This window comes from Drosophila suzukii, assembly GCF_043229965.1.
Source record: "Drosophila suzukii chromosome 2 unlocalized genomic scaffold, CBGP_Dsuzu_IsoJpt1.0 scf_2c, whole genome shotgun sequence".
Classification (NCBI taxonomy): Eukaryota; Metazoa; Arthropoda; class Insecta; order Diptera; family Drosophilidae; genus Drosophila; species Drosophila suzukii.
In genome coordinates, this window is record NW_027255896.1 from 32,208,790 (window position 1) to 32,280,878 (window position 72,089).

The following is a 72,089-nucleotide window of genomic DNA, read 5'->3' on the forward strand; positions in this document are numbered from 1 at the left end:
GAATTGGAATCATCATTAACATTAGCCTCGAACGACCCAACTGTCAACCGTTCGTACCTGGATCTCCATTGGGCGTTTCTGAGGCAAGCCCACGACGAATTGGATAGCACACCTGGGGCCGCAGCTCTGACAGAAGCAGAGCTAGCCCAATTCCACACATTGAACGAGGAATATGAAATAAACATGCTTCGAGAAAACGACGCGCCAATGAGCCTAAACTTGGCACTTCCGCCAATAAGCATTCCGGATCTAAAAGGCGAGTATCTAGACTGGCCACGGTTCCACGATCTCTTTGTGGAATTGGTACATAATAAGCCATATTCGGCCAGTCAAAATCTACATGTTCTACAGAGTTCACTTCGTGGTAAAAAGAGGAACGTCTTGACAGACACAGCCTTCTCACAGCGTGGCTATGACGACACCTGGTTAAAGGCCAGGTACCAGAAGGGAAAAATACTAGTATTCGCCGCCATAGCAAAAATTATTGACCATAAGCATATAGCCGGCTCCACGCGCCAACTAAGGGCATTACATGACACTATCAAACCTCATTAAGTACTCTTAACAACCTCGTTGTCAGCACAAAATCCTGGGATCCAATCCTGTGTTTTATTATCAGAAGAAAACTAGACCAGCAATCTCTACCTGCACCGGAAAATTCAGCGGATGCACCAAAGGAAACTCCTACGTTAAGGAGTGTACTGACGTTTATTGAGCGGCGCGCTTGCATGCTGGAGACGACAAGCGCTCAACCTACAGCAACACTTCGCCATCAGTCACAACGAAGAGAGCTGTAAGATTTGTCATCTAGGACCACATAATCTTAGAGCATGTAGCCGTTTCCAGGAAATGGACCGCAAAAAGATTCACCACGGTCAATGAGTTGTTAGGTACTTTCTATAAAGTTCTCCCAAGGGCTGACCGACATCACGCCTTAATTAAGGGTACCCCTCAATGGGGGAGAATGTTCGTACCCAAGCGTGTTTAACATGACCAGCACACAACCATTCAAGCAGTAGCCAAGTTGGAAACAGTACCAGGCGCTTAGCAGCACCCACTGCAGATGAGAATTGCTGATCAGCATATTATATGTCTCACATGTCACAACGGTACACTGACCCGCCAATGCAGTCAGCACATTTTGCAGTGTCAGCCGAGCCAACTACGCAATCGTCTACCATAATCAAAATTCCCTGACCTACTTTAGAATATAGCTTATTTCACTATTCATTACACTAAACATCCGTGTTCCAAGTAGTATATAAACATGAATCACATGATGAGTAAATCAGTTATCAACGCACTTATAACTCCGCTGTTCTACCTCCTACCTCTGGGAATAGGGCTCGTAATACACTATCTCAACTAGCAGCTAACCTACGTTAGATACGCAGTACCATCGTTACCAATGCCGCGACGCGATCGTCTTGCGAGTCTTGCACAAACATACATTGTTTCGATAGTTTTGGAAATCTTCAGCCACCTAAAGAAGTTGTTAAATACTTTGGATATATAATGCAATACAATTGCGATAGAGTTCAAGACTTTGATACATAAAACTTTGGACACCTGTGCCTTTCTTTTCTTTACATTTAATAGTTAATTAACATTTGGGGGCGTTGAAAATCTATGTATGGGTACGTGTATATGTGATTTCTGTATTGTACAAAAAGTGGACCTGCACGCGTTGAAACTCACAGTCTAAGTTCTTACTTCTCATCCAACGTCGTCTAGAGGACAAGAATTTTTGATCATTCTTAACAAAAGACTACAACAGCTTATAACAGTTTATAACAGCTAATGACCAGTGTTCGTAACCAAGGTTACACGGCTTGGTCTAACCAAGGTTGCGCAATATGGGTCAAACGCACGCGACACCCAACACGACGGAGTTTTAAGTTAACAATGAGCGAGACATAAAATCAATGCAACTCATTTGGAACAGCGACCATGCGCACAGTAGCAGCACAATATATGCAGACGCTGCAAGTTGTGACGTTCGGTCAAGACTAAGCGCAACAGATTCGGAAAACGGTACTCCGATCGGTCAAGACTCAGCGCAACAGCCCAACGTGCGTTATACTGCTGACACTGCAGCCTGGTCGACCGTTCAACAGTCAACAAGCTACAACAAAGTCAACCGAAGTAGAGGAGCAGCCCCAACACAAATGCACTAAACAGCAGATATTTTATACACCCAATTTACGAGTCAGAATAGTATCTAAGATCTGATCAACAGCTCAACAAAGTTAGTTTCAAGCCTAAATCCCACTTGACTCACTACTTCTATCATCGGTTGACTCTCGTTAACCCATCCCAGCACAGTTCATATATCGCCTGTGGTCCGGCACCGTACTAGCCATAGTTACCCGTGTCGCGATGCGATCGTCTTGTCATACCTAGGGCACGGGGACAAGCGCTCAGTACACCCTTCTTCCCGCAGAGTGACCCGAACACTGTCTACTCCAGTTGGACACGAACATTGGTGACCCCGACGTGATCCTTCACCAACATGGGATCACACTGGGAGCAGATAAAACGCCCTTAGACAATCCTATCTTAAGAACTGCAGACAGCTAAGTGCCACAGAGGCAATACCGTACAACAACTAGCACTGTCATCCTCCTTCATAGCGAAAACAAACCAAAGCCGGATCGGCTTACACAATCGTCTGTTACGACCAAAACGAGCTGCAAGGGCAAATCCAAAAGCTCATAAAGAATTATGGCAAGGACTCTGCCGAACGACGCCACCGAGACGGCTATTATTCCGGTATGCTAAATCAGTTAAACGATCTCTGGCAGCAGTTTTGCGACCTAGATGAAGAAGTCCAGCAAGCGGCATTACCCACAGGAAGTGAGTACTCTTCACGATTAGTAGCACTTAAAGAGCTGGTCGAAAAATATCAGAATTACTTTTCTGGACAACATGCCGACTGGAAGCGGGCTTCCAAAGGCCCCGAGACGAACGTCGGCCAACATCAAGAACACAACAAGAGATCAAGTCAAAGGAGAGTCCGCAATTGACACGGTGATCCGACAGTTGCAGAGAAGATGCATCGAATTGGAGTTATCATTAACATTAGCCTCGAACGCCCCAACCGTCACACCAGCCCTACAAAGGCACCTGGATCTCCATTGGGCGTTACTGTGGCAGGCCCACGACGAATTGGACAGCACACCTGGGGTCGCAGCCCTGGCAGAAGCAGAGCTAGCTCAATTCCACAAATTATACGAGGAATACGAAATGAACCTGCTTCGGGAAAACGACGCGCCAAAGAGCCTAAGCTTGGCACTTCCGTCAATTAGCATTCCGGAGTTCAACGGCGAGTATCTAGACTGGCCACGGTTCCATGATCTCTTTCTGGAATTGGTACATAATAAACCATATTCGGCCAGTCAAAAACTACATATTCTACAAAGTTCGCTTCGTGGTGTAGCGAGGAACGTCTTGACAGACGCAGCCTTCTCACAGGGAGACCTGGTTGCGTTTGAACGGAAAAATAACAGTGTTCGCCGCCACAGCAAAAATTATTTACCACAAGCCTATAGACGGCTCCTCGCGCCAACTAAGGGCCTTACATGACACTTTAAAAAGCCAATGGACCCCAAAGCACGGCGCCAAGCCATTATTCAAGTAGGAGCATGCACAAATTGTTTGTCTACAACTCATAAGGTTGAAAACTGTGGATCACCGATCACTTGTCGAGTATGCCAGCAACTGTATCATTCACTGTTACACCAAGGACCGACTAGCAATCCAGTGGCCGACGAAGTTACCATTGGAGGCTACGACAACCCTAGAGGATATACTCTGCTCGCGACCGCCAAGGTATCATTACAAGGGCCAACGGGTCACCTACAAATATGTCGCGCTATAATAGATGGTGGATCACAGGTTAATCTTATCTCAAGGAGGATGGCAGATCTGCTATCTCTTAAGGAAATGTCACCGAAATTGATACCGCTCTAATGTAAAAATGATATTACCGAAATATCGTTTTTACCATTTCGAACATATAAAATTGATATGTGCCGTATCAAGGCCGAATTGATACTGGATCTCATCAAATTGACCATCATATCATATCAATTTTTTTTTCTGTGTATGCAAGAACAGGAAGTTCGCAATGTATTGCGTTACAACATATTTTAGAAGAGGCAATAGAGACTCCTTGTTTTTGAAGTGAACAATATGTGTACTTTTTTTATTTTGAAATAGATCGAAATTTCTACTTGCTGGTTGTTTGGCTTCTTCTATTAAAATTTATTTATTAAGTAGTTTAATGGTCTGTGTGTTGTTTATGGTATAGATCAGGGATTCTTCGTTGTGTATATTGGCGGTGTCAGAATCACCACTATACTCCAGTGCGTTTACGTTTTGACGGGAAAGAGCATCCGCCACTTGATTCTGCTTGCCAGGGGTATAATCATAGAGTAAGGATCTATATAGAGTCGCCAATTGCTCTGCCCGAACCTCTGCCCAACCTCTGCTAAGAGCCAATTCAAGGCCAATTTTAAAGCTTACTTAGGTGCGAAGCAACAGCAATAGGGTTTACGATTAATAACAAAAACAAAACAGTGAGCAAGAGCGGTGTAGAATGAGGTGGGAATGAATTACAAGTTCGATCGAACTTTGAAAAAGAAGGGAAATAAGCTTTTTTCGCCTAGGTGGCATCATAGCCTCATTATCTAAAGAGAGCGGCAGAGCAATTGGCGCCTCTATATAGTTCATTACTCTATGGTATAATGCTTTTATGCTGTCTTTCCTAGTGTCAGCACTTTGCTGGACGAGCGGTCGGCTTGCAGGCCGCGCACAGCTTACGTACAGTTTGATACGTTTTAGTTTGAATTTGATTGTAATAAAAGTCGCACCACGCACAGATTTAGCTTCAACAAACGCTGTCTTGCCTTAAGGGCAAGTAGCAACGAAGAAAAGTTCTCCCAACATATAACGCCGCTGAACTCGCAAGGAGTATTCCAGTAACAAGCGGAGAAGAAGATCTCCGCCAGTCGCCACAACATAGCAGCCAGCCACGTCGGCGATTACGTCACCTCACGGACTGCGGCGATTGACAATTAAAATATAATTGGCACCCAACTTTAATACCGAATCCACGACACAAAAAAATGTAAGTGGGCTGACCAAATGTAATGCAGCTTCAATTGCATATACAGGGAAAAAATAAATAATATGCCCTAAAAATTATTTACCCAAAATTCTAACATATACAGTTTAAATAAAAGTAATTGTAAATGTGACTTACATATAAAGTTAATTAATATTAGCCGTCTCTGAATAAAGTTTTTCGGACCCCAAGCACCCCCTTATTAATACAAACATTATAACATACAAAATTACATTTGTCGAATTAAAACACTCCTCCTCCCAATAACTTGTGTTTAGTGTCAACCAGTTAGTGGCCCTATGAGTTTTCCGGGCCCTTATAGGGAAACTAAAAGCGAATTTAAAAGTGATAGTGAAGAGGAGGAATTGGAACCGGTGATCAAGAAATAAACCCATTGGATGAAGCATGCAAAGAGTACGATATTGCATATTCTCAAAACAAGGCATTGAGTGAATGACATAAGGCAGAATCCATATTGATTGAAAAGGCCTGGTCGCATGTCAAGACACCAGATAGCAGTCTTGGTGGAAAAGAATCAGCAAACATTGTTACAAATATAATGAAAGACAAGAACAATTTTTTGATGGGATTAAATAAAACGGAAAAGAAAGGGAGGAAAAAGATAATGAAGAATAAAACAAGAAAGGAAATTAAATTCGGAAAGCCGAAGTTTATATACCCTTGCAGCTGTAATTATTAAATTTAAAAACACAATAGTGTAAGGTAATAAGTCAAAACACACCGTAGCTTTAATTTGATTCATATTATTTTCCCACCAATTTTCCGATCGTTCTTATGGCAGCTATATGATATAGTAGTCCGATTTTGATCCAATTAAATTCAAAATTCAGAACTAATTAAGAAATGTTATTTCCAAGCGTAAAAGGCTATATGTTTAAAAACACCGGGGCTATAATTTCTTTCATATTATTATTTTCCCACCAATTTTTCGATCGCTCACATAGCAGCTATATGATATAGTCGTCCGATTTTTATAAAACTTAGTTCGAAATTCAAAACTAATTAAAAAATATTATTTTCAAGCTTAGGAGGCTATATGTAAATAAACACCAAAGACTTAAAAAAATTTTTTTTTATTACTCCAATGGGAGCTATAAGAAGTAGTTGTCCGATCCGGCTGGTTCCGACATTTATAATATCTGAAAAAGAAATAAGACTTAAGGGAAAGTTTCAGCCCGTTAGCTTTAAAACTGAGAGACTTTGCGCAGAAACGGACGGACAAACGGACATGGCTAGATCATATCGTCTAGTGATGCTGATCAAGAATATATATAATTTATGGGGTTGGAAACGTCTCCTTCATTGCGTTGCAAACTTCTGACTGAAATCATAATACCCTCTGCAAGGGTATAATGAAGAAAACCAACCTTTCGACTGTTATAAATGTTGCCCATTAGACATTATGAGTGCAATTAAAGTTGCACGCAAATTAATTCATCAATCAATGGGTTCTAAGAAAAATGTTAAAATACTTCGAGTAATTAATGTACCCAAAATTTGAGGTTCTCTACCAATCGTGCCGATCTTGACAGCCCTCAGCGCTCTTGGGGGCCGTCCAAAAACCACGTGGACAGTTTTGTGGGGAGGGGGGGTTCGTCAAAAGTCCACGATTTTCCACGAGGTGGGGAGGGGGGGTTCGAGGTAAATGTGCACGTGGACAGTGTAAAAATTTAATTTTAACCTTTAAGTTATTTATTCCACTTTTAAATTTACTATTAAACTTCTATTTATTTACCATTTCTAAAAATCTCTAAAGATATCAATTTTAATAAGAAAAAAAAAATTTTCAATGAAAAAGTCCACGTGGACAAAATCGGGGGGGGGGCGGGTTAGTTAAAAATCCACGATTGTCCACGTGGGGGGAGGGGGGGTCAAAAAGTGCTTAAAATTTGTCCACGTGGTTTATGGACGGCCCCTTGGTAGTTTAGCAAGTGGTAGTGCAGCAATTGCAAAAACAATTAATAATGCGATATTGGCTAAAGAACATATGGAGGAGAAGAAACGTCACAACAGAAAATTGAAAGTGTTGCTGTAGGTGAAATATTATATCTCAAGCTCTAGTTTCTTCCTAGGCCCTATAGTAAGGGGAGAGGAATAAAGAAGCGAAATACTAATTAATATGCTACCCAATAGACCACTATAAAATATCGACATCACACATTTTTATAAGAAATATATCCCACATTTTAGAGGGGTATTTATGAGAGATCTACTCCAAGAAGCACCAAAACGTCGGAAGTCTTGTGTAGTGGTATATATATTAATCGAGTGGTACAGAGTGGGTTGCATATAATAAATATAAAAATAATATAACTTGTTCGTACCCAAGGGTGCTCAACATGACCAGCACCCAACAAATCAAGCAGTAGCTAAGTTGGAAACAGTACCAGGTGCTCAGTAGCACCCACTGCAGATGAGAAATGCTGATCAGCATATTGTATGACTCACTAACTCACCGTCTCACCGTCACAACGGTACACTGACCCGTCCATGCAGTCATCACATTTTGCAGTGTCAGCCGAGCTAACTACGCAAGCTGCTACCATAATCAAAATTCCCTGACCTACTTTAGAATATAGCTTATTTCACGAATCATTACACTAAACTTCCGTGTTCCAAGTAGTATATAAACATGTATCAAATGAAGAATAAATCAGTTATCAACGCAACTCATAACTCCGAGGTTCTAATTCCTACCTCTGGGAATAGGGTAGTCGTAGTAGGGTAATCGTAGTACACTATCTCAACTAGCAGCTAACCTAAGTTAGCTCAACCTCAGCTCAGTTCAGCATCGCCTGTGGTCCGGCATCGCCGTAACCATCGTTACCATTGCCGCGAGGCGATCGTCTTGCGAGTGTCTACTTCGGTGAGGTACAAACATTGGTGACCCCGACGTGATCCTATACGAACAAAGGATCACATCCCAGCAACCCCCTTCCCGACAAAAGCTGAACCTCTGATTGATGAGAAGACCCGTTAAGTTCACTACATCCAACCGCCCTGGAAACCATAGCTCATCCAGCTTCACAGGATACTCAGCTTCATCCAGCTTCACAGGATACCGAGCTTCATCGAGCTTCACAGGGTACTCGATTCGTCCAGCTTGACAGGATACTCAGCTTCATCCAGCTTCACAGAATACTCAGCTTCATCCAGCTTCACAGGACTCAAAGCTTTATCCGGCTTTACAGGATTCTTTGTTTCCAGGACACACGATATGTGTACTTCATTCATAGAGGAAATAAGTCACACCAAAATCGATTTACACAATCGATTACTAGACAACCAAAATGAGCTACAAGTCCAGATCCAATAGCTCAAAAAGAATTAAAGCAAGGATTCGGTATAACGACGCCACCGAGACGGCTATTATTCCGGTAAGCTGGCAGCAGTTTCGCGACCTAGATGAAGAAGTCCAACAAGCGACATAAGCCACTGGAAGTGAGTACTCTTCACGACTGGTAGCGCTTAAGGTGCTGGTCAAAAAAATATAAGAACAACTTTCTGGACAACATGCCGACTGGAGGCGGACTTCCGAAGGCCCCCAGACGAACTTCGGCCAACTTCAAAATTACGACAGGAGATCAAGTCACCGTGTCAGGTCCGACAGTTGAAGAGAAGATGCAACGAATTGGAATCATCATTAACATTAGCCTCGAACGCCCCAACTGTCAACCGTCCGTACCTGGATCTCCATTGGGCGTTTCTGAGGCAAGCCCATGACGAATTGGATAGCACACCTGGGGCCGCAGCTCTGACAGAAGAAGAGCTAGCCCAATTCCACACATTGAACGAGGAATATGAAATAAACATGCTTCGAGAAAACGACGCGCCAATGAGCCTAAACTTGGCACTTCCGCCAATAAGCATTCCGGATCTAAAAGGCGAGTATCTAGACTGGCCACGGTTCCACGATCTCTTTGTGGAATTGGTACATAATAAGCCATATTCGGCCAGTCAAAATCTACATGTTCTACAGAGTTCACTTCGTGGTAAAAAGAGGAACGTCTTGACAGACACAGCCTTCTCACAGCGTGGCTATGACGACACCTGGTTAAAGGCCAGGTACCAGAAGGGAAAAATACTAGTATTCGCCGCCATAGCAAAAATTATTGACCATAAGCATATAGCCGGCTCCACGCGCCAACTAAGGGCCTTACATGACACTATCAAACCTCATTAAGTACTCTTAACAACCTCGTTGTGTTTTATTATCAGAAGAAAACTAGACCAGCAATCTCTACCTGCACCGGAAAATTCAGCGGATGCACCAAAGGAAACTCCTACGTTAAGGAGTGTACTGACGTTTATTGAGCGGCGCGCTTGCATGCTGGAGACGACAAGCGCTCAACCTACAGCAACACTTCGCCATCAGTCACAACGAAGAGAGCTGTAAGATTTGTCATCTAGGACCACATAATCTTAGAGCATGTAGCCGTTTCCAGGAAATGGACCGCAAAAAGATTCACCACGGTCAATGAGTTGTTAGGTACTTTCTATACAGTTCTCCCAAGGGCTGACCGACATCACGCCTTAATTAAGGGTACCCCTCAATGGGGGGAGAATGTTCGTACCCAAGCGTGTTTAACATGACCAGCACACAACCATTCAAGCAGTAGCCAAGTTGGAAACAGTACCAGGCGCTTAGCAGCACCCACTGCAGATGAGAATTGCTGATCAGCATATTATATGTCTCACATGTCACAACGGTACACTGATATGCCGATGCAGAATATAGCTTATTTCACTATTCATTACACTAAACATCCGTGTTCCAAGTAGTATATAAACATGAATCACATGATGAGTAAATCAGTTATCAGCGCACTTATAACTCCGCTGTTCTACTTCCTACCTCTGGGAATAGGGCTCGTAATACACTATCTCAACTAGCAGCTAACCTACGTTAGATACGCAGTACCATCGTTACCAATGCCGCGACGCGATCGTCTTGCGAGTCTTGCACAAACATACATTGTTTCGATAGTTTTGGAAATCTTCAGCCACCTAAAGAAGTTGTTAAATACTTTGGATATATAATGCAATACAATTGCGATAGAGTTCAAGACTTTGATACATAAAACTTTGGACACCTGTGCCTTTCTTTTCTTTACATTTAATAGTTAATTAACATTTGGGGGCGTTGAAAATCTATGTATGGGTACGTGTATGTGTGATTTCTGTATTGTACAAAAAGTGGACCTGCACGCGTTGAAACTCACAGTCTAAGTTCTTACTTCTCATCCAACGTCGTCTAGAGGACAAGAATTTTTGATCATTCTTAACAAAAGACTACAACAGCTTATAACAGTTTATAACAGCTAATGACCAGTGTTCGTAACCAAGGTTACACGGCTTGGTCTAACCAAGGTTGCGCAATATGGGTCAAACGCACGCGACACCCAACACGACGGAGTTTTAAGTTAACAATGAGCGAGACATAAAATCAATGCAACTCATTTGGAACAGCGACCAGGCGCACAGTAGCAGCACAATATATGCAGACGCTGCAAGTTGTGACGTTCGGTCAAGACTAAGCGCAACAGATTCGGAAAACGGTACTCCGATCGGTCAAGACTCAGCGCAACAGCCCAACGTGCGTTATACTGCTGACACTGCAGCCTGGTCGACCGTTCAACAGTCAACAAGCTACAACAAAGTCAACCGAAGTAGAGGAGCAGCCCCAACACAAATGCACTACACAGCAGATATTTTATACACCCAATTTACGAGTCAGAATAGTATCTAAGATCTGATCAACAGCTTAACAAAGTTAGTTTCAAGCCTAAATCCCACTTGACTCACTACTTCTATCATCGGTTGACTCTCGTTAACCCATCCCAGCACAGTTCATATATCGCCTGTGGTCCGGCACCGTACTAGCCATAGTTACCCGTGTCGCGATGCGATCGTCTTGTCATACCTAGGGCACGGGGACAAGCGCTCAGTACACCCTTCTTCCCGCAGAGTGACCCGAGCACTGTCTACTCCAGTTGGACACGAACATTGGTGACCCCGACGTGATCCTTCACCAACATGGGATCACACTGGGAGCAGATAAAACGCCCTTAGACAATCCTATCTTAAGAACTGCAGACAGCTAAGAGCCACAGAGGCAATACCGTACAACAACTAGCACTGTCATCCTCCTTCATAGCGAAAACAAACCAAAGCAGGATCGACTTACACAATCGTCTGTTACGACCAAAACGAGCTGCAAGGGCAAATCCAAAAGCTCATAAAGAATTATGGCAAGGACTCTGCCGAACGACGCCACCGAGACGGCTATTATTCCGGTATGCTAAATCAGTTATTTGCCTTGGAACCGTGGCCAGTCTAGATACTCGCCTTTTAGCTCCGGAATGCTTATTGGCGGAAGTGCCAAGTTTAGGCTCATTGGCGCGTCGTTTTCTCGAAGCATGTTTATTTCATATTCCTCGTTCAATGTGTGGAATTGGGCTAGCTCTGCTTCTGTCAGAGCTGCGGCCCCAGGTGTGCTATCCAGTTCGTCGTGGGCTTGCCTCAGAAACGCCCAATGGAGATCCAGGTACGGACGGTTGACAGTTGGGGCGTTCGAGGCTAATGTTAATGATGATTCCAATTCGTTGCATCTTCTCTTCAACTGTCGGACCTGACACGGTGACTTGATCTCCTGTCGTAATTTTGAAGTTGGCCGAAGTTCGTCTGGGGGCTTTCGGAAGTCCGCCTCCAGTCGGCATGTTGTCCAGAAAGTTGTTCTTATATTTTTTTGACCAGCACCTTAAGCGCTACCAGTCGTGAAGAGTACTCACTTCCAGTGGCTTATGTCGCTTGTTGGACTTCTTCATCTAGGTCGCGAAACTGCTGCCAGCTTACCGGAATAATAGCCGTCTCGGTGGCGTCGTTATACCGAATCCTTGCTTCAATTCTTTTTGAGCTATTGGATCTGGACTTGTAGCTCATTTTGGTTGTCTAGTAATCGATTGTGTAAATCGATTTTGGTGTGACTTATTTCCTCTATGAATGAAGTACACATATTGTGTGTCCTGGAAACAAAGAATCCTGTAAAGCCGGATAAAGCTTTGAGTCCTGTGAAGCTGGATGAAGCTGAGTATTCTGTGAAGCTGGATGAAGCTGAGTATCCTGTCAAGCTGGACGAATCGAGTACCCTGTGAAGCTCGATGAAGCTCGGTATCCTGTGAAGCTGGATGAAGCTGAGTATCCTGTGAAGCTGGATGAGCTATGGTTTCCAGGGCGGTTGGATGTAGTGAACTTAACGGGTCTTCTCATCAATCAGAGGTTCAGCTTTTGTCGGGAAGGGGGTTGCTGGGATGTGATCCTTTGTTCGTAAAGGATCACGTCGGGGTCACCAATGTTTGTACCTCACCGAAGTAGACACTCGCAAGACGATCGCCTCGCGGCAATGGTAACGATGGTTACGGCGATGCCGGACCACAGGCGATGCTGAACTGAGCTGAGGTTGAGCTAACTTAGGTTAGCTGCTAGTTGAGATAGTGTACTACGATTACCCTACTACGACTACCCTATTCCCAGAGGTAGGAATTAGAACCTCGGAGTTATGAGTTGCGTTGATAACTGATTTATTCTTCATTTGATACATGTTTATACTACTTGGAACACGGAAGTTTAGTGTAATGATTCGTGAAATAAGCTATATTCTAAAGTAGGTCAGGGAATTTTGATTATGGTAGCAGCTTGCGTAGTTAGCTCGGCTGACACTGCAAAATGTGATGACTGCATGGACGGGTCAGTGTACCGTTGTGACGGTGAGACGGTGAGTTAGTGAGTCATACAATATGCTGATCAGCATTTCTCATCTGCAGTGGGTGCTACTGAGCACCTGGTACTGTTTCCAACTTAGCTACTGCTTGATTTGTTGGGTGCTGGTCATGTTGAGCACCCTTGGGTACGAACAAGTTATATTATTTTTATATTTATTATATGCAACCCACTCTGTACCACTCGATTAACATAAATACCACTACACAAGACCTCCGACGTTTTGGTGCTTCTGGGAGTAGATCTCTCATAAATACCCCTCTAAAATGTGGGATATATATCTTATAAAAATGTGTGATGTCGATATTTTATAGTGGTCTATTGGGTAGCATATTAATTAGTATTTCGCTTCTTTATTCCTCTCCCCTTACTATAGGGCCTAGGAAGAAACTAGAGCTTGAGATATAATATTTCACCTACAGCAACACTTTCAATTTTCTGTTGTGACGTTTCTTCTCCTCCATATGTTCTTTAGCCAATATCGCATTATTAATTGTTTTTGCAATTGCTGCACTACCACTTGCTAAACTACCAAGGGGCCGTCCATAAACCACGTGGACAAATTTTAAGCACTTTTTGACCCCCCCTCCCCCCACGTGGACAATCGTGGATTTTTAACTAACCCGCCCCCCCCCCATTTTGTCCACGTGGACTTTTTTATTGAAAATTTTTTTTTTCTTATTAAAAATGATATCTTTAGAGATTTTTAGAAATGGTAAATAAATAGAAGTTTAATAGTAAATTTAAAAGTGGAATAAATAACTTAAAGGTTAAAATTAAATTTTTACACTGTCCACGTGCACATTTACCTCGAACCCCCCCTCCCCACCTCGTGGAAAATCGTGGACTTTTGACGAACCCCCCCCTCCCCACAAAACTGTCCACGTGGTTTTTGGACGGCCCCCAAGAGCGCTGAGGGCTGTCAAGATCGGCACGATTGGTAGAGAACCTCAAATTTTGGGTACATTAATTACTCGAAGTATTTTAACATTTTTCTTAGAACCCATTGATTGATGAATTAATTTGCGTGCAACTTTAATTGCACTCATAATGTCTAATGGGCAACATTTATAACAGTCGAAAGGTTGGTTTTCTTCATTATACCCTTGCAGAGGGTATTATGATTTCAGTCAGAAGTTTGCAACGCAATGAAGGAGACGTTTCCAACCCCATAAATTATATATATTCTTGATCAGCATCACTAGACGATATGATCTAGCCATGTCCGTTTGTCCGTCCGTTTCTGCGCAAAGTCTCTCAGTTTTAAAGCTAACGGGCTGAAACTTTCCCTTAAGTCTTATTTCTTTTTCAGATATTATTAATGTCGGAACCAGCCGGATCGGACAACTACATCTTATAGCTCCCATTGGCGTAATCAAAAAAAAAATTTTTTAAGTCTTTGGTGTTTATTTAAATATAGCCTCCTAAGCTTGAAAATAATATTTTTTAATTAGTTTTGAATTTCGAATTAAATTTTATAAAAATCGGACGACTATATCATATAGCTGCTATGTGAGCGATCGAAAAATTGGTGGGAAAATAATATGAAAGAAATTATAGCCCCGGTGTTTTTAAACATATAGCCTTTTACGCTTGGAAATAACATTTCTTAATTAGTTCTGAATTTTGAATTTAATTGGATCAAAATCGGACTACTATATCATATAGCTGCCATAAGAACGATCGGAAAATTGGTGGGAAAATAATATGAATCAAATTAAAGCTACGGTGTGTTTTGACTTATTACCTTACACTATTGTGTTTTTAAATTTAATAATTACAGCTGCAAGGGTATATAAACTTCGGCTTGCCGAATTTAATTTCCTTTCTTTCCTCCTTTTCTTTTCCGTTTTATTTAATCCCATCAAAAAATTGTTCTTGTCTTTCATTATATTTGTAACAATGTTTGCTGATTCTTTTCCACCAAGACTGCTATCTGGTGTCTTGACATGCGACCAGGCCTTGTCAATCAATATGGATTCTGCCTTATGTCATTCACTCAATGCCTTGTTTTGAGAATATGCAATATCGTACACTTTGCATGCTTCATCCAATGGGTTTATTTCTTGATCACCGCGTTCCAAACGTTTCTGTAACTTTGTACCCGGTCCACAAAAATTATATCCCGGAATATGGGCCTCAAACAGTATCATAATGATTATCATATCGACAAGACATCTACCGTGCTTACAATTAAAAAAACGACTGAAGCGATTATAAAAACGTGTTCCCATTTTATTGATGTTCAATCATCAAAGATTTCTCATTGAATAAAGTACATTAGATTGAAAGATGCTGTTGAGCCCCAAGATCGAATGGTACGCAAAAAACACGGGAGTACTTTGGGGTTTTTACGTGACGTGCGTAGATGTTTATTGGATCACTGGAAAAAAAAACACTACTTAAGCCTAACTTAAATGAAGCGCTCCAGAGCAGAGCGGAGACTTAGGGGAGAGATGGATCATCTGGATAAAACTGCCTTTCGACACTGCCTCCTGAAATTAAGTGCCCTTTTGACGTAAACACTCGATTTGTCGCTTTGGACTGGACGTGGTGGAAATTTGCAGATCGGAAGCTATCGATGGCCTCAAGAGTTCGATGGCGCTCCGTCAAATAGGAATCAAGCTCAAGTCACGTAGGAATTTCGGCTTTATTTTGGATGGACTGCTTCCATAATGAGAGAGTGAGCTTTGGTAGTTTGGTCGAGCACACATAAACCAGGGTAGGGTCCCAATTCTCAACATTAACACCGGAAAATTTTAAGAAAGTTAAGCCACCTTGAAAAGTGCGTTAAATTTCCATTAAGGCTGCTCCCGACTCCTGTGATATGGATTGCACATTGAAAAGTGTTTTCAGGTGACTGTTCACCTGCAATCGCTTATTTTCGAAACGCTCAGTTAGGTTATTCCAGGCTGAGCAAAAGCCATCATTGGTGATTCTAGAAACTATGGAATGAGCTTAGCCACTTGTTTTTGAATTTAAATGGAATAATTTTTCAACGGGCGTTAGACTCGGATTGTCTATGTATATTGCCGTGAAAAGGTCCCGGAAAGTCGGCCAGCGAAGATAATCACCAGAGAAAACCTCTGTGTCGATAGGAGGGAGCCGACAGCCATAAGACGTGGAATTTTGGGACGGAGTTTCTGGAGCTTAAGGTATTTGGGAGGAGCCTTTTTGGATTTGTTCCATAAGCTGCGCGGAAAATATTTCATAAGTGGAGTACGTTTGGTAATACTTGGACTTTAGTATGGATTTCGTGTCTGCGGCGCTCTCGCCTGCAGCTATAATGCAGTCGGAGCATATGTCGTATGCTGCCTTTACCGTTTGCCACAAGGAGTTGAAGTGATTGCGACGGATTTTACAGAGGGATAACGTTGGGGTTGGAGCACCTGGAGCATTCACAGTGGCCTCAAAGTGGATCAGACAGTCAGATGTGGCCATAAATCGGGTTAAAGCTGATTTTACTGATGTTGCCATGACGTTAAATAATTTAAAATTTTAATTAAGAAGTAAGGAAACGGGATAGAATCCAGTTGGAATTTAGGAACCAATCAAGATTGTGTATATATATATGGTAACACTGTCGGATAGGTAAAGTCAATGAATATTTATTGCATCGGATGCTCGGACTTATGTAAAAAATTACGGACTTTAATTTTGTTTGTTTGAAAGGATTATTTTTTGTGAGCTCTTGACCCACTGTGCACTGGCGAAAATATCGATATACTATACGTAGTGGACTGTATTAGAAAGAGTAGTTAGAGTGGACTGTATTAGAATATTTATGTAAATATACACACGCAGCTGGAACACAGTAAAAAACAAGGAAGAACGCTATAGTCGAGTACCTCGACCATCGGATACCCGTTACTCAGCTAAATGGAGATATGCAAGCAGCAAAGCGAGATTAAAATGCGCCACCTACCGGCGGAAGACAGATTTATGCGTTATGGGCGTTTGAGTGGGCGTGGCAAATTTATTTTTGGATCAATCGATAGGTATTGACGAGACCAATCCATTTCAGTTAAAATTGTGTATCTAGCTAGATCGACTCGGGTAGTGATCCTGATCAAGAATAAATATACTTTATGGGGTCGGAAACGCTTCGTTCTGCCTGTTACATACTGTCCGACGAATCTAGTATACCCTTTTACTCTACGAGTAACGGGTATAATAAAGAGTGCAAACTTTAAGGAAAAATTTTATGATCGGAAATTTTTTACTGTGGCTGAGTTACATTTTACACACAATTGGAATTGAAAATATATTTGAGAAATATTTAAGTTGAATAGTAGCACGGAAATATGTACTTTAATTGTTTCAAGTGTACAATTGTGGGCAAAAGAAACTGGAATATTGTCGGGCACAAATAAAGGAATGGTAATACATATATTCAATAGCGTTGCGTCGGATTAATCACTTTCGGATTTAGACAATATATCATACAGAAAGTAAGTCGAAATAGACTTCAAAAAACTGGCTGTATGACCGGCTATTATAGTAAGTGGAACTTATCTGGAGAGGATCAAGCCTGCTGGGACAAAATCAAAGGAAACTCCAAAATCCAAAGATTTTGAAATCCAGCTTCGACTGGACCAAAATGTTGAGGCGGGTTGGCTTGATCGCTGAAATAGGTGAAGCCCCAAGATTGAAGGGTACGCAAAAAACACGGGAGTACTTTGGGTGTTTTACGCGACGTGCGTAGATGCTTATTGGATCACTTGGAAAAGAGCACTACTTAAGATTAAATTCTCCCATAATGACGATGTAGTAGACCCCAGTGAAGCCAAATCAATTCCATTATGATATTCGATGACGTAGCTTTACGCGACGTGCGTAGATGTTTAATGGATCACTTGGGAAAGAGCACTACTTAAGATTATATTCTCCCATAATGACGGTGTACTAGACCCCAGTGAAGCCAAATCAATTCCATTATGATATTCGATGACGTAGCTTGTGAAAAACAAGATAACATAAGATCTTATTTTTGTATGGGTCGACATAAAAATATCGACTCTTTTTATTTTGTCAACAAAATAGTCTAAAACCGATACATTTGATCCGTGACAATGCGAACTTTATTATAATGTTTAAACTAGACGATTTAAGTATGCGGCATATATATCGGGACCATATTAACACTGTTTTGATCTATGAATCATTTGTGAAAATTTGTCGAAAATGTTGGGAGGATAAGGACGGATTCTTATTAATTAGCTAGGACAACGAAATGGATAACGGAAGGAACAGAAAAAGATTTGATCAATTTATTATGATTTAAGGAGTGGTATCAGTATAAAGCTGGGCTAGATACTTACAATCCCACAGTTTATCAAGAGATTCTAATATGTCTAGATCACTTACATTATCCTTGAATGGAAATAGTTCCATTATAAATACAAATTTGTTTCAACCTACCGAATTGAATGGTCAATATGAGTGCGCACATATCGACTTTAAAGGTGCGCTTACACTGAGGCATCGAGGCGCGGCGCGGCGCGGTGCGGCATGAGGAACGCACACTCAAGCGAAGTCGTCCGGGCGAATGTACTCGCGTCAAATAAAAAGTTTGATACTAATAAAATATTTACTTTTCCATTATTCGACTTTTAGTTTCGTATTTCATAATATTTACTTAGTTATTACTCAACTCGTATTTTCACATTACGATATATGAAGTGTATTCTTTTATTTGGTATTCAACATGACTGTATTTACATCGATCTGTTTTCCGAGTCAAATATTTACATTGACCACATTTTCTCATATAAGTGACGCAGTCTTAAATATGTGATATTTATTATTTTCAAATATCTTAATTTGAGAATACACGCACTATAAGTGGAATTCTTGTAAGTGTTCAATTATAGTGTCACACAGTTACGTTCACAAGAAAACAGTCTTTGCCCTCAAAACAGTCTTTCGGGAAAAAATTCGGAAATTGTGCTCGCTCGCTCTGTTTTCGGACCAAACCTGATGCTCCGACGATTGTCGATAACAGCCAAAAGATTCCCAGAATAGAAAATGTCGGCGCGGCAACACGCGATAAACGCCGCTCGCTTCTCCACGTGGTAAAAATCGATCCGCGCCGCGCGGCCTCAGTGTACGCACACCTTTAAACTCCTTGGCCCTTGTGCTTACCACAAAATCAACCTTTCGCACGCCCCTCAGATTGGATTGGCTGGTTAGCCGTCCTTTCGCTGGTGAGTGGTTTGGGATGGTTCTTGCGGGATTTTGGGGCTAGGCTGCGTTGCCGGCCCTCGCTAGTATAGATGTTGTTTGGATGTGGGCTTTTGGTGCGATAAGCACGCTCTTCTGGTCGTTGCTGGTTGCGACTTCCGACTTTTTAAGAGTGTCGGACTCTAGAGTTATTTTATTTACAATATTTGAATTTTCCATTGTGATTCCAACGACCTGAAAGAACAGGTCCCGGGCAGATCCGCTGTAACCGGGTAAGGCTGACTTACAGGCCTTTTGCCTGAGCCCACCGTTCGAGACTGAGTTATTTTTTGACCCGGACTCCCAGACAGATTTCATCTTGGCACAGTACGAGTGACACCTTAGTCCAGCCCTGGATGGGATGAATGTTGGGGGATAGGAATGATGTAGGTTTTGCGTGTGGGGAGGGGGGTGTGTGTAAGCTATTTGCCGGAGGTGACAGCACAAGCGCGACGTCGGTACTGCTACGGCGCAAATACCCACTGACTGTCCGGGGCTACTTATTTACGTTTGATGTTGGGGCTTGGCGGTTGCCAAGCCGTACCAACTTCCACGCTTACCACGCTTCCCTGGAGAACCAGCTTCCCTGCGACCCGTCTGGTAGCCTTCAGCTCGGCGCCCTCCAAGCCATCCCACTAGCACTTTGGCCGAAGACAACATTATAACAAGGGTATTAGTGTATGACTATTTAATAGTATTATTTGACAATATGGAAGCATTGAAACATTCCGACATGATCTGAGCAATTATGCGGTACTTAAGTAGACTCCTAATTGAAATAAAAAAGTTACGCCCTAAAGTTATCGAGCTAAGAGATTTCATATGCCTAAAATATTTTCGGATGCAGTGTAAGTTTCCTATGGATAGCCGCTTTCTGCTTTGATAGGTCATCTTTAACCGGCGGTATGCCAAGATCCCTGTGGATGTTATCGTTTCGAACGTACCATGGTGCCCCAGATATTGTTCGTAATATTTTTGATTCGGAACGCTGTAAAATATCAATGTTGCGGTGGCTTTCGTTCCCTAAAGTTGGGACCGTGAGTTCAAATGGTCTTAAGAGTTTAATTATAGAGCAGAACCTTCAGACTCAGGAGTGATCGAGAATTTATAATCCAATGTAGGCTGTTAGCTCTAAGATTAAGACGTACTTTCTTGAATTCAATGTGTTTCCTTCAGGTTAGACGTCTGTCAAGATGGACGCCGAGATAAGTTACATCGTTGGCTTGGGGGATCTACGTACTGTTCAAAGTAAGCGAGGGGCACGATTGTCTGTTAAGAGTAAACGATATATGTTTACCCTTTTTTTTCATTAATTTTGAATCGCCAGTCTGATGGCCTCTTCTTAAGTACCACCATCTGGGCATCTCGAGCGGATCAGGATTGCGGTGTCGTAAAAAAATGTGGACGTAAGTATCCTTTCGTTTGGAGGAATATCTGCTATGTACGGAATAAACAGAGTAACAGTGCACTACCTTGAGGAACTCCAGTTTCAATGTTTGGATGTCATTGCATGCCATCTCACCGCGAAGACTTTGTTATAGAGGTACGACTCAAGTAACTAATGAGAATTTTCTGGCAGTAATGTTATGGTTTTATGCATAAGGCATTCAAGCCAAACACGGTCAAATGAGAGACATCGAAAAATATCGCACTACAATATTCACTACAATATTCAAAGGCTGTACGAATTTCTGATGTTATCCGGTGGACCTGCTCGATGGTTCCGTGCCTTTCCCGTAACCCGAATGGATGTGCCGGGATTACATTGCGTGCTCTTAGATATGGATATACCTACCCCTCGGGCCGCCAAAAGGTAGGTTAAGTATCAGAGGCACAAGGAGGACAACTTGGAGGCTGCCGAGCGGCGTGAACAGCGGTTGATGGAGCTACTAAAGCAGAGCAATGATGTGCAGTAAGGCATGAGCGCCCAGATAGAAGCTCTGAAGGCGCAAGTGGCAGAACTGTAGTCTCCATCATCTAGAAGGCCCGAACAGAAGGGACCACCCCCAATCCATTCCGAATCCCAACGACCATTTTTGAGGTATCAAGAGACGGCACTCCTAGAGCCGGTAAAAAAAGACATGCAAAAAGCCACATGCACAGATTAAGAACACCCAGGTGTCCATACCCCCGTCCCACAGATAGTACCGAACCAACGAGATGCAGGCGAGCCACCAGCTTCACCTTGAGATAGATCGCAACCCATCGTTAGGCTGGACAAATGGAACCTAAAGTTCGAAGAATGCGGTCGCGGCATGACGGAAGAAAGTTTCCTGTTCCGCGTCGATCGATTGCAAGAGTTGTACGGCCTGAGCCGCCAACAAGTCTTTCGGGAATTCCATATTCTGCTGGAAGGTGCAGCCACTAAACGCTGAAGATGAATTTGTCGAGCTTTTAAAGGACAACCTTGACAACCTGGGATCGTATTGCACCGCCCGCGACGATCCATTTGGCACACGAATGTGTGAAGAGGAAGGAATATGGCCGAAATACAGCCCGATCGTATTGCGATCAAGGGGGCAGCTAAGCTTGTGAGGCAGTGTGGACTGACGACTGACGAACTTTAGGACTAATATTATTTTCCAGGCACTTTAAATATTTATTTTCGTTATGTCGGAAGGGAGAGAGGCTTACCAAGATCCCACGACCCAAATACGACGTAGCTTAGCCGGCAAATGGTGCCTGAACAGCGGACGCCTCTCCCTCGACCCAAGTTCCTGTCAGGACTTGGGCACTAATATGCCCACACATACTGGCGTATGTCATTCCCCTATTTGTATTTAGAGGGCCAAATGGTGTGGTTCGAGATTATTATTATTATATTATTATTATAAAATGTTCGACTATAATGTAAAATTTACAGGCGAACTTAAATTAAGCTATAGCTACGTGGCCTTAAGCTTAAAAACTAGATAACAAATTTCAATATTCATTTCATAACAACATTTATCTATAACTTTACAAGCTTATTAAATTTCATTAATTATATTATTAGAGCTATGGAATTTTATAATTTTTATATTTGTGGCGCGCTGGGGATAAATATGGATTGTAAGGGGTTTGTGGAAGTAAAGAGAGACGATCTTATGGAATCGAGATAGGAACATTCTATTAGGATGTGTCGAGGAGTTCTTATTTCGTTGTTGCATAGGGGGCCAGAGGGTCTTGTGGGAGGGCGAGTAAAAAGGTAGCTATGGGTTAAGTTAGTGTGTCCTAACCGAAGACGTACAATTTTTGTGAAGGTATGACGTGGGATGAATAGGTCGGCTTGGAGTCGACCATAATTGTATATATTGTTTTGATCTGTATTGTTTGATTTGTAATATGTATTTGTTTGTCTAAAAAGAGAAGTCTGTAGTTCTTTATAGTGTTTTTTAATTTGTTTTAGCATATCTGATATGTTCAGGTTGTCGTAGAATGTCAGGGGCAATGAAAAGGCGTTTTTGGCGGTTTCATCAGCAACTTCGATGCCTTGTATGCCGCAGTGACCCGGGATCCATTTAATGGTTATTTTGTTGACGTTTTTTAACAGAATTTGTCTGATTGTGGCTGGGTAGAAGGAATTATTGGAGGGATTTGCTATAGCATTTAACGCCGACAAGGAGTCGGAACAGATTACTGAGGAGCTTGGTGAGTGTTGAGCTAAAAGGACTGCATTGTAGATAGCAATGATTTCGGCAGAGAAGATGGAGGTATAGTATGGTAGTAAGTACTGTTGGCTTATGTCGTCGGATACTACACTAAAGGATGTCGCGCCTGAAATTTTGGAACCATCGGTGTAGATGAATGTGCTGGTCGGGTATTTGTTTTTGAATTCGAGAAACTTTTGCTGGTAGACTAGTTGCGGAGTGGTGGCTTTCGGTAGTTTACGCAGAGTTGTATCTATCAGATTGGATACATCCGACCAAGGTGGGTTAATGGGTTTTTAAAATGGGTGGTTTGATTGGTAAACCAAGTTCTACGGCGGAATTCAAGGCTCTGTGGACGACAGATGGAATCTTTGGGATTCTCTTCTTTCTTTTTAATATTTTGGTAACTAAAAATTTTAGCGGAGAGTTATGGGATAGAAGGATGGGTTTTATAGTTTTGGAGATACAAAACTTGGTTCGGATATCTATTGGCATCATGTTAGACTCGAAGAGAATATTATGGATAGGGGTGGTTCGGAAAGCACCTAGTGCTGATCTGATGGCAGAGTGGTAAATGCTTTTAATTGGCTTAATTGTGGATGTTGGGCAATTACCGTAAAAGGGTAAGCCGAAGTCGATTTTTGACAAAATAAGCGCTTTTATAATGTTTAAGATGGTGAGGTGATTGCAGTTGAACTTGTTGCTCGATATCCACTTTATTATATTGAGGCGATTTGAGAGGGAAGAGACGAGGCTAGCTACGTGATCTGTCCAATTAAATTTCTTATTAAATGTTATTCCTAATATTTTTAGCGTTTTAGTATTGTCTATTGGTGCAAGTGTAGTGGATATTCGAAGTTAGCAGGAGTGTTTTTTACAAAAATGAAGGTGTTTGCACTTGTTGAGTGAGAGGACAGCGCCTGAGTATTCACACCAAGAGCTGATATCATTGAGGAGGGGGTCAATATTTATTTGTGTGTCTTTGTTTATCTTTTTAAATATGTGATAATCGTCGGCGTAGGCGCAAAAGTTGAATTGTTTGTGGTTAAGGATAACTAGATTTAGTTTGTCAAACGCGATGAGGAACAGAATTACTGAGAGTGGCGAACCCTGGGGAATGCCGTTGTGTTGTGGGCGGGTGAAAGAAAAATGGTTATTGGCATAGACTTTGATTTTTCTGTTGGTCATGAAATTAATGCAATAATTTATAATCTTAGGGCCTATTTTCCATGACTGCAGTTCGTCGACAACAGTATGTATTCCAATTTTATCAAACGCCTTTGTAAAATCCAGTGAGATCACTGATAAGTGATTCTTCGTTGATAAGGAAGAGGATATCAGGTGATCTAAAACCAGTAGATTGTCTGATATTGACTTCCCTTTTCGAAATCCAGTTTGACGAATATCGATCGAGTTGTTGTAGGAAACAAACCACCATAGCCGATTTGCAATGATTTTGTCTAGCGTTTTAGCGAAGCATGAATTAAGGGATATGGGACGATAAGAGTTTAGGGATGTTTTGTCTGTATTAGGTTTGTGAATAGGTATTATTTTACTAAGCTTGTAATGTTGTGGGATGAAGCTGTTAAATATATTGTTAAAATGATCACGCAGTCTGAGTTTTACTGCTGGGTGGAGGTTCTTTAGCATTTGGTAGGAGACACGATCGAGACCTGGGGACTTTCCTTTTTGCTTAGACAGGGCTATGTTGAGTTCAAGGGAGGTGATGGGTGAATCGATTTTTAATGCGCTAGTGGAAGGCTGGTAATTCTGGTGGATGGGTAGAATGTTATTTTTGTGGTGGGTGAAGGTTGCTGAGAAATTATCGTCACTTGATTCGGAGGACCAAAAGGAACATAGTTCATTGGCTATCTCTAGGCTATTTGTTATTTTAGTTGTTGAATTTGGTTGTGAGATGCAATGGATACCGATTCTTGGTCGAAGTCCACAGAATCTTCGAAGATTACTCCAAATTTTGGAGGTCGAAGAGTTTGGATTAATTTCGGAGGTGAATATTACTAGTGAGTTACGTTTAGCTATTTTTATTTCGCGTTTGAGAAGGGCATTGGCTCTCCTATAGTTAAGTTATAGTAAGCGTTTTTTGATTTTTTAAGTGTTTGTAGCTGAGTGTTCCACCATGGTACTGTGCGTTTTGAATGGGGATTAGGTATGCATTGTGGGATAGAACAATTAGCGCTTTGGTGAACTATTCTTTTAAGGTTAGCGGCTTCCTTATTAAGATTGTGGCTTATGGGCCGTTGAAGGTGGAAGTAGTTACTAGCTTCGACGTATTTGTGCCAGTTTGCGTCATCTAATTTGAATTTAGGTAAGAAGGTAGGGGTAGAAGTAGTGTCAAATAGTGTTGTGATGATCGGAAAGTGGTCGCTTCCAAATGTACTTGACTCGATGAACCAAACGGATTCGAGGGCAAGGGTCGCAGATGCGAGAGTGAGATCGACGTGTGTGAGAGTGTTGTGGGTGCTGAAATGTGTGGGAGAACCATCGTTTAGTAGGGTTAGAGGAGATTGGTGAATAAATTGGGAAAGTGTATTTCCTTTTTTGTTATTCCTAGGTGAACCCCATAACGTATGCCAGCTATTGAAGTCCCCGGTAATGAGGGTGGGGGAAGATAAATCGCTGTATACATTTTCAAGGTTGTTGCATGTAAAATGTTGTCTTGGTGGGATGTAAGAGCAGATTATGTTGAAGGTATACTTGGATTGGATTTTAGAGCAGAGTGACTCAAAGTCTTGTGGAAGATGAATTTCGGTGTGTTGAATTGAGTTGTGTACTAGGATAGCAACGCCTCCAGAGGCATTGACAGCAGAGTTAAGAGTATATATAGTATAATTGATTGGAGTGGAAAAGTTTTTATAGGGTATTAGGTGAGTTTCTTGTAGGCATATGATTTGTGGAGTGTATTTTTTTATCAGGAGTTGGAGTTGTTTGTAATGGTTTAAGTAGCCGTTCGTATTCCATTGTAGTATTGAAATAGTCATAATATTTAGTTGGTAATGTAATGGCTTAAAGTGTAACTTAGGATTTAGTTTGTTGTTTTTGTATTGGTGGAGTTGACTGTGGCCTTAATTTTGGACGTAGTTAGCATATAATCTTGTTTAACGAATCTTTTCTCTCTTTTGGATAGTTTGGAAGGGTAGATTTTAGTAGTGAAATTAGACTTATCGTTAGTAGGTAGTTGCGAGGTGTCAGAAGCTGTAGCCATCTCTTCCTCGCTTTCATATTGAATTGAAGGTCGAATATTACTGCAGGAGGGTTGATCTGCTCCGTTCTTCTTATTGTCCGTTGTATCTTGTTGTTTGGTTGTTGTTGTCTGCGGTGGTGTGAAGTCTCTTGTTGTGTTTACTTTTTGAATGGCCTTGATTGCTTGGATTTCCTTGTAGGTGATAAGGACAGGACATACCTTATCTCTGGCAACAACTTAAGTTGTTGGTGCATGACTCTCCCAAATCGAGATTGATGTGGGCTGGTTGACTGCACGAAAGGCATAGTTCGGCGTTTTTGCAGTACTTGGATGGGTGTCCGATTCGCAGGCAGTTAAAGCAACGCATTACCGGTGGAATGTAAGTGCGTACTTTAACACGTTCGTAGCCGACGTAAATAAATTCCGGGATATTTTGTAGCGAAAAAGTTATAATTAATAATCCTGTGTCAGTTGGCTTGCGTTGTATAAGCTTGGTAATCTTCCTTATTTCGACTACTTTTTGGGATTTTAAGTGGTCAAGGATTTCCTCGGTTTTCCATTTAGGTCTGGGCAGTATATGACTCCTTTGCAGGTGTTTAACGATCGATGTTCTGAGACTGTTACAGGGATGTCGCCGGAGATCATTTTTAGATTTAAGAGTTTGTCTGTTTGGGTCTGGTTTTTGGTTTTGATCAAAATATTTCCATCTCTAAGTTTCTTGCATTCTTCAACTACTCCTCCAACGGTTACGTCAATGATTTTTTTCAGTGTAAACGGCGAGACCTTTGCTAGGGAATCGTCGTTGTTGTTGTCGGATCGAGCGATAAGTAGGTACTTCCCGTCAGGTGCGGGGGGCCGTTTCCAGGGGGGGTCAAGCATTTTTTCGTCTTCAGTTGACTACGCGACGGTTTTTGGCGACGGAGACAGTAGTTGCTGATTTGAATTGCTGATAAGAAATCAATAGGTAGGCGCGGGGTCGCGGGGGGTGGTTCGATTCGGAAGATTGAAGGTTTATTACTTGGGAGAACACAAGAATGACACAACCGTTCGTATCGACTGCCGAAATTGAACTGTGATTCGAGATTGCACGAGTAAAATCAGAGAAATACATACCGCAGACTACAGGGGCTGCCCAGTCTGTAAGGAGCTCGTTGAAGCCGATTCTTCAGTTAGCGTTTTTTCGTTTTTGGCTCTTATTTTTACAGGTCATGGTTCAGAATTGTGAAAGCCTCACCAAGCTACGCAGAGTGACCGAAGACCGTAGTTGATTTTACTGTGTCCATATTCTTCAACAGTTATCCTTCTATGCAAACGGAACTGCATTTTATAGATCGGATGTACTTCATTTTTTTTAACGCATTGCTCTATGGCTCCAATTATTCCCCTAAAAAGTGGTTAAGGCTTTTTATTTCTGTAAATTATATTTATAATATTTTTGGCAAAAAAGCCATTTTCTTCGGGATCTATGCCCTTAAAAACTACAACAAAGCCCATGTGCTCTTAAGCTATACGTTTCGCAGGATTTTTTTATTTAATTCAGGTGTTTTGTTAAGACTTAGAAAATATCTTCTCTTCTACTGAAGCTTTGTTTCCTGAACAATTGTTTTCACTAGGGCATTCGAGGTATCTTCCTTATGTATATTGGTGGAGGCCTTAATTTTCTTTGGACTGCTTGCCCAGGTTCGGATTGAATATTTTAAACATCCGACAACAGGGCGAATCTGTTGTTATTAGATGCACCTGGTTGCTCACCGCCTTTATTGGTTCAGTTAATTTTCGGTTTTTTTTCGACCATTTTATTTTTATTTTTCCATTATTTATTATTGCCGATATTGGCTCTCGAACTTACAACTGGTTATGTATCTTTAATCGGCGCTGCAGAAGTTGACAAATCTTCTGAAATCAAGCTGTTGGTAACGGTGACCATTGATTTTAACGAGGTCACTGCAATCTTGGCTGGTGAGCTATGACTCGAAGTGGTGGTGTTTTATACTGGTGTGAAAAGGGCGAGAAAACAAGACCGCGCTCTGTCAAGGTCACTGTTCAGTAGGGCTGAGTTGCTCCTTAAAGAATTTTTATTTTATTTCTGTATCACGGCTTGAGAAATATGAGAGATAACCGTTTCTCTGGCTTACGGAGCTTCTACGCTCATTTTTTTTTTTTCTTATTAGAAATAATTTGGGACTTTTTTTTAGTTCATAGCACTTATAATTGTGTGAACGTGAATTATTTATATTTTTATTTAACGTCCCTTCGCCTTTCTTAGTCTACTCCAGTATTATAAGATATTTCCTTATAACTTTTTTGAATGTTTTTCCGGAGCTCGCTCAAAACACGTCCGCTCTCTTCGGCAGTTGGTTTTGTTTAAGATTCACAAAGGAAATATTTTTTTACAAAAGGACATCAGTGTGTTTTAAAATTCAACCGAATCTAATTTCCCCCGTCAGCTGTTAAATCAAATATGCATACACACAACAGGCTCCCCTGCCTCGAGTTCAATGATCAAAAATCAAACCTCGGCTTAAGAGATTTATCTCAAGATCGATTTAGAGAGTGGGTCAAGAGTCGGAAAATAGGATGATGCAATATGCGAATTGTTATATAACTAAAAAATACAAGCGTCATAAGGTTTTAATGAGAGCGAGCTGCTGAAAATATCAGAGGGCTTACTACATTGAATTCGATATCTTGAAAACAAAAAATGAAAAGAAAAAATGGATTGAAAAAAAACCTATAAAAAAACCGATTGTAGGTGACAAATGGAGGCATATTTTAAAACTAAAACAATTTTTTTTTTGTTGATGCAATGGTTAAAAAATTTTTTTAAATTAAAATTGCTTTTTATTTTTAAGGAATTATAAATTTTGTGTGTTTTAAAATATTTTTTTCAAAAGTAGAGGTTTCAGAGGATTTTATGCAAAAGACATGAAATTAATCGGATAACTACAGATGGAGATATAGACTTGCAAACAGAGGGTACTTTTTAAAAACTAGTTATACCCGTTACTCGTAGAGTAAAAGGGTATACTAGATTCGTCGGAAAGTATGTAACAGGCAGAAGGAAGCGTTTCCGACCCCATAAAGTATATATATTCTTGATCAGGATCACTAGCCGAGTCGATCTAGCCATGTCCGTCTGTCCGTCTGTCCGTCTGTCCGTCTGTCCGTCTGACCGTCTGTCCGTCTGTCCGTCTGTCTGTCCGGATGAACGCTGAGATCTCGGAAACTATGAGAGTTAGGCTATTGAGATTTGGCGTACAGATTCCTGAGCTTCTTACGCAGCGCAAGTTTGTTTCAGTAGACTGCCACGCCCACTCTAACGCCCACAAACCGCCCAAAACTGAAACTCCTACAGTTTTGATGCTAGATAGAAAATTTTAACTGAAATGTATTGTTCTCATCAATACCTATCGATTGACCTAAAAAAAAGTTTGCCACGCCCACTTAAACGCCCACAAACCGCGAAAACTTGTGACGCCCACAATTTGGATGCTAGATGAAAAATTTTAACTGAAATGTATTGGTGTCGTCAATACCTATCGATTGATCCAAAAATAAATTTGCCACGCCCACTCTAACGCTCATAACGCTTAAATCTGTCTACCGCCGGCAGGTGGCGCATTTTAATTTCGCTTTGCTGCTTGCATATCTCCATTTCCCTTTGAGTAACGGGTATCTGATAGTCGAGGTACTCGACTATAGCGTACTTCCTTGTTTTTTTTTACAAACCTTAAAACTTTTTAACTAAAAAAGTAATTTATTTTTGGCCTAATCCTGATACACGTGTTTACTTATTTTCCGAAAAGTTTTCGTAAAAAAATTTCTGGCAAATCAAAAATGGGAAATTTTTTTTTGCCAAATCTGTTGGATGTTGAATACGGGTGTGAGAAATAGCCGCGAAACTACTTGCTTAAACATTTATAATCATAGGAAAGCAATTTCAAATTGAAGATAATGAACAAAGATGATTTAGATTTGCGCATGAAATATTTTTAGCAAAATATTATGGTTTGCTTTTTAGAGAATTTGTATTTAAACGAATCTCATTTCCCCCCTCAGCTAAAAATGCATATATACACACACAGATGAACGCATATCTTGTTTTCAGTATTTTTATTCTTTATTTCCTTTTTTTCGGATTCGCGAGATAATAGATGCGTAAAAGCGTAAAGAACTAGTTCGAGGAAAAATATGACTATCTAACTCTGTGCAGGAAAATATTATAATAATCGCTTTAAGAGAAGCAGCGAATCTGATAATGAGATATTATAGTCAAAACATAAACTCTGAAACGGCTATGCAAGTTAATTGTTAATCTTCATGGTACAGAAAAATGCTAGCTAACCAATTCGGAGCTATCAATTTCACCTTGAATAAGATTATAAATAAAGACTGCTCTAAGCATTGTTCTGTGGTTGGCTTGGGAGGTTAAGTAAATTAGAAGTAATTTGCTAGAAAACGAAGGCAAAATGAGGTGTGCATCCCAGTTTAGGCGCCTTAAAGCAATAGCAAAGTCTTAGTGATATAGGAATAATTAAATTCTTTTGCTCACCTTTTAATAAAGCCAAGAGCTTTATTTGCCAAGGATGAAATGTGATCAGCAAACTTTAGTCTTGGGTGCAACAAACCACAAAGATCGTTTACTAGAGGTATTCTATGCAATGCTCCCTCACTCTGCGTGTATGTCTCATATTACGGATTGTCATGGCAAAAAGTCATTACCTTACACTTACAATGTACGCAGATGATGTTTATAAACATTAAATAACACAACATAATTTGACATCATGTGCGTTCATTAGAACACGAGAGTGAAAAATATTTTTTAATCCCCTTATCACAAATGAAATTAGTAATAATATTTTTGAAAAGCTTTAAGATCGCTGACCATTTAGAGATACCTCTATAACTATTTGCTTTCAATTTGCTACCCTTCTTGTGGAGTGGAACTACATTCGATTTATTCTACATATGGGGAATTTGTAAAGATTCTAAAGATAAATAAAGCAATTTGAGAAGGGGCTTTCCTAAGGCCTTCGCGCAATATCAGCCAGGAATTCCATCGGGACCAGGTGAACAGACGGTCCTAACATGCTGGAGATCAACAAGTAAAGAGCCTCCGTTTAAAAACAGTGTAAAAACAAGAAAGGAAGTTAACTTCGGCAAGCCGATGTTGGTATACCCTTGCAGCTATAATTATTAAATTTAAAAGTACAAAAAATTATATTATAAGATAATTAAATTAATTATTCACAAAAAGATTGCCACGCTCACTCTTACGTCCTCAAACCGACCAAACCTGTGGCGCCCACAATTTTCATGCTAGATACAATTTTTTTTACTGAAATGTATTAGTCTCGTCAATACCTATCGATTGATTCAAAAAAAAAGTTGGACACGGCCACTCTAACGCCCTTAACGCTTAAATCTGTCTACCGCCCACATAACCATATATTGAGATCACGGGTAGGTGGCGCATTTCAATCTCGCTTGCATATCTCCATTTTCCTTTGGTCCCTTTAGCTGAGTAACGGGTATCTAATAGTCGAGGTACTCGACTATTGCGTTCTTCCTTGTTTTAAAAGACTATACTAGATACGTCGGAAATGTATGTAACAGGTAAAAGGAAGCGTTTTTAACCCCATAAAGTATATAAGCTACATTTTAAATTCCCCTTTAGGTGCTGACGTGATCACGCGCAGCAGTCTAGGGTTAAGGCTAACCGATTGATCGCAGCCAGTGGGCTCGTGGGAGCGAGGTGGCCCCGAGCAGCAGTTGCGAATTGTGGACGGCCGAGTGGCTCGCAGATAACACGTATGTGGCCGCGAGGGGTAGTCCCTCGCTGCAGTCACAGTTTTGATGGGCCGGCTGGCCGTTGGTCACGCAATGCAGAACTATTATACTGGAAGTGAACTACGTTAACGCGTGGCGCGAGAGTGGTCCTCGCCGTAATTGCTTCTTAGATGGGCCGGCTGGCCGTGGGTCATCTATTGCAGAGTTATGTTGATTAGGCTGGAAGGAGACTACCCTCCTTTGCTTGCTGGCCAAGAGACTCAGTCAATGAATGCTAAAAGGGAAGTAATTTATAGCTACCAAGAAAAGAACTTTATGGCGGCCACGCAAATATGCTGTGCTTGCCGGTTATTCACGAGGGTCCGGTTAAGTGCAGTGTCAGCAATTTGGCCAGCGCTCAGTCTTTGGACATTGACTCTCAGTTCGTTTGACTTTAGTTAACTTATATATTCTTAACCAGGATCACTAGACATGTCGATCTAGCCACGTCTGTCTGTCCGTCCGTATGAACGCTGTGATCTCGGAAACTACAAAAGCTAGAAAGTTGGGATGCAAGGCATGCAGATTCTAGAGATTATTACGCTGCGCAGTTTATTTAAGCAATGAGCTTCGCCCACTCTAACGCTCACACACCGCACAAAACTGTGGCGCCTACAGCCAATGTATTGGTCTTGTCAGTACCTATTGATTGATCAAAAAAACTTTTCCACAGCCACTATAACGCCCACAAACCTCCCAAGAAGAAAAGCACTGACTTCAGAGCCAGACAATAACAAATGTATTTATGCGTGTGTGTGTGTAAATAGTTGTACCCCTAACTGCGCGGCAAAGCGAAAAGCGCTCCTGGTGCTAAGAGAGAGCAGAGTGCACGGCTAACATATTCTATTGAATAATTAACAATTTGAGCAATTCGTCCTTTTTTTCTACGCCTCTATCTCTCCAATAAACTCAAAACCAATTTCAATTATCTAATTGCAATTAGGTTAATGTAAACTTTAAATTGCTGAAATACATGGTAGTGTCGCGGGAGGGGGGCTTCTCGAACTCGCTCCCTCTCTCTTCTTTCTGACCTGCAGTGCATTCAAATAAGCCAATAAGAAAGAGAAGAATCATTTACCTACTGTTGAAAACCACTAGAAGGCAGTACAAGGACCGAAAATTATTTAGTCTACGACTAACTCCCGTATGGCGAAACCCGTGTGAACGGGTATTTCTGGCGATGCGGTGAAGTTGAACAGGTGTTTCTGGAGACTTTGAGAAGCAGTGGATACAACAGCTAATGTTAGAATTCTGCTGCTAATGTTGGCTGCGATAATGACTAAAAAGAATAAAAAGAAGCAGACTCCAAGGAGAAGCTACATTTTTTAGCTGGTCGCGCTTAAAACCGATTTTTTTTAAGTTCTAGTTTGTAAACATATAACAAGCGCATGTCAAAGATTGAATGTTTGTTAATTGAATACAACAATTGAAGTTTGACATATGCTTATGTTTTCGATGCAAAGTGTGTGAAAGATCCCCTGAGTAGACTTCGTCTCAACTTTGGCGATCGAGTGTCAGTCGTCACAATATTTTAATGACCCATGAGGGGAACATACACACATAACTTCATTGGCTTCAATTAGTTGTAAAATTACTTCAATCTTTGTGCTTGTTTGCAAGTCTACTATAAATTTAAACCTCGAACAACGGAGAAATCAATAAATCGAGGAGAATAACGGTTTCAACAGGTACCTATTGCCATCTCCCTCTACACACTAGTCTCGTGAAGTTTCCCTTCCCCTTCCTCAAATTTGAGCGCAATACGAACGGAACGACTAAAAGCGTGAGTGTTGTAGTGAGAGTGTTAGTGCGTGGTATTTCAAAGAAGAGTGCGGTAAGAGTGCGTGATTAGGCGCTACGGAGTTTTGGCCCATTGGATGTGGTCGACATCTTGCAGACATTTATGCAATGCAGATCGACTTATCTTGCACGTTGACCCAACAAACTAAAAATGCAAAAAATGAATTTCGACTCAACAAGCTCAACGAGCTTTCAAACCAATCGCACAAAACACACAGCTGGGTTGGATAGTTTTTGGACCAGTTGAAGCAGACTCCTTCAAATTCTATTCGTTCTAATTCGGCAAACTAAAACAACATGGTGCAGAGGTTTTTTTAATTGGATCAAGAAAAACGCAGCGGAGAAATGGTGTTAGGACGATTTTCAAATATCTTAAATATCTACCATTTAAGATATAATATAATTAACCATTCCCACGCCCTGGAAACGAAACTTGACCATCGGCCAGATTTTAGTCAATAGTATTTCAGCACTATTTAAGTGCACTTTGATTTAAAGCAAATTAAAGAGGTGGAAAACAGTGAAGGGGGAACACACCAGAATCAACGCTCATAGGAAACTCACAATCTCCCCATCCTGCTGTGATCAAGGAAGACAGTCTAATTACAAAGTTGCGCGTCATATATGACTAATATGAATAAGATTCTATGCACGGGTCTCGAGTAGTATGGAAACGCGGGATCAGGGACAATAAGCATGTTAATGGCCCTCCCCCCCTCATTAACGTATGCGGGTTCTGGGACTATTAGCATAATCCAATAAATTAACTGATTTTAATGGGCTTTGAAGTCATAAAAATGTCACGATCACGTCTATAAAGAGTAAACTTAATTGCCCCCATCGCCTCCACATCCCCATGTGACAATATTGATCATGTATCCTTCCCCTCATTATGTGCAATTAATAGTCAGGTGAGAAAGGTGCACGTGAGAAAGGTCGCGCAAACATAGTATCCAAAGGTTCTTACCTTAGAGGAACATATTCGATCACGTTGGTGAAAGGTGTGATCACGTTCCCTTTTGCCTCATTATCACAGGTGTTGCTGTGCACGTAAGAAAGTTCGCACACCCATAGTATTCAAAGATGGTTATCTTAGAGTAACATGTCCGATCATGTTGGGGAATAATGTTTTCTATGATTGTAAAACTAATATAGAAATCAAAAGAACCCCAATAAACTAAATCTCACAAGTTAATGATTCTCAGATGTGGAATATTTTCAAATACACATTTTTGATTCTCTCCTTTCCACAAATGGGTCATAAACATGTCATAAAAGGAATTCCAGCAAGAGCTACCCGAACATGCGTACCTGTCCATTACCTGACCGCAATAAAAGGGACACAAGCACAACCCAGAAGGCGCACGCTCATTGACAATTGCTAGCTCTAATACGTTCCCATAATAGGGGTTGAAATCACGACCGCGCAACAACTCGCAAGTAGCCGACATATCTCAGTCAAGGAAATATTTTCCATTCTCCGTACCTGTAATTTTAACTCGAAATAAAAAGTCAGAAGTTTATTTTGTAGCATAATAATACATTTATTTATTTATTTATTTTGGTACTGCGAACATTTTTCTTATATATAGAAATTAATTTTCTGCTTTGATTCCGGCGATTTGCATAGAAGAAGCAGGCGTACGTTTCCGACGTCATTTCTGGATTAAAACATGTAAAGTGTTCACCATAATTCGTAGTTTTGAGATCATGTCCACCTCTATTCATGAACATAGTGTTTGTGTTTAGAAGGTATTGAAAATGCTGACCAATTATCTCTTCTTTAAATTGTTCAATAAATTGGTCAATTTCCTCATGAAATTTTATTTTGTTAATTTAATTTTCTTGTAGGTCTTTACACATCTAGTCTCAACTTTAAAATGATGTATAACAATTATTTTACTGTTTTGAAGCTACATTTAAAAAATTTCAAAATAATGTATGCAAGTGACGTATACCCAAATACCCTGGATACCAAACCCAACATACAACCTGTATATCCCGAGATACCCATTATTCCAATTGTCAATAACATAAGTCCAGAGCGTACTATCGCAGTTATTCAAATCAATCCGACAAACATTTAACCCCTCAGACACAAATCTTTCCCACGCCTTCGATCGACGGCACCAGTAAAACACTTCTCACGCCTTTATCGACGACGGCAGACATAAACAATATTCAAACTCTTAATAAATCTAATTAATTTCGCCTAAAAAACCATTAAAAATGGAATTGCCATTAACATCAGCAGCAGCAGCAGCCGTAGCCGCAGCAGCAAAAGCATCGCAAACTCTCTCAGATGTATCAATGAATCATTTCCTTCTGCAACTAAAACAGATAAATAAATTCAATGGAGACCCACTCTATTTGGCTCTCTTTATAAAAGAAGTCGATGAATTAGTCTACCATTACCCTATAACATCAGAAGGCCAGAACCAAATTATCCAAGCAGCCATCAGGAACCTCCTAGTTGGACAAGCCAGATCACTCTTGATGAGAAATATACCACAGGACTGGAAGGAATTGAGGACCCTACTTATCAGCGAGTTCAACAGCGCAACACCTCCACATCGAATGATAGCAGAACTACGTGAGACTAAATATCAAAAAATTTTACGTAAATTTGTTGAAGAATTTGAAGAACAGACAAGTAGAATTTGTTGTAAACTGATCCTAGACAATAATCCATCAAACACAGTCCTAGTTTCGAGGACATTGAGTGATACATTAGCTGAAGTAATTCGTGAAAAATTACCAATCAAAACTTTTATTATGTTGAGTAAATTTGATATTTCGTCTCCACTTAAATTAAAACAAGCTGCCCAAGCTGTAGGAATCTTTGAAGATAAACCCATAAATAATCGTTCGTATATGTTCCAAAACTCTCAGGAAGATGATGAAGTTCAAGATTTTAAAACATCAAAATCATACTCAAATGCAATACCCAACTATCATTCAAATAATAACCAAGGGGGTTGATTCAAAAATAACAATTATCAAAACAAATATAACAACAACCAGCAAAGACAGAATAGGTTCGACTCTAATAGAAATTGGGGTAACGACAATAATTCTAATAATAATAATTCAGGAAATAATTATTATCCTAAAACTTTTCAAAACAATCAAGGACAGGGTAACCAAAGTACTCAGAGTACTAATATTCCCCAAAAACGTCCCCGAGTTTCAGATTCAGATCAACAACGTATGAGTAAGTCTGCCTCGGTCGAAACAACACAACCATAAAAACTAAACTTGATAATAAACCATGCCTATGTCTTATCGATACAGGATCAAGCATTAATTTAATTAACGAAAACTTCTTTAACTACCCAATTAAAAAGAATTCTACTAAAATTGAAACAATAGGTGAATCTGTAATATATGCAGTTTAGCATTCCAAAATTATTTTCATCTAAGCAAACATTTCATATAAAAAACTTTTCAAAACATTATGACATTCTTATAGGAAGACAAATTCTGAAAGAATCGTCAGCAAAAATTGAATTTATGAAAAACACTATTAAATTACATAATTATGAATTTATTATGGTAAATATAACGGAAAAACGTAAACGAACTTCTTTAAATATAGTATTTGATGAGGAATATAATTATGCCTTACAAACGGACTTATCTGACAGTAATATTAGAGACGATCACTTAAATAATGAAGAAAAAACTGAACTTCGATATTTAATGTCAAAATATTTTGATATTCAGTATCATGAAGGTGAAAATTTGACTTTCACGAACGAAATCAAACACGTTATAAAAACAAAATATGAAGAATCAATTTATAGTTATCCTTACATTTACGATGCAGAAGTAGAAAAACAAATTTAAGAAATGATAAACAAGGTATTATCAGAAAATCCAAATCTTCTTATTAGTCCAATTGTAATGGTACCCAAGAAAAGGGATGCATCGGGCATACCCAAATTTCGTATGGCTTTTGATTACAGAGGACTGAATGAAATAACTATCAATGATAAATTCCCTATCCCGAACATGGACGAAATATTAGACAAGTTAGGGAAATGTCAATACTTTACAACATTAGATCTTGCTAAAGAGTTCCATCAAATTGAAACGGACCCAGACTCTATTCAAAAAACTGCATTCTCCACTAAGAAGGGTCACTATGAATATACTAGAATGCCCTTCGGCCTTAAAAATGCACCCGCTACATTTCAGCGTTGCATGAATAATATTTTACACGACATAATAGGTACCCATTGTCTAGTATATTTAGACGACATTGTTATATTTTCAACCTCTTTACAAGAACATATTCAATCTTTAAAAAAAAGTATTTGAACGCCTTCGCAGATCAAATCTCTAACTACAATTAGATAAATGTGAGTTTATGAAACGAGAAACTGAATTTTTAGGTCACATAGTTTCAACCGAAGGAATCAGAGCAAATCCAAATAAAATTCAAGCTATTCAAGATTTTAAAATTCCAAACTCTCCAAAACAAATGAAATCATATTTAGGCCTTTGTGGATTTTATCGTAAATTTATAAAAGATTCCGCAAAAATTGCCAAACCAATGACTGTCTGCTTAAAGAAAGGAGCAAAAATAAATATAAACGATACTAGCTACATTGAAGCGTTTGAAAAATTAAAAACTTTAATAAGTAACGATCCAATTCTCATATATCCAGATTTTGAAAAGAAGTTTGATATAACTACAGATGCAAGCAATTATGCATTAGGTGCTGTACTATCCCAAGAAGGGAAACACATTTGTTTTACTAGTAGAACTTTAAATGAACATGAGTTAAATTATGCTGCTATTGAAAAAGAATTAATAGCTGGTGTATGGGCGACTAAGTATTTCCGCCCCTATCTCTTTGGAAAAAGTTTTAAAATATGCTCTGACCATAAACCACTTGTTTGGTTACACAATATAAAAGAACCTAACATGAAATTACAACGTTGGAAAATTAAACTAAGAGAGTTTGATTATGAAATAAAATACATTAAAGGTAAAGAGAATCACGTAGCAGATGCTCTATCTAGGATTACAAAAAAGGAATCAAAAGATAACAAAATTGAAGAAGTATTTCAAAATGAAGATGATGTAGATACCACTGCAGCAACAGTGCATAGTGCACAAGAAGATAATGGTGATTGCATACAAATTACCGAACGACCAGTTAACGTTTTTAGTCATCAACTTATATTTGAAAAGGGAAATCAAGACACTAACGAACTTACTCACTACTTTAACAAAACTATTAATAAAATTACTTACAGTGACATGACTGAAACTTTGTCGTAAGACAAAATTATAAAATTTATATGTGGACACAATTTTGTTATGTACATTAATAACGAAGAAGACTTTGTAATTTTTCAACGAGTTTATATGAAATTAATTAAATCAAATACTGGTACGAAATTAATGAAAACTTCAGTAGTACTTCCCAACTTACCCACATATGCAGTCTTTCATGAAAAAATATTAGAAATACATGAGAAAACAATACACCAAGGTATTCAAAAGACTTATGAGACTTTTAAAACGAAATACTACTTTCCAGACGCACAAAAACTTTTTCAAAACATTATTAATAAATGTGAAATTTGTAATTTATGCCAAGCAGAGCACAGAAAAGTTGCTCTTCCATTTGAAAAAACTCCAGAAACTAAAAATATTCGCGATAAATATGTTATAGACTATTACTTTATTGACCAACGTAAATTTTTAACATGCATCGATATTCATTCAAAATTCATTTCTATTATTGAAACAAAAACCACAGATTGGATTGAAAGTAAAAAAGCTCTTCTTAAGATCTTTAATATGATAGGTAAACCGAAAACCATTAAAATGGATCCAGATCCTGGCCTAGTATATAAATCATTACAAAATTGGTTACAAAATGAAAATATTAATATTGAAATTACAACTAGCAAGAATGGTATAGCCGATATAGAAAGGGTACATAAAACAATCAATGAAAAACTTAGAATTATTAATACACTTACGGACGCTGAAGGTAAGTTAATGAACATAGAAAAGGCAACATACGTTTATAATCACGAAAAAACCCATGATACCACAGGTAAAACTCCTGCTGAAATATTTCTATAATATATAATATTTCTATAAAAATACCTCTAAAATATGAACAGCATATGATTAAAATAAATCAAACTAAAATATTTTAAATATATCAGGAATTTAAAAATACGAAAACCAATTTAAAAACGTACCAGACATTGCCTTAACATTGAAACAATTAAAACATGAAATTAAGGGAATTACTTCATCATCGAGACAAAAACGGGGATTAATTAACTTTTTAGGGACAGCTCACAAATACCTATTTGGAACATTAACTGAAGATGATAAAAAAGAGTTGGAGGATGAACTACAAAACTTGCAAGAAATGGTAATTGAAAACAAAGAATTTAATGAAATAATTCAAAAAACAAGGAAGTACGCTATAGTCGAGTACCTCGACTATCAGATACCCGTTACTCAAAGGGAAATGGAGATATGCAAGCAGCAAAGCGAAATTAAAATGCGCCACCTGCCGGCGGTAGACAGATTTAAGCGTTATGAGCGTTAGAGTGGGCGTGGCAAATTTATTTTTGGATCAATCGATAGGTATTGACGACACCAATACATTTCAGTTAAAATTTTTCATCTAGCATCCAAATTGTGGGCGTCACAAGTTTTCGCGGTTTGTGGGCGTTTAAGTGGGCGTGGCAAACTTTTTTTTAGGTCAATCGATAGGTATTGATGAGAACAATACATTTCAGTTAAAATTTTCTATCTAGCATCAAAACTGTAGGAGTTTCAGTTTTGGGCGGTTTGTGGGCGTTAGAGTGGGCGTGGCAGTCTACTGAAACAAACTTGCGCTGCGTAAGAAGCTCAGGAATCTGTACGCCAAATCTCAATAGCCTAACTCTCATAGTTTCCGAGATCTCAGCGTTCATCCGGACAGACAGACGGACAGACGGACAGACGGTCAGACGGACAGACGGACAGACGGACATGGCTAGATCGACTCGGCTAGTGATCCTGATCAAGAATATATATACTTTATGGGGTCGGAAACGCTTCCTTCTGCCTGTTACATACTTTCCGACGAATCTAGTATACCCTTTTACTCTACGAGTAACGGGTATAATAAATGAACAATCAAAAGATGTAAACAAACTCGTAAAAGATAAACAAGAAGAAAAAGCTTTGAACATTTTTAGATATTCCTTAAATATATTCCTAGAATACATTGAAGATTTACAAATGAGTTTACAATTAACAAGAGTTGGAATATTTAATCCTAAAATACTTAAACATAAAGAGTTAGAGAACATAAACGAAGAAAAATTACTATCAATCAAAACTTCAGCTTGGTTAAGCAGTCAAACTAAAGACACTTTTATTCTAGCCCATATACCCACTTCATTTAAAGAAACACAAAAATATAGAACTATTAAATATCCAGATAATATGGGCCGACAAATTGATATAAATGATAATTACGAATATTTTGTAAATGACGAAAAGAAAGTATTTTACTTGGAACATACACCAAATTCATTAGCAAATATATTAGACCAAAAATTTATAATCACTGATCAATGTATCTCTCAAATCCTTACTAATCAATTTGCTAAATGTCAACACACTTTTGTATCAGAAAATGAATCTGTAAAATATATTGAGCCTAACATCTTTATTACTTATAATTTAAAAGAGACACAAATTAATCAAGATTGTGAAGTGTTCAACAAAACAATTCAGGGAAACAATATAATACAATTAAGTCAATGAACTTTAGAAATAAGAGATATTAAGATTACAACTTCAAAAATTATAAAAGAATACAAAATTATATTACCTAGCACTAATATTACTTTATATGAACCAATACGATTGTTAGAACTTAATAATTCTATTACCTATCAACAAAAACAAGAATCAATTTACAAGTGGATTGTTTTTACCACATTAATAATTATACTTTTAAGTATTACTACTTGCATCATATTTACCTATAGGCGCCTAGCCAACAAAAAAGAAACTTCGTTTAAATTCAACAAGGATGTTGAATCTTCTAAAGGAGGGGCGAGTGACGTATACGCAAATACCCTGGATACCAAACCCAACATACAACCTGTATATCCCGAGATACCCATTATTCCAATTGTCAATAACATAAGTCCAGAGCCTACTATCGCAGTTATTCAAATTAATCCGACATAAACATTAAACCCCTCAGACACAAAACTTTCCCACGCCTTCGATCGACGGCAACAGTAGTATAAACACTTCTCAGGCCTTTATTGACGACGGCAGACATAAACAATATTCAAACTCTTAAACAAAGGGTCCAGCCTGAGAACCCATTCGTCAGCATAAAAGCTTTGGCCAATACGAATTAAATAAACAAAAGATGCAGCCTAGAAACCGTTTCATCGAGCCGCAGATTTGACCAATCAAAATTCTTAATCAAAGTCCACTTTCGCTGCTCGCGTCGCTGTCACCGTTAAGAACCATGGTTATAAGAATAATGAATTTTGTGAAATCAGTTTAAGATTGGGAATCAAACTTGAAATAACTTAACCAATAAAAACTCCTCTTTATATTAAAATAAAAATCGCTTTTTTTTTAATATATCCTGAAACAAAAAACATAATATGCAATGTTTAGAGCACAAACCCCGCCCTAAAGGTGTGTTTTACAATAGGGAAACCGGGTTTCTTTAAACCTGTTTAATGACGGACAGCTCATTTCATCGATATTAATGAGCTGACGACTCCCAAAAAACTTCTGTAGAAATCGTTTCTTTTCCACACCTCTAGAAATAATTTGTTTTCCGCTTGTAATTGTCCTTAGATACTTTCGAGTTTGTGGAAAACTGTTCTCTCCATCGTTCCAAAAAATTTTGTGATGTGTATTGGTTAACCAAATTGCAATCTTTCGAGATTTTGTATTTAGCAAAGTAAAATCATATGGTGGTTCTATAAAAAACAAGGGAGAACGCTATAGTCGAGTACCTCGACTATCAGATACCCGTTACTCAGCTAAATGGAGATATGCAAGCAGCAAAGCGAGATTAAAATGCGCCACCTACCGGCGGTATACAGATTTAAGCGTTATGGGCGTTAGAGTGGGCGTGGCAAATTTTTTTTGGATTTAAAAATGAAAATAAGTATCAGGGAAACAACTTACGATTTGATCAAAAAAGACAAAACAATAATACTAATAAAACGGGAAATTATTGGAGTAATAACCAGAATTATAATTGGCCACAAAAGGGAAATTTTTGGCAAAACGATAATCATAATAATAATCAAAAGCAACAAGCCGTCGAGCCAATGGATGTTGATCCATCGATTCAACTCCAGAATAAACCTAGTTACAATCGACAGCCGAATAATAATTGGCAGGCAAATAATAATCGAGGTAGATACAATTATAATTATTATTAAAATAATAATCGATCAAATTACTATCGCGCTAATCAAAATAAAGAGCAAACTCAAGCTCAGAAAAGGGAACCAGAAGGAACAGTAAATCAGCCAGCTAATAAAGAAACTAGATTAAACAATATCAACGATGATCATTTTTTAGACCAGACCCCTACAGGGGAATGCCTTATTTAAATAGGACAGACCGAAAAACCAAGAAGCAGTTAAAGATTTTAATAGATACAGGAGCCACTGCTTGTGGGAATTTTCGAAAATAAAAATGAGTTATCAATATTCAAAAAGGTAACTACAGTTCATGGGTATTCAATTATTAGGTATTACCATATTAGAAATATATTTGAAACAAGACAATTATTTTATGAAATCGAAGGATTAGAATCTGATCTGCTAATTGGATTTAATTTATTAAGAAAAATTGGAGCTATAATAAATATAGAAAAGGGAGTCTTGGAATATAAAGGGAAAACAGAAAAGTTAAAATATTATGATAATGAGGAAAAAAATGAAACAAGTTTAATTGAAGAAAATAATATTCTTCCGTTAAAAGAATTTATTATAAAAAAATATTTTGATGAAAAAAGTAGCGAAAACACAGGTTCATTATTTGTAGAAAATAGTGAAAAAAGCTTGGGAATTCAAAATCCTGAGAGTACCGACAAAGTAAATACCGTCAATAAAAATATAAATATCTTGGGAATTCCAAATCCTGAGAGTGCCGACGAAGTAAATACCGTCAATAAAAATACAAATATCTTGGGAATTCAAAATCCTGAGAGTGCCGACGAAGTAATTACCGTCAAAAATCAAATAAATAAAAACCGTTTGAAATATAAAAATTTCAAGCCCGCCGTCGTTGAGTTATCCGACAAACAACAGATAAACAATATAGGTACTGATCAATTAGACGGACTAAAGGAAAAAATAGTTCTCTATATTGAAAAAGAGCATTCAAAGATAAATATGCAAATTCCTCTTAGAACAGTCATGAAGGGGGAAATAAATCTTATTCACGACAGGCCAATATACGGGAAACAATATCCGTACGCTTTTTCTGTCACCGACTTCGTGAACAGCGAAATCAGCAGAATGTTAGCAGAGGAAATTATAAGGCCTAGTCGAAGCCCTTATAGTTCACCAGTTCTGGTAGTACCGAAGAAAGGAGAAAATCAAGACGGAAGCCGTAAATTAAAACTCATCATTGACTATAAAAAATTAAATGAAAATACCATACCTGACAGGTACCCAATGCAAGACCCATCAGTAATTCTATCTAATTTGGGAAAAGCAAGATATTTTTCAACAATAGATTTAGAATCAGGTTTTCATCAGTTATTAATGAAAGAATCTGATGTAGAAAAAACATCCTTTTCAATAAATAATGGAAAATACGAATTTTTAAGAATGCCATTCGGACTAACAAATGCACCAAGAATTTTTCAGAGAGCAATGGACGACATCCTAAGAGAACGAATAGGGAAAACATGTCATGTCTACACGGACGACATTATAATATTCTCAATATCGATTGAACAACATTATAAAGACATAAACAAAATTATAAATATATGTGGCCCCATTAATTCCGCAGTGATGCAAATGTTCTTGGGACAACGACGTGTTCAATTATTATGTGTAATGTTTATTTTATATTATTATTTGGAATCAGAAATACAAAAACTTAAGTTGTAGTGTTACATTTGATGATGTACAAAGGGTATGCTTATTGGCATGCGTAGCGCGTGAGATCTTGGCACCGACTGACTTTATTAGAGTTTTATTCTCTCTCGCGCTCTCTGGATCATTAAAAACGACGACCACTCCTGGTCTCTCTGATTGCTTGCTCTTCTGGTATTTTGCGACCATCCCTGTTTCCTACATTCGGCCCTCCTGACGTGGTGTTCGTCCCGAACTCCTTCATAAACTCAGCCACAGTGGATGTTTTCAAAGGTCCTTCGCTATCTCCAACTTTCTCTACATCATACCTGCCATGATTGTGAATCTTAACTATTTTGTATGGTCCAAGATACTTTCCCTTGAGCTTTAGGCCCACTCCGTACTGGGTACGCCTGATCGCAACTAAATCGTTTACCTTGTAACGCTTTTCACCCTTTCTTTTCAAATCAAAAGATCGCTTGTTTTCCTCTTGAAGAGCTTGAATGTTTTCTCGGGCTTTTTTGCGTAACTGATCTCTCTCGTGGTTTAACTCTTCTACCAAAGACTGCTGTACCTGCTCTTTAAATCCTGCTATGTCTACCACACGCATGTCAACACCTGTTAACAGCTTGAATGGGGTTACTTTTGTGCTCCTAGGCTCGATATTGTTGATCAATTGCTGCACTCTACCCACATGCTTGTACCAATTTCCAGGATTCTCTAAGCTCATCTTCGACAACATTGGCACAACGATTTTATGCATTCTTTCGACCTGTCCGTTGCCACGAGGTACTCCTGTAGTGATTAATAAGTGCTGGATCTTTTGTTTGTCGCAGTATTCCTTAAATAAGTGTGAAGTGAACGCTGCACCACGGTCTGATACGATCCTGAAGGGATTACCAAAGGATACGGCCTGCCTGTCCAGGCAATTAAGCACTTCTTCGACTCCGGTACTGCGTGTCGGATACAACCAGACAAATTTCGAAAATGCATCAACGACAACTAGGATGTGATTGTACCTTTTCTTGGTGATCTCCATCGGCCCCACGTGATCTATGTGATAAGTGACTAACGGTTTGTCTCCCTTATCGATAGGATTCAGATAACCTTCCTGTTTTCCCGATTTTGCGTTTACCAAAATGCATTCCACACAGCTGCCTACTACTCTGGAAACTTTATCCCTAAGATTTGGTATGAAATAAGATTTCTCCACAAGATCTTGGGTTTTTTTCGCCGAAAAATGCCCTTGTCTGTGAGCAATTTGAATGATTTCAGTCTCCATTTGGGATGGAACTACTATTAGCTCTCGGTCTGGGTCTTTGAACAAAATCTGATTGGCAATGTAGTAATCCTCATGTCCCTTATCTTCCACCAAACTACGAACTGCATTTGTCCACACGTCTGCCATCTGAGCTTCCTTCAATTTGTGCATCACACTCTCTGTCAATACAAAACAAGTAACTCTGCTAAGCGCATCCACGTGCCTCATCTTTGTTCCTGATCGATGCTCTATCTCGTAGTCGTAATCTTGCAAAAACATTGCCCACCTAGCTACTCGTAATGGAACTTCTTTCTTTTTCATCGTCATGGCGAACGCATTACAATCAGTGATTATTTTGAATTTCGTTCCCAAGACATATACACGCCATTTGGTCAGTGCTGCGATGACTGCTAGCACCTCCAGCTCGTATGAGTGATATTTTTCCTCACATGGTTTGGTTTTCCGACTCATGTACATGACGGGGTGCAACTGACTGTCTTCTGGATCCTTTTGTAGAAGGACTGCGCCAAAACCAAACTTAGACGCATCCGTGTGTATCTCTGTGGTCAATTTAGGATTGTACAGCTTCAAAACTGGTTTCCTAGTCAATGCTGCCTTTAATTGCTCGAATGCTACCTGCTGCAATTCTCTGAACTCAAATTTGACATCCTTCCTCAGCAAATCTGACAACGGCTTTGCTATAACCGCATACCCATCTACGAACTTCCTAAAATACGATGTCAATCCAAGAAATCGCTGTATAGCCTTACGATCAGTGGGTATGGGAAAATGTGCTACCGCCTGAGTTTTTTCATCACTGGGTGTTATCGAACCGTTTTCGATAATGTATCCGAGGAAATCTACCCTGCTTTGTAAGATTTGACACTTGGTCCAGTTGATCTTCAACCCATGCTGCTCTGCTACTCGAAGCACTTTCTCGAGCTTTTCCACTCCTTGAACAACGTCCTTGCTAGGGATGATAATGTCATCCATGTAGACAACTGCGTCACCGTTATTAATAAGGTCCCTAAGAACTGCCATTATAAAACGGGTAAAAACTGCCGGTGAGTTTGAAATGCCAAAGGGCACGTACAAGAACTCGAATTGTCCATTCTGTGTAACAAATGAAGTATACTTTTGTGAGTCAACTTCTACTGGTACATGAAAATAACCGTTTGTTAAATCTAGTGTTGTGAAAATCCTCGCGCCCTGTAACTTCTCTATAACGCTGTCCATTTGTACCATTGGAAAGTTATCCCTCACCATTTTCTCGTTCAATTTGCGGTAATCGCAACACAACCGTTTCTGTCCGTTCTTTTTTGCTACAAGTACGATCGGAGAAGCGAACTCTGAAGTTTTCGGCTTGATAATATTCTGTTCGAGCCACTCTTGAACCTGCGCATCTACTACCTTCTGTTCGTTGTAAGGAATACGTCGAGGATGTTGAAATACTGGAGATTCATCAGTGAGTATAATCTTCATCTCGACAGGGCAATGAATATTTCTCTTCGGCTTGTATTCGTCTATCATCCGCTTCACGATACCTCTCTGAGAGTGTGGCAAGTGAGATAGTTCTATATCTTTCTTAGTTTCTGTCTGCTCTAAAGTGATCATACACAAGCTCCCAAACTCAGCCAACAACTCTGTGCATGAACTTCTGTCTTGTTCTTGAACGTAGCGCTTTTGTGCTGTGACCACCTGACTCTCTGCTCTGCGAACCAGTTCTGTTCCGTTTTTGGTTATCTTCATATCAACGCTGTCTAAGAGAGTTCGACCCAAAATAGCTTCAAAAGCCATGTCCTCGTCCGATATGATGTGGAACTCTACCTGAAGGTTAATACCATCAATCTGCACTGGAATTGTCAGACTTCCAAAAGTCACAATCTGACTTTCTCCTATTCCAGTCAAACATTTTTGGTCACCTGTCAATTTATCTACTCCAAGCTTTAAGAAAATACTGCGCCGCATTAAACACAATTCCGCTCCCGTATCTATCAACCCTTTAAAGATAACTTTTCCGAACGAAATGTACTTCAACTCCAGTCCCGAAGACGTAAACGTGCTTGTTGGCATCGCCCTGCCTTCCATCTGTACAAGATTTGTTGTCTTTTCCTGCTTCGCTACCATTTCGACCTTGCACTGAGCTGCTCTGTGTCCTGGCTGGTTGCATCTGAAGCATTTGTAGTCCCTCTTTGGGCAATCTCGTTTGATATGACCCTCGTCTCCACAGTTGAAACATTTCCTAACTTTTTCCACTGCCTTTACTGACTCTTTCTCACCTTTATTGAAATGAGTGTCATACCTAACTTGTTTTCCTGATCCTCGCATCTTCTGATATGCCTCTATTTGTACTTTCAACTGTCTCATGCTTTTTGCTTGGTAGAGTAAAGCTTTGTTCACCTTGGAGTCTGGAATACCGTCGATAAAGTATTCGATCAAGCTCTCGTCATCAAGATCAATTGGCTTTGCCAATTCCATTAACGCGTAGAGGTACTCATGCAACGATTCAGTTTTCTTTTGCTGCCGTTTGCCAAGTCTACGATGAACCTCTGCTGATGACATCCTCACACCGAATTCGTCGAGAAATATGTTTTTCAACGATCTCCAATCCCGAACATCTCGCTGACTACGGACAAAAAGTTTGGCCGCTCCACTGAGCAATTGTTTAGCAAAAATAAAGATCTGTAATTGGCTCCATTCCACCGTCAGTGCACACTCTTCTAGTTCCTCAATCCACTGATTAATGTCAGGTGAATTAGTTCCTGAAAACCACGACCTACCTGAAGCTGAATTTACTGTCTGAAGGTTCTGCCCTTCTACGACTGCATTTCTTTCGGACCTACCACCTGCCTGCATATTATTGGAATGTACGCTTTCGAAAGAGCCCTCATCATCCTCATCCACTTCGATGCCTTCATTGTCTTCATCAGCTTGCAAACCATAGTGAGCAAGCAGTCTCTTTTGCAACTCAGGTTTTCTTCCATTTGTGCTGAGTCCCAGCTCTGTTAACTTTTCGCGTAAATCTGCTACAAGCAGTGCCAAAACCTCTTGCTTGTTCATATTGAAACTTAAATATACTTATACAATATAGGAGTAATATAGATATAGTAATATAGATATATATAGATAAGCAGTAATATCAAATATAAAATACACAGCCAAATTACTGCTTTACGGTATACGTTACGTTAAATCAACAGCTTTATGCCCTGCTTGAAATTTGCTACGTTATATACGAAAGCACTTCTTGACTCTCTTCTTGTTGTTGGAATTCGTCTCGCCGCTCTCTTCGTAGTTAATTTTCGCCATCCAAAATTGCCTGAATTCTTGTCTCCTCTTGTCGCCTTCAGCCAATTTTTCTGCCACTCACCAAGAATTTCATCAGAACGAACCGTCTGCCATCTCACACATACAGCTCCAGAATGTTGTACTCGCTGCCTCACAAATACAGCTTTGAATTCGTCTTCCAGCCGCCAAAAGTTCACCACCAATACAGTTCCAAAATTGACTTCTCTTTGCTCGCCAACTATTGGTACTTCTCCAGATCTTCCTGCCCCTTCTTCGGCGATCTCCTCCTATACCAGTTCCAGCTTCCTTCGTCTTGTCCAGCCTCCTGAACACCGGTTCCTTAGCCTTGACCAGCCTCTTGAACACCGCTTCCTTGTTTTATCTTGACGCGCAAATTTTGCGATCCGCCTGCTTCTTTCGCTTTGATCAGCCTCCTGAACACCACTTTCTTCGCCTTGACCCGCCTCCTGAACACAGGTTCCTTATGTTCTCCTGACGCACAGCTTCTGTGATCCGCCTGTTACCGTAACTGCTCCACGCCTTAATTTGTGTCCAGATGACCACCGCCAACGATCCTGCCTTCCGCTGGTTGACGTTCACCACAAAATTTTTGCGCTGCTCCCAGATTCGGTACTCGCTGATTTTTCGCTCTCTTTTTTGTTACGCCAGTCGCCTTTGAGTCGGTTTTTCTTCTATTTCTTTTGCGATTCAAAAATTGAATTTCGCAACATTTTCTTCTCGTTGTCACGCACTCTGTTTCTTGCTAATTTTTTGTCTCCTATTGCGCAGCAATTTTTGATTTTTAGCAACTGCTACTACCACCGCAATGCACAAGTTTATACCACTTTTAAACTCACAACTTATTAGTTTAATGACTGTAGTTTGTATTTGATCCAAATTTATTTCCGGTTGAGCCCCCAAAATTGTGGCCCCATTAATTCCGCAGTGATGCAAATGTTCTTGGGACAACGACGTGTTCAATTATTATGTGTAATGTTTATTTTATATTATTATTTGGAATCAGAAATACAAAAACTTAAGTTGTAGTTTTACATTTGATGATGTACAAAGGGTATGCTTATTGGCATGCGTAGCGCGTGAGATCTTGGCACCGACTGACTTTATTAGAGTTTTATTCTCTCTCGCGCTCTCTGGATCATTAAAAACGACGACCACTCCTGGTCTCTCTGATTGCTTGCTCTTCTGGTATTTTGCGACCATCCCTGTTTCCTACATTCGGCCCTCCTGACGTGGTGTTCGTCCCGAACTCCTTCATAAACTCAGCCACAGTGGATGTTTTCAAAGGTCCTTCGCTATCTCCAACTTTCTCTACATCATACCTGCCATGATTGTGAATCTTAACTATTTTGTATGGTCCAAGATACTTTCCCTTGAGCTTTAGGCCCACTCCGTACTGGGTACGCCTGATCGCAACTAAATCGTTTACCTTGTAACGCTTTTCACCCTTTCTTTTCAAATCAAAAGATCGCTTGTTTTCCTCTTGAAGAGCTTGAATGTTTTCTCGGGCTTTTTTGCGTAACTGATCTCTCTCGTGGTTTAACTCTTCTACCAAAGACTGCTGTACCTGCTCTTTAAATCCTGCTATGTCTACCACACGCATGTCAACACCTGTTAACAGCTTGAATGGGGTTACTTTTGTGCTCCTAGGCTCGATATTGTTGATCAATTGCTGCACTCTACCCACATGCTTGTACCAATTTCCAGGATTCTCTAAGCTCATCTTCGACAACATTGGCACAACGATTTTATGCATTCTTTCGACCTGTCCGTTGCCACGAGGTACTCCTGTAGTGATTAATAAGTGCTGGATCTTTTGTTTGTCGCAGTATTCCTTAAATAAGTGTGAAGTGAACGCTGCACCACGGTCTGATACGATCCTGAAGGGATTACCAAAGGATACGGCCTGCCTGTCCAGGCAATTAAGCACTTCTTCGACTCCGGTACTGCGTGTCGGATACAACCAGACAAATTTCGAAAATGCATCAACGACAACTAGGATGTGATTGTACCTTTTCTTGGTGATCTCCATCGGCCCCACGTGATCTATGTGATAAGTGACTAACGGTTTGTCTCCCTTATCGATAGGATTCAGATAACCTTCCTGTTTTCCCGATTTTGCGTTTACCAAAATGCATTCCACACAGCTGCCTACTACTCTGGAAACTTTATCCCTAAGATTTGGTATGAAATAAGATTTCTCCACAAGATCTTGGGTTTTTTTCGCCGAAAAATGCCCTTGTCTGTGAGCAATTTGAATGATTTCAGTCTCCATTTGGGATGGAACTACTATTAGCTCTCGGTCTGGGTCTTTGAACAAAATCTGATTGGCAATGTAGTAATCCTCATGTCCCTTATCTTCCACCAAACTACGAACTGCATTTGTCCACACGTCTGCCATCTGAGCTTCCTTCAATTTGTGCATCACACTCTCTGTCAATACAAAACAAGTAACTCTGCTAAGCGCATCCACGTGCCTCATCTTTGTTCCTGATCGATGCTCTATCTCGTAGTCGTAATCTTGCAAAAACATTGCCCACCTAGCTACTCGTAATGGAACTTCTTTCTTTTTCATCGTCATGGCGAACGCATTACAATCAGTGATTATTTTGAATTTCGTTCCCAAGACATATACACGCCATTTGGTCAGTGCTGCGATGACTGCTAGCACCTCCAGCTCGTATGAGTGATATTTTTCCTCACATGGTTTGGTTTTCCGACTCATGTACATGACGGGGTGCAACTGACTGTCTTCTGGATCCTTTTGTAGAAGGACTGCGCCAAAACCAAACTTAGACGCATCCGTGTGTATCTCTGTGGTCAATTTAGGATTGTACAGCTTCAAAACTGGTTTCCTAGTCAATGCTGCCTTTAATTGCTCGAATGCTACCTGCTGCAATTCTCTGAACTCAAATTTGACATCCTTCCTCAGCAAATCTGACAACGGCTTTGCTATAACCGCATACCCATCTACGAACTTCCTAAAATACGATGTCAATCCAAGAAATCGCTGTATAGCCTTACGATCAGTGGGTATGGGAAAATGTGCTACCGCCTGAGTTTTTTCATCACTGGGTGTTATCGAACCGTTTTCGATAATGTATCCGAGGAAATCTACCCTGCTTTGTAAGATTTGACACTTGGTCCAGTTGATCTTCAACCCATGCTGCTCTGCTACTCGAAGCACTTTCTCGAGCTTTTCCACTCCTTGAACAACGTCCTTGCTAGGGATGATAATGTCATCCATGTAGACAACTGCGTCACCGTTATTAATAAGGTCCCTAAGAACTGCCATTATAAAACGGGTAAAAACTGCCGGTGAGTTTGAAATGCCAAAGGGCACGTACAAGAACTCGAATTGTCCATTCTGTGTAACAAATGAAGTATACTTTTGTGAGTCAACTTCTACTGGTACATGAAAATAACCGTTTGTTAAATCTAGTGTTGTGAAAATCCTCGCGCCCTGTAACTTCTCTATAACGCTGTCCATTTGTACCATTGGAAAGTTATCCCTCACCATTTTCTCGTTCAATTTGCGGTAATCGCAACACAACCGTTTCTGTCCGTTCTTTTTTGCTACAAGTACGATCGGAGAAGCGAACTCTGAAGTTTTCGGCTTGATAATATTCTGTTCGAGCCACTCTTGAACCTGCGCATCTACTACCTTCTGTTCGTTGTAAGGAATACGTCGAGGATGTTGAAATACTGGAGATTCATCAGTGAGTATAATCTTCATCTCGACAGGGCAATGAATATTTCTCTTCGGCTTGTATTCGTCTATCATCCGCTTCACGATACCTCTCTGAGAGTGTGGCAAGTGAGATAGTTCTATATCTTTCTTAGTTTCTGTCTGCTCTAAAGTGATCATACACAAGCTCCCAAACTCAGCCAACAACTCTGTGCATGAACTTCTGTCTTGTTCTTGAACGTAGCGCTTTTGTGCTGTGACCACCTGACTCTCTGCTCTGCGAACCAGTTCTGTTCCGTTTTTGGTTATCTTCATATCAACGCTGTCTAAGAGAGTTCGACCCAAAATAGCTTCAAAAGCCATGTCCTCGTCCGATATGATGTGGAACTCTACCTGAAGGTTAATACCATCAATCTGCACTGGAATTGTCAGACTTCCAAAAGTCACAATCTGACTTTCTCCTATTCCAGTCAAACATTTTTGGTCACCTGTCAATTTATCTACTCCAAGCTTTAAGAAAATACTGCGCCGCATTAAACACAATTCCGCTCCCGTATCTATCAACCCTTTAAAGATAACTTTTCCGAACGAAATGTACTTCAACTCCAGTCCCGAAGACGTAAACGTGCTTGTTGGCATCGCCCTGCCTTCCATCTGTACAAGATTTGTTGTCTTTTCCTGCTTCGCTACCATTTCGACCTTGCACTGAGCTGCTCTGTGTCCTGGCTGGTTGCATCTGAAGCATTTGTAGTCCCTCTTTGGGCAATCTCGTTTGATATGACCCTCGTCTCCACAGTTGAAACATTTCCTAACTTTTTCCACTGCCTTTACTGACTCTTTCTCACCTTTATTGAAATGAGTGTCATACCTAACTTGTTTTCCTGATCCTCGCATCTTCTGATATGCCTCTATTTGTACTTTCAACTGTCTCATGCTTTTTGCTTGGTAGAGTAAAGCTTTGTTCACCTTGGAGTCTGGAATACCGTCGATAAAGTATTCGATCAAGCTCTCGTCATCAAGATCAATTGGCTTTGCCAATTCCATTAACGCGTAGAGGTACTCATGCAACGATTCAGTTTTCTTTTGCTGCCGTTTGCCAAGTCTACGATGAACCTCTGCTGATGACATCCTCACACCGAATTCGTCGAGAAATATGTTTTTCAACGATCTCCAATCCCGAACATCTCGCTGACTACGGACAAAAAGTTTGGCCGCTCCACTGAGCAATTGTTTAGCAAAAATAAAGATCTGTAATTGGCTCCATTCCACCGTCAGTGCACACTCTTCTAGTTCCTCAATCCACTGATTAATGTCAGGTGAATTAGTTCCTGAAAACCACGACCTACCTGAAGCTGAATTTACTGTCTGAAGGTTCTGCCCTTCTACGACTGCATTTCTTTCGGACCTACCACCTGCCTGCATATTATTGGAATGTACGCTTTCGAAAGAGCCCTCATCATCCTCATCCACTTCGATGCCTTCATTGTCTTCATCAGCTTGCAAACCATAGTGAGCAAGCAGTCTCTTTTGCAACTCAGGTTTTCTTCCATTTGTGCTGAGTCCCAGCTCTGTTAACTTTTCGCGTAAATCTGCTACAAGCAGTGCCAAAACCTCTTGCTTGTTCATATTGAAACTTAAATATACTTATACAATATAGGAGTAATATAGATATAGTAATATAGATATATATAGATAAGCAGTAATATCAAATATAAAATACACAGCCAAATTACTGCTTTACGGTATACGTTACGTTAAATCAACAGCTTTATGCCCTGCTTGAAATTTGCTACGTTATATACGAAAGCACTTCTTGACTCTCTTCTTGTTGTTGGAATTCGTCTCGCCGCTCTCTTCGTAGTTAATTTTCGCCATCCAAAATTGCCTGAATTCTTGTCTCCTCTTGTCGCCTTCAGCCAATTTTTCTGCCACTCACCAAGAATTTCATCAGAACGAACCGTCTGCCATCTCACACATACAGCTCCAGAATGTTGTACTCGCTGCCTCACAAATACAGCTTTGAATTCGTCTTCCAGCCGCCAAAAGTTCACCACCAATACAGTTCCAAAATTGACTTCTCTTTGCTCGCCAACTATTGGTACTTCTCCAGATCTTCCTGCCCCTTCTTCGGCGATCTCCTCCTATACCAGTTCCAGCTTCCTTCGTCTTGTCCAGCCTCCTGAACACCGGTTCCTTAGCCTTGACCAGCCTCTTGAACACCGCTTCCTTGTTTTATCTTGACGCGCAAATTTTGCGATCCGCCTGCTTCTTTCGCTTTGATCAGCCTCCTGAACACCACTTTCTTCGCCTTGACCCGCCTCCTGAACACAGGTTCCTTATGTTCTCCTGACGCACAGCTTCTGTGATCCGCCTGTTACCGTAACTGCTCCACGCCTTAATTTGTGTCCAGATGACCACCGCCAACGATCCTGCCTTCCGCTGGTTGACGTTCACCACAAAATTTTTGCGCTGCTCCCAGATTCGGTACTCGCTGATTTTTCGCTCTCTTTTTTGTTACGCCAGTCGCCTTTGAGTCGGTTTTTCTTCTATTTCTTTTGCGATTCAAAAATTGAATTTCGCAACATTTTCTTCTCGTTGTCACGCACTCTGTTTCTTGCTAATTTTTTGTCTCCTATTGCGCAGCAATTTTTGATTTTTAGCAACTGCTACTACCACCGCAATGCACAAGTTTATACCACTTTTAAACTCACAACTTATTAGTTTAATGACTGTAGTTTGTATTTGATCCAAATTTATTTCCGGTTGAGCCCCCAAAATTGTGGCCCCATTAATTCCGCAGTGATGCAAATGTTCTTGGGACAACGACGTGTTCAATTATTATGTGTAATGTTTATTTTATATTATTATTTGGAATCAGAAATACAAAAACTTAAGTTGTAGTTTTACATTTGATGATGTACAAAGGGTATGCTTATTGGCATGCGTAGCGCGTGAGATCTTGGCACCGACTGACTTTATTAGAGTTTTATTCTCTCTCGCGCTCTCTGGATCATTAAAAACGACGATCACTCCTGGTCTCTCTGATTGCTTGCTCTTCTGGTATTTTGCGACCAACCCTGTTTCCTACATATATTATTAAAGGCAAACATGAAAATCTCTTTAGAAAAATCAAAGTTTTTTACACGCGAAACCAGTTTTCTAGGATACATCGTATCTTATAACGTCATCAAGACAGACCCAGAAAAAATTGACACCATAATTAAATATCCGCTTCCAAAAAATATTCGGGAACTAAGAAGTTTCTTAGGCCTTACGGGCTATTATAGAAAATTGGTTTTAAATTACGCTTCTATAGCCAAACCTCTAACAAAATATCTTGGAGGTCATAATGGCAAAATTTCAAAAAGAATGTCAACAAAAATGTTAATTCAGCTGGATGACCCAGCTATTAAAGCTTTTAACGAGCTGAAAGAAAATCTCATTGCTCAAGTAGTTCAACCGGATTATAATAAAAAATTTACCCTGACCACCGACGCTTCGGACGTCGCAATTGGTGCAGTATTATCTCAAGAAGGTAAACCAATTACTTTTATTTCAAAAACCTTGACTAAAACGGAACAAGTTTATGCAACTAATAAGAAGGAACTTTTAGCCATAGTATGGGCTCTTAAAAATCTAAGAAACTACTTGGAATTGAAATCCAAACCGATCATCAACCATTATCTTTCGCAATCTCTGATAAAAATCCTAATATTGAAATGAAACGCTGGTACTCCTTCATAGAAAGTTTCACTCCTAAAGTCATTTATAAGCCAGGTACAACTAATGTAGTTGCAGACGCCTTATCAAGAATTCAGATCAACAACTTAACTGACAGTAACGAATCGGTCTCAGATCAAAACACTCAGCATTCAGCAGAGAGTATTTTTGAGAATGTTATCCAAGAAACCCGTAAACCCTTAAACCAGTTTAAGCAACAATTGCTATTAGCAACGGGGAGGTATACAATACATGAGTCGATTAATATATTCGAAAATACCAGACATATAATAGAATTTGACACTCCCGAAAATTTGATATCAATCTTAAGAGAATATATTCCTCCAAATTTAACGGTAGGTATTCATTGTACTTTAGAGGACTTTTATAGAATTCAAAAACCACTTAAAGATAATTTTGTGAATAAATTTTTGCATACAAAAATATTTGTCCAAGATGTAGAAACTCCTGAGGACAGAGCACTTATAATCGAAGAAACACATTGCAGAGCACACAGGGGACTTGACGAAAATTATAAACAAATCAGTAGATTGTATTATTGGCCAAACTTACTTACAAAATTAAAAGAATATATAAAAAATTGTAAAATTTGCAATGAAAACAAATATAACAGACACCCAACTAAAATTCCAATTGGAGAAGCCCCAATCCCGAGTAAAGAAGGCGAAAATTTACACATCGACATATATTACGCGCAAAGTCTTACTTTCATAATAATAATATATAAAAAATTGTAAAATTTGCAATGAAAACAAATATAACAGACACCCAACTAAAATTCCAATTGGAGAAGCCCCAATCCCGAGTAAAGAAGGCGAAAATTTACACATCGACATATATTACGCGCAAAGTCTTACTTTCATAACTTGTATTGACGCTTACTCAAAATTTTTATTAGTAAAAGAAATCCAAAATAAATTAAATATCGAAAACAAAGTGATGGAACTTCTTCACCAATTTCCACAAGCCAAAGAAATAATTACCGATAATGAACCAAGCTTTACCTCGGCCCAATTTAAATCTTTTGCACAAAGGTGCGGCTTAACTTTACATTACGCAGACCCGAGGCACAGTACCTCAAACGGACAAGTTGAAAGGGCACATTCTACACTAACAGAATTAGCTCGATGCATTAAAGAAGAATTTAATCTAACCGACTATTCCGAAATAGTAATAAGAGCCGCTCAAGAATATAATCAGAGCATTCACTCTACAACGAACCAAAAACCTTTTGACGTACTATATAATAAAATAGAGCACGATAACATTCCTCAAATTTTAAAAAATACACAAGAGAAAATGTTAGAAACACATAATGAAAACAGAAAAGAAAAAGTATATCATGTAGGACAGGTAATTTATGAAAAGAAACACGGGGAAAGAAAAAAACTTAAAACTAGATATAAAAAACAAGTAGTTAAAGAAAATTTACCTAACAAAATAATAATCAACAATAGAAATAGAATTATTCACAAAGATAATATAAAATTCTAAAAAATGTATATGTTACTTTTTTTTCCATTTCCAAAAAATGTTTTATCAGGTGCTCATACTACACCTTATTTTATTAACAAAATCAGAAATAATAGACTATACAAGTCACGAGTATCTTTTATTCAAGGACAATAAAGACGTATTGACGTACGATTCATACGCAGAATTATTCCACGTAACTAACTTAAGTTTTTATAAAGAAATAATAAAATTGGAATCAGATAATATAAAAAGGGATACTAATAAAAGGTCACAATGGGAAATTAAATACGACATAGAAGTAATTAATTATTATTAATATCAACTAGGTCAAAAAGGGGGATAAATGAGATAGGCACTGTGTGGAAATGGTTAGCTGGAACTCCGGATCATGATGATTTTATTAAAATACAGAATAAAATCGATGAATTAATTGAAAATAATAATAAGCAATTTATTATCAATTCCAAACTGTTTAAAGAAATAGAATCTCTTTCTGATGATTTTAAAAATGTTTTTATTGATCAAGATTTACCACTGCGAAAACATCGCTTACGATTATTAACATTTGATCTGCAAAATTTAATTGACACAATCACACTAGCAAAAATTGACGTTTTTAATACCAAAATACTAAACAATGATGACATCATGGAAATATTAAAACATGAACAAAAACCGGTAATTATCGCTGACTCAATGGACATCTCTGTTTTTAAAATCGCACTGCATAAAGAACTTGTAATAATTTATATAAAATACCCAATAATAAAAAACAGATGCGAAATATATTACGCTAGAGCGATTTCCCAAATCGATGGGAAACTAGTATTAAGCAATCAAGTCGCAAAATGCGCAAATATGTTTTATGAAATGTCTAATTTTAAGAACGAACTTTTTAATAATTATTGCACTTTAAATAATGAAAAAACTTGTTTTACCCGCATATTAAATGGCGAGAATTCCACTTGTAAAAAAATAAGAGAGAAAAATAAAAAAATAGACATCATACAAGATGGTGCCATTCTTATAAATGGTAACAATATTGTGAACAACTCTCATTTAAACGGTTCATTTTTAATAACATTTAATGGTACAACCGAAATTAATAATATTTCTTATACCAATTTGGAAAACAAAATTCTTTACTACTTAACTACGAACCACTTCAAAAATTATGAAATATCCGATTACATATTATCAAATAACTCAGAACTTTCTTTAGATAATATAAACATTTTAAATCCTTTCATTAAAATTAATAATACTAAAATATCACTTACCTTTATATTATTAATTTTAATCATTATATATTTGATTTTTTTACTTATTATAAAATACAAAAATGTCATATTATTTGTAACAAAAAAACAACGGCCAGAACCAGAAAAATCTATTAACCAAGAAAATTTTTTAACAGAATTAAGAGATCAATTAAATGAATTTCATATTGAATCGGGACGATCCATTTTAGAAGGGGGAGAGTTATCCAACCCGTGAAACGGTTCCACTTATGGAATTTATAAACAAATTTTTGAATTCAATCTCAGCTATGTTACCCTTGCCTTCAGCGACATTGCCTTTGCCTTTGCTTAAGATTCTGCCTTTACCTTTGCCATTCACTTCGAGGGCCGCGCTTGACCGTCCTGCTAAGATAAATAAACAATCGTAAAGTTAACACAAGCTTCCGTTCGAAGCCCAAACTTTTCCGTTCAAAGCCCACAGTATTGCGTTCTAAGTTCAGAACATATTGCGTTCCGATTTTCAATCAAATTGCATCGGTCAGCATAATTTCATTTCACAACGAGATGCGACAGTTCCAGCATAAGCTTTTATTTTAAACAAAAATTAAAGTTCTGGAAGCTTAAGAAAAGGAAAGCTTCTGGCCGAGGTTCATTGGATAATTTTTTAGAATTAAGATTCAGTTCTATTTCATCCGAGACCGCGATCGGTTCATAATCTTTAAAAAGTGTCTTGTATTAAAAGAGTTTAAGAATAAAGGTTTATCACCCAAGTTTTAAAAAATTAAAAAATAAATTTTTTTAATTCATCTATTAACGACGAATTTAATTTACATGCAATTATCTACATACATACAAATATCTACATACATATAAATATCTACATCCATACAAATATCTACATACATATAAATATCTACATCCATACAAATATCTACATATATACACATATCTACATACAGTCACATATAATTTTTAACTCCACCATCCCGTTCCGATTAATTAAAGTTTTCCGTCGGCCATCCGGTCAAAAATAATAAAATAAAATTACACCAACCGACGTGAAAATTTTTTGGTCATTGTGTTTTATTTACCATCAAACTTTTTAGTATTTTTTCGGTAACCGATCGCATCCTCCGGCCAACAAGTTTTGGTTTTTTTTCTTTATTCAGAAGTTTAAATAAAAGCGAAAATATTACAATTACTCCACCGGGGACTATATATATACACATAGTTGGTATTTTTCCCCCTCAATTTATCCAAACGCAAGAAATACCAGCAAAAATATACCAAACTTGATCCCAACCATAATACATATACCAAAAGGGTTAAATATTATAGTATTACTTCTCAACGGGTGATATTCGAACTCCTTACTCACCGTTCCTAATCCGTATCATTGGGTTTAATTCCACAAAGTAATCAGGTCGGCACTTGCTTCCAATTTCTATTTCTCCGATCCACTACATTTTCTTGTCGACACCTCGTTCCACTGTTCAACAAGTGTGCCAGGTTTCCTATTTATCCGACATAAACAAAGGCGAGCAGATTCTGACCCAAAAAAAAAGGTCATTTCTCTATTCCACCTGCCGTAGTCCCAGGCATATCCGTAGATCCGCCCACACCCGAACTAAACGCCAAGACCTCGTCGCCCCGAAAAAGGGTTACCCGTGCAAACGTCAAAATGGCACTAACACCTTCCCAAATCGCTCTAAGCAAATTTACTGAGGTCTCAGATCGGCTGAGTGAGTTTAAATCCAGAGCAAACACTCCTTCGCCGATCCCTCCTACTCTGTCCATGCTAAACATCCGCCGCGAAGAAATACGCGCGTTATGGGACCGCATCAAGGCTGAATACGATGAATGCACCGGGTGCATAGCAGAAGCCGGAGACAGTGCAGCTGATAGTTTGCCAGTTCTCAAGGCTAAATACGGCTACTGCTATTCCGTTTACGAGAGATGTGGGGCTCAGATCGCGGATATGATAGCCCAGGCTCCCCAAGTTCAAGCTGTTTCTACCCAGACTTACATTTCCTCTGGATGTCGGCTGCCTCCGTTTTCACCGGAGATTATCTGCGGTGGCCGACCTTTAGGGATTTGTTTACTGCCATTTATATAAACAATCCAAGGCTGACGCCAGTCGAAAAATTGTTTCACCTAAATGCCAAAACAAGCGGCGATGCACACACGATAGTGTCGAACTCCCCCCTTACTAACGACGGCTTTCGCTCAGCTTGGGCTAACCTTACTGAGCGTTTCGAAAACAAGCGGTTGTTAGTAAATAGCCAATTAAAAATACTTTTCAATGTGCAGTCCGTTAATCAGGAATCTGGGTCAGCTATCCGTGAACTTCAACGTACCATCCAGGGTTGCCTTACGGCTTTAGAAATGTCCGGAATTGAAACCGAATATTGGGATTGTCTCCTAGTGTACATGTGCTCCTCCAAACTTCCTAAGCTCACGCTATCCTTGTGGGAACAGTCCCTGCACAATAAGGCAGAGATTCCGACGTGGAAAGTGAACGCCTTCCTTACGGAGCGTCACCGGACCTTTGAAGCCATAGACGACGTACGGCCGTCAGGCTCGAGTCAATCTCTGCCAAAAACATCCGCCCCCACTGCAGCGCCTCGAAGAATAAATTTTTACGAGACAAGGGTAGCACCCAAGCCAAAAGGATGTTACCTTTGTAAGAAGGAAAACCATCCTGTCCGCACATGTGCACGGTTCCTCCAGATGACGGTCGACGAGCGTTCGGCATACATAAAGAGGAAGCAGCTGTGTCTAAACTGCTTCACACGAGGGCATCAGATGCGTGATTGTGAAAGCACTCATAGTTGCTTTACGTGCCGCGGCCGCCATCACACCTTACTACACAGAGGCTACTCATCCCAATCGCCTTCGAATCCCGCCCCAATACCCAGATCAAGACCAAGTACACCAGTTGCCACCGCTTCCCGGTCCACGGACTCTACAGTCCAAAATTACTTCGCGACGGGGTATAGATCCGTCTTGCTGGGCACCGCCATAATTGACATATGTCACCTGGGGTCGAATTTTAAAGCTCGTGCCTTGATAGATTCAGGATCATAGGCAACCTTTATTTCTGAGCGGCTTTTCAAACTAATTAAGTTGCCTCATCAGGTAATCCGAGCCCAAGTATCAGGCTTAAACCAGACAGTATCCGCTGAATCCAAAAAAGCTCTGTCAGTTTACCATCCGTTCTCCGACCAGACCTGGCTTGCAAATAAACACGACGGCCTATGTTCTTCCTCAATTAGCTGGAAACCTTCCATCTTGTCCGATTCCGCAACAGTTTCTACGGGATCTTCCCGAACTGTCACTAGCGGATCCAAAGTTCTACGAGAGCGCACAGATAGATATTCTGGTCGGGGCCGACATACTGCCATCCATTCTCCTAAGCGGCACCTGGCCGAATATTTGTGGCTCTCTCCTCGGGCAAGAAACCATTTTCGGGTGGATCCTAACAGGACCCGTTCCTGCTCCAAGGGAAAATCAGATTTCCGTTTTTTCCACACGAATCTCCCACACAGTTGACACATCCCTGGATAGGCTTCTCACCAAATTTTGGGAGGTGGAGGATCTGCCAGTAAAAGTGACAAAATCTTCCGATTTGACATGTGAGGAAAATTTTCTCCGAACGACTACAAGAGACGATAACGGCAGGTATGTCGTAAGTCTTCCGTTTCGTGATCCTCAAAACGTTAAATCCGCCCTCGGTCACTCCATATCCTTCGCGTTGTCGCAGTTCCTAAGAACCGAGCAACGCCTAAAGAGGGACTGTCAGCTGAAAGCCAAATACGACTCCGTGATTCAAGAGTATTCTGACCTCAATCACATGAAAGAAGTCCGTCCTACCCATAATTCTGCCAGTTATTACCTTCCGCATCATGCCGTGCTCAAGCCGGAAAGTACAACCACTAAGTTACGTGTGGTTTTCAATGCCTCCAGCCCTTCAGAGAATGGGGTCAGTTTAAATGATATCCTTCATGCTGGCCCAGTCTTACAGTCCTATCTAACTATCCAGATCCTGAAGTGGCGATATTTCCGATACGTCTACAGTGCCGATATCGAGAAAATGTATCGGCAGATATGGGTAGATCCGAAGCATTCCCCGTTCCAGCGCATCTTATTCCGCAAGAGCGAGGGGCACATTCGAGATTTCGAATTACAGACGGTAACTTTTGGAGTCAATTGCGCGCCATTCCTGGCCATTCGAGTCCTGCAACAGTTGGCAACTGACGTGCAGCTCAGCCATCCAAGAGCGAGCAACGTCATTCGAAATCATATGTATGTAGACGATGTCCTTTCGGGAGCTGACTCCGCCGAGGACGCTAAGTCCATTGTCCGCGGGGTTTTCCTTGAGAAAATGGACCTCCAACAACAAGGAAATATTAGCTCATATCCAAAGCGATCATCTTCTGACAGCCGACTTCCTCGAGATCGACACTGAGAGCACAGCCAAAACTCTCGGCGTACGATGGAAGACGACGTCCGATGAGTTCTTCTTCGTCCCGCCAAGTCCTTTCCCAAATTGCCAGGCTGTTTGATCCAGCAGGCTGGCTCGCTCCATTTGTTGTGTGTGCCAAAATCTTTATGCAAGAGATTTGGCTTCAGGATCTAGGCTGGGACGATAAACTTCCAATTGAGCTGTGCCAAAGGTGGAACAGCTTTCTCCAGAGCTATTCGGTCCTAGACCAGGTCAGAATACTCAGATGGGTTTCCTTCCGTCCAGAGTTCCACGGAGAGCATCACGGATTCTGTGACGCCTCGCAAAAGGCATACGGTGCTGCAATCTATGTGCGCGTAGAAGTGGGCCATAAGACGATGGTGCACTTGCTCACGGCCAAGACGCGTGTGGCGCCAGTCAAAACGGTGTCCCTTCCCAGGCTGGAGTTATGTGGGGCTCTCCTTTTGTCCGAGATGGCCGAAGCCATTCTTCCTAATATGCCGAGGCTGACCTCAAAATTCCATTGTTCGACCGATTCCACGATTGTGCTAGCATGGTTAGCCAAACCAGCGTGCCATTGGACTACGTTCGTTGCCAACAGGGTGACGAAGATCACCGAGTCCACTGAGGCGGCCAATTGGTCGCACGTTCAATCCAAACATAATCCAGCTGATTTGGCTAGTCGAGGAGTTCCCCTTCAAGAGCTGGTGGATAACCCGCTTTGGTGGCATGGACCCACTTGGCTGCAACGTCCACGCGATCATTGGCTCAGCCAGGGAACCGACCTGCCGGTGACTGAGATCGAAAAGCGTGCCGTTAAAGTCCATGCGGCGTCTATTCCGTCAGAAGATTTCCTAGATCGCTTTTCCAATTTAGATAGAGCTTTGCGGGTCCTCGCGTATGTCCATCGATTTGTCCAACGATGTCGAAAACAATCACCGCCTTCCGGGGTCCGTCTAGAGGCCCAGGACGTTGCCGCCGCGGAAGAACTCATGACAATTTGCACTCAGCGCAGGTATTTTTCTGAAGAATACCGCTGCTTGAGTCAGAAGCGTCCTGTGCCCGCGGCGAGTTCGATTCTCTTCCTGAACCCCTTTCTAGATAAGAAAGGAGTAATCAGGGCATGCGGCCGCGTAACGGCCTCCGACAGTTTGCGGTATGATGAACGACATTCGATAATCCTGCCGTACGAATGTGCACTCTCGAGGCTTCTGGTCAAATTCACGCATCTCATTACGTTACATGGTGGCAACCAGTTAGTGGTGCGTCTCACTCGGTCCAGATACTGGGTTCCGAGAATAAAGAACTTGGTGAAGGCAGTGGTTAACTCCTGCAAGGTCTGCGTTATCCACAAAAAGAGATTGCAAGTCCAGATGATGGGAAGTTTTCCGAAAGAGCGAGTGTCTTTTTCCCGGGATGGATGGACTACGCCGGCCCCTTTGATATAAAAAATTATACCGGAAGAGCTTGTCTCATTACGAAAGGGTATGTGTTGGTTTTCGTTTGTTTTTCTACAAAGGCCATCCATCTAGAGCCTACATCCGACTTAACGACTGAAAAGTTTCTTGCCGCTTTCGCTCGTTTCGTCTCTAGAAGAGGGTGTCCTCGCCAAGTCCAGTTCGACAATGGAAAGACCTTCGTCGGCGCCTCCACCGTGCTTTCCCGAGACTTCCTGCAAGCCGTTTAGGAGTCTGTGACCGATGCGTATAGTCATCAGCAGCTCACCTGGCAATTCATTCCTCCTGGGGCACCCCATATGGGAGGCCTATGGGAAGCTGGTGTCAAGAGCTTCAAGACCTTTTTTTACAAGTACACCGCTGCACGGAAGTACACCTTTAAAGAGCTGTCCACCCTCCTAGTGAGAATCGAAGCTTGTCTGAATTCCAGAACGCTATCTCCCATGTCCGAGGATCCAACTGATCTCTTAGCGTTGACACCAGGGCACTTTATTGTTGGTGGACCTCTTCTATCCATAGTGGAACCTGAAGTAAAGGGCGAATCCAAGTCCATTCTGAACCGGTGGCAGCACTTAAAGTCTCTCCATCAACAATTCCGCACTCGATGGAAGGGTGAGTGTACCTTAAGGAGCTCCACAAGCGCAACAAGTGGCAAGTCCCCACAGAAAATCTGCGTGTTGGCGATCTGGTCGTCATTAAGGATGAAGAATAGACTCCGTTTTTCCGGGAGCCGATGGCAATGTCCGCTTAGTCGGCATTCGTACGACACGCTCGAGACCGGAGAGAAGACGTTCGACACCGCCGCACTCATCGATCCGTGCACCCCGACAAGATCCATCGATGCATCCCTGGCCACCGCGTTTCGTTTGCCGACAACAAACGTGGGCGATGAGAGCATATGCACGGCGACGATTCGTTCGAAGGTCGACGAGGCCATCAAGCTGTAGGTGGTCCTCAAGATCGAGCCGAACGTGCGCATCCGCACCCCCATCCGTGCGCTCAGTGAGAGCGTCGTCCAGAAATTTAAGGAGCTAACGCTCGCGGATGAGCGTTTCCACCGGCCAGCCACTATTTCATTGATCCTGGGCGCGGACGTCTACCCGAAGGTGATACAGCCGGGCTTCCACATGGTCGACGAGGGATTGCCAGTAGCCCAGAAGACGGTGTTCGGGTGGATGGTCTCCGGCGCCTGTACGCAGGCTTGAGGCGTAGGCGACTGGCCGAAGTTCCGCCTCCTTTATTTTTTGCAACGATAGCGATTGCAAGGGGGGCGGAATGTTCAGGCCCACTGCCCGGCGAATCTGGACTGGCCCCCCTATCCAGCTGCACCGCTCTACAGCTCTCCCGCTCTCTCGCGCTCCCGCTCTCCTGCGCTGTTCCTAGCTCCCTCCGTGAAGTCTCCGCTGCGCTTTGGAGCGCAGAGCGGAGCTTAGACTAAATTAATTCGATTTTGGAGTTCAATTGAAATAAACCGCGGTCGCACCCCCGCCTACTTTCAAAGTTCACTTTTTCCCGAGTACTTCTTTTCGATTAAGGGGCAATACGCGTTCGAGTGGTTTCTCCCCTACAGCTTCCGCAGCACCAGCAGCAAACAGCACCAGCAGCAAACCGCACCAGCAGCAAACCGCCGAAGCCCAGCCCAGCAGCACGCCGACGCCGTCAGTTTCCCGCCGTCGCCTCCCACGCCATTCCATCAGCGCCACCACGGTACCCCGCTACCCCCCGGCGTAAATTAGTTTTACCACAATTCGAAGGCTCTATGTCGTGGCGGTAGATTTTTCTCGTTTTCATCGTTAATATTTCTAACTAAAATTTTTTGTTTTTGACTTATTAAACGCATCTTTTAACCTTATGTACCTCATTCAATGAGAAATCTTTGATGATTAAACATCAATAAAATTGGGATACGTTTTTATAATCGCATCAGTCGTACTTTTAATTGTAAACACGGTGGTGGTCTTGTCAATAAGCTAATCAATACATTACCGCTTGAGGCCCACATTCCGGGATATAATTTTTGTGGACCGGGTACAAAGTTACAGAAACGGTTGGAACGTGGTGATCAAGGAATAAACCCATTTGATGAAGCTTGCAAAGAGCGCGATGTTGCATATTCTCATTTGGTGGTACGAGGTATGGGTACGTGTATGTGTGAACTCTGTATAGTATAACAAGGAAGAACGCTATAGTCGAGTACCTCGACTATCAGATACCCGTTACTCAGCTAAATAGAGATATGCAAGCAGCAAAGCGAGATTAAAATGCGCCACCTACCGGCGGTATACAGATTTAAGCGTTATGGGCGTTAGAGTGGGCGTGGCAAACTTTTTTAGGATCAATCTATAGGTGTTGACGAGACCAATACATTTCAGTTTTATGTAGCATAAAAATTGTGGGCGTCACAGGTTTTCGCAGTTTGTGGGCGTTAAAGTGGGCGTGTCAAACTTTTTTTTAGGTCCATCGATAGGTATTGATGAGAACAATACATTTCAGTTAAAACAAACTTGCGCTGCGTAAGAAGCTCAGGAATCTGCACGCCAAATCTCAATAGCTTATCTCCCATAGTTTCCGAGATCTCAGCGTTCATCCGGACAGACGGACATGGCTAGACCGACTCGGCTGGTGATCCTTATCAAGAATATATATACTTTGTGGGGTCGGAAACGCTTCCTTCTGCCTGTTACATACTTTCCGACGAATCTAGTATACCCTTTTACTCTACGAGTAACGGGTATAAAAAGTGGACCTGCACGCGTTCAAATTCACAGTCTAAGTTTTTACTTCACATTGAACGTCATTTAGAGGACAAGAATTTTTGATCATTCTTAACAAAAAAAACTATAACTGCTCATAACAGCTCAAAACAGCTGGTGACCAGCTTATAACAACTATTAAGCAACTAGCTAACAGCTACTAAACAGATAATAACCATCTAGTAACAGCTATTAACCAGCTAAAACAAGTAGTAAGCAACTACGAAACAAGTACTGAACAACTGCTAAACAGCTAAATACAACGTGGAACAACTGTACCAAGTCCAAAAACCTCAACATCCATCATGAATCAGGAAAACCAGATGAACATTGTAATTAAAGAGTTCAATACTTTTTAATAAAAAGACACTGCTATCGAAGACAAGGATGCCTGAAAATGTAAGATTCCCGAACCTCAAGGCGGAGCGCAAAATAACAAAGGTTTGAGAATCTATTGCTCTCGAGTTGGAGGAGCACATTCTGTACATGCCGGAAAGGTACACCTCTCTTCAAGATGATATCATAAATGAAATGGTTGATGGAAAATGTAGTATTTATAAATGTAATGACAATTTATATTTAGAAATAAGTCAGTAATCATTAAAAAGATTGAGATTTTAAGAATATAACAATAAATAAACTTTTTTAAATATAATGAAGAAAATGTATCGAATCTTTTTTTATTCGGAAATGGTATATAAATATTACAGATTATGGCATTCCCTAAACAGTATTTGTTTAGTAACTGAGGAGTGACTACATGAATTTCCGAAATTTTAAATCTTTCACCTATAAAGTTTGTAAAATATTCTACAATGAATAATTTGTCACAGTTAACCAAAGCTATATTTGCTTTAAATGAATATTTTGTAACAGTTAACCAAAGCTAGATTTGCTTTAAAGCGATACTTCGATGATCTCTAACAAGTCAAAAATCATAAGAATTTACAATTGGACGAAACTTTTAAACCAATTACTGAACCCTTACATGAACTTGTTAAGGAAAATAGAAAACAAAAGATTTCTAATGTAAAAGATAGTATAAAAGTAAAGCGTGAAATGAAGCAAATTAAAAAATACGATGATGATTTGAGAGAGCTTGACGATTTCTATTTTACAACTAATGAGAAAGATCTGCAGGCTAATCGAAACATAACTTCACCAAGGTCTTTCGATGATAGTGATTCCTATAATCAATTCTTTTCTCAGACGACTATAGGGAAAGATATAGAAGATGAGAAAAATGAGACGGAAAAAAGTGAAGATGAAGGGACAACACCTTTACCAATGTATACAGCAGAGGCCGATATTGGTGTGGATGCAGAGCTAGAAGATAATAACGCTGGTTATAACTATGATTTAAATATCAGTAATTTGACCAGAGGAAATGTGTTGGATAAAGGTTATGGACATAAAAAAAGTGCAAACAATTCATTAACATTGGGAGATAAAGAATTAAAAATTAAAGATAATAAAATAACATTTTCTAGCGGAATGAGTTGTGATTTGACTCCTGGTCTGTACTCTCTAATTTTTCTTAGTAAACCTGAAAGCTATGATGATCAAGACTTGAAAATGTATACAAAAATTATTTTAGAAACGAATATGCATAGAGTGGGCTTTAAACCTAACAACAGAATCAAGGGTAGACGAGCATTATTAAGAAGTTGATAGACAAAGATTTCAGTCCAACCTATGTATATTGGAATGATGTAAATGAGTTAGTCGAACAATTGGAAATTTTAGTAGCATCAAAAGGAGCGGGTAACACCAGCCACAATAACGAAATTTTTTCAATATTAGAGGAATTGCGTGAAGAAAGGATTATATTTTAATGGGTATAAATAGGAAGGACAAATATGTTTTACATTTATAAACATCATGTCTGTCGACAAGTTTGGACATTTTTCTGTTGATAAGGAACGATCAGAAAATTTGAAAAGACGTGTTAATTCTACTGAGGGATTATTCATCGATGAGGACGGTAATCTAAATGCACAAAATAAACTTATCAAAAACGGATCTAAGCCTTTAGACAACAATGATCTAGTTACGAAACAATATACTGATGATATCCTCGGAAAGTTGGGAGAAGATTTAAGAAAAATTGTAACACAAAATGTTAATCGTCGACTCACAAAAATTTCAAGCTTAGAAAATAAATTCTGGAAAAAATTAAAGCCCTCGAGGACTATATATTTAAACATGTAACAAAACCGATGTCATTACCGAAAAAAACCACAACTGAGTTAGAAGGTGTCGCTTTTCAGCCTATTAGAAGAATATGATTAAGCGAGAAATCGTAAAAACTAAAACTAAAAACCTTCAACGAAGACGAGTGATTACAAGGGGTATAAACGATCTGCGGCAAGCTGATGTGGTTGAAATGGGAGCCTTTTTAAAATCTAATGAATGTACCGATGCTTGTTGACTGTTATAGACACATTTTCGAAATATGCTTGGGGTGAGGCATTAAAATCAAAAAATGCAAATGATGTTTCCCAAGCCATGGAGAGAATATTTAAATCGGGTCATGGAACCTGCAAACTGATGATGGCACTGAATTCTTTAATTCTAAATTTAAGGTATTAATGAAAAGTTATAGGATAAATCATTATTTAACCTTTAGTACTCTAAAAGCATCAATAGTTGAACGTTTCAATGAGTTTAGTTTCAATGGAAAATATAAGTGGATAGAAATGTATAAACAATTAACTAATAAATATAATAATAGAGTGCGTAGAACAATAAAAATGAATCCAAGTAAAGTCAATTCTTCCAATGAAAAACAAATATTACAAACATCGTATAATCACCTGAAAATATTTGTTGCAAGTAAATTCCGTAAGGGGGACCAAGTTCGTATCAGTAAATATAAACATGTCTTTGAGAAAGGGTATACACCAAACTATACAACTGAAATCTTTAAAATTAGAAAGGTGAAGAATACATACCCTAAAACATACTTACTTGAAGATTTAGATGGTAGCCCGATTCATGGCGGATTCTATAAAGAAGAACTTAAAAAAACACGATTTCCCCACACATACCTAGTTGAAAAAGTTGTAATGCGAAAAGGAAATGAAGTTTTGGTTAAGTGGCCCGGGTTTTCAAAGACTAGCTGGATAAACAAGGAAGACATTTTGTAGTATAATAAATGATTTATTTAATTAATTTTTATTTGTATATTATCTTATATTAAGTTTAACAATAATATTTTTGTACAATGTTTTAAACTAAAATTAAATATAATAAAAATACTTTTTACAAACTCAAAATCATTTTCATTTATATTTTCCAAAGTCTCGATCATAATAAAACATCTCCAATTCAACTGATTTATAAAATAGTTCTTTTTCAATATGTTCCTTTTGAAATTTAAGGCTATCTAATGATTCTCCATCGTTCACATAATTATTTTGTATCATCTCACCCAAGCAAAATGAATTTGATTCTAGCCATTCAACATTTTCTAAAATATCTTTTTCAATTAATCTCTGATGTTTTATTGATGTCGTACCACGGTCTTCATTACTTAACTCTACAAATTGTGTTTCATTAATATTACGTTTTCTTTTGTTATCTTTGCCACAAAGAATTTTTTTATTTACTTTAACTGTAGTTATTTTGTGTGCCTTTGATCTAAACATTGTTCTATTACCATATAGTGAGGCCCAGTTAATAAAAAGTTTTATAGTCTTCCATTGTAAGATTTCGTTAACTCACTCCTTTTGCTTTATTATGTGAAGATTCAACTTGATCTATTCTATAACAATAAACCTTTGAGCATAGGCCTACAAATTCTGTCATAAGTTTACCATTAAGCTCATTTTTAAAAAGTTATATTTCATTTTTTTGAAGTTATATAGATTAATTCTTTCATCTGAATAGTCCGATGTATCAAATTTTGCTTCAAGATCATTACGAATATCTTTATAAAAATCTTCAGTTTTTATTTTATAGATAAATGAAT